The 60892-nt window shown below is 40.6% G+C and overlaps 1 protein-coding gene across 2 annotated transcripts; it reads right to left on the reverse strand.

Annotated features, from left to right (window-relative positions):
* Window positions 1-3589: 3589 nt before the first annotated feature.
* LOC133538087 (SH3 domain-binding protein 4) lies at window positions 3590-50676 on the reverse strand. 2 transcript variants are annotated; one of them, XM_061879378.1, is made up of 6 exons: window positions 50490-50676; window positions 27893-27943; window positions 27580-27772; window positions 24285-26614; window positions 5880-6068; window positions 3590-5793 (listed from the first exon to the last, which is right to left on the reverse strand). In XM_061879378.1, the coding sequence occupies exons 3-6, from the start codon at window positions 27701-27703 to the stop codon at window positions 5569-5571; spliced, it is 2868 nt and encodes a 955-aa protein (XP_061735362.1). In that variant the 5' UTR covers window positions 27704-27772; window positions 27893-27943; window positions 50490-50676; the 3' UTR covers window positions 3590-5568. The 2 variants fall into 2 exon arrangements, with proteins under 2 accessions (XP_061735362.1, XP_061735361.1); XM_061879377.1 differs by lacking the exon at window positions 27893-27943.
* Between the last annotated feature and the right edge of the window lie 10216 nt (window positions 50677-60892).

Consider the following 60892-nt stretch of genomic DNA (forward strand, 5'->3'; position numbering starts at 1 on the left):
AAGACATGTACCTGGGGATAGGTTGATTGGCAACACTAAATTGGCTCTAGAGTGTGAATGTGAGTGTGAATTTTGTCCGTCTATCTGTGTTGGCCCCGGTGATGAGGTGGTGACTTGTCCAGGGTGTACCCCGCCTACCGCCCGAATACAGCTGAGATAGGCTCCAGCGACCCCCCGCGACCCCAAAAGGGACAGCGGTAGGAAACGGATGGATGGCTATATACACACATATATATATATATATATATATATATATATATATATATATATATATATATATATATATATATATATATACATAGATGTGTGTGTATATACATATATATATATGTATACATAGATGTGTGTGTATATACATATATATATATGTATATATATATATATATACACACACACATATATATATGTATGTATTTCGATAGAAAGATATATTCTGAGCGCAATGATGTCACGTCATCGATGGGAAAGTGCATTTTTAGACAGTATGATTTGCCTGAGCGGCTCGGAGACACCGAGAGTAACGAGTGGTAGAAAATGGATTAGAAAGGACAGATTTAAAATATTAATAATTAACTTCGGACTTCCCGTGGGCCATAGTTTGGGGACCACTGAGCTAGAAACGATCCTTCCCATAAAACAGGAGAGTCCAAATATTTTAGCGACTGAAAAGTGGAAGTATGCGTCGGCCATTTGGATTTTTTTTTATTTTGTAAAAAAAAAAAAACCAGTATCACTGTATTTTAAAAAATATACATTAAAAAAAAAAAAAAAAAAAAAAAAATATATATATATATATGTGTGTGTGTGTGTGTTATAGGCACAAGGGTTATCTGTAGCCAGCAGCTCGAGTTCTGCCTACAGCATACACATTAAAATGAATCATTAATGGAAAGGAGTTGAAAGAAGTAGAAACTTATATTCCTCTTAGTCACACAATTTCAACACTTGTTGTTCAACCCAGAAGACTATTGAGGTCATATTTGTATTTTTATAACATCCATCCATCCATTTTCTACTACTTGTCCCTTTTGGGGTCGCGGGGGGTCCGGAAGCCTATCTCAGCTGCATTTGGCCGGAAGGCGGTGTACACCCTGGTCAAATCGCCACCTCATCGCAGGGCCAACACAGATAGACAGACAACATTCACACTCACATTCACACACTAGGGCCAATTTAGTGTTGCCAATCAACCTATCCCCAGGTGCATGTCTTTGGACAGGTAGAACAGGCAGTAAATAAAAACAATAGCTTGCAATAATATTGATAAACTATTAGTATCACTTACCGTATTTCAGTGCGACGAAGCCTGCATGCCAACAGTACTTCTACCTGCCAGTAGAGGTCGACATTGTATGATGTCTGTTCTGCTGCATGAAGTTGAAGTACTGTAAAAATAAAACCCATCCATCCATCTATTTCTACCGCTTGTCCCTTTTGGGGTCGCAGGGGGTGCTGGAGCCTATCTCAGATGCATTCTTTTTTGTAAAAATGTTTTTAACACTCAACATTTTTGACTGACAGGTTGTTGTTCTTAAAGGCCTACTGAAACCCACTACTACCCACCACACAGTCTGACAGTTTATATATCAATGATGAAATATTAACATTGCAACACATGCCAATACGGCCTTTTTAGTTGACTAAATTACAATTTCAAATTTCCCGCGGAGTTTCTTGTTGAAAACGTCGCAAAATGATGACGCGTGCGCGTGACGTCCCGGGTTGCAGGGGACATATTAGCGCAGCACCACTTGCGGCTAAAAGTTGTCTCTTTTCATCGCGCAATTAAACAGTATTCTGGACATATGTGTTGCTGAATCTTTTGCAATTTGTTCAATTAATAATGGAGAAGTCAAAGTAGAAAGATGGAGGTGGGAAGCTTTAGCATTTAGTCACACAAACACGGTGTTTCCTTGTTTAAAATTCCCGGAGGTGAAGCTTTACTATGGATCAGAGCGGTCAAGCCAACATGGATCCCGACCACTTGTCAACCGGCAGGTTTTGGTGAGAAAATTGTGGTAAAAAGTCGCCTCTTACCGGAGATCAGCTGAGCTTGCGCCATCCACGCAGCTGCAGTCGACTTCCCTCAGAGACTGGTGTCAAGACACCCGTCTACAAACCCCTCCGACTATCAGGTACTATTAAACTCACTAAAACACTAGCAACACAATAGAAAGATAAGGGATTTCCCAGAATTATCTTAGTAAATGTGTCTAAAAACATCTAAATCCGTCCCAATGCAATCGCCTTTTTTTTTTTTTTTAGTCCTTCGCTATCAATATCATCATTCACAAATTTTTCATCCTCGCTCAAATCAATGGGGAAATTGACGTTTTCTCGGTCCGAATAGCTCTTGCTGCTGGAGGTTCCCATTATAAACAATGTGAGGACGTGAGGAGCCCTCACCCTTGTGACGTCATCGTCTGCGACTTACGGTAAATGCTAGGCTTTTTTATTAGCGACCAAAAGTTGCGAAATTTATCGTGGATGTTCTCTACTAAATTCTTTCAGCAAAAATATGGCAATATTGTGAAATTATCAAGTATGACACATAGAATGGATCTGCTATCCCCGTTTAAATAAGAAAATCTCATTTCAGTAGGCCTTTAAAACACTTCTTTTTATTTTATTTTTTTCCGTTTTGTGGGGAAAATAAACTTAGTTTTGTCACAAAAGTACATCCATTTTCTACCGCTTGCCCCTATCGGGGTCACAGGGGTGGCTGGAGCCTATCCCAGCTGCAAGTCGCCACCTCATCACAGAGCCAACAACTTTTTCCTAATGTTATATTAACAACTGTACATTAGTTTCTCGCACATTTTTATGACTTTGATGGTGTAGTTTTCATCTTTTCAGCACATCCTGTTTGCCTACAAAGGGTTAGGAGAAATCTCTGAAAAGGCCCCCAGCGGGAATGATGCAACCTCGGCACCGCAGTGCAACGCCGCTTCAAAGTGACTCCACGGCGTGCACCGCTTCTTGGCTTGTGAAAAGCTGAAGGACTGAGACGCCGCCCCCTGGCGGCTGGCTGCTTAAGGTGCGGGTCAAGGGTCGTCATTAACATACAAACTTAATCAGTTCCCACGAGGTCACACATCGTGGCCTCCACTGTGCACATCCTCGACACACGCACGCACACACAAAGGTTGCCATGGAGACGAGCATGCTGCTCCGTGGAGGTCGCCATGGCGCCAGTGTTTACTCGAAGCAGAGGCGGGCAGAGCCAACTGTGAGGCTTCAAGTGGCTGACGAGCGTTGAAAGCACTCAGGACAAGATTCTCTGGAAGCCACACACACACACACACGTACATACACACAGACACACAGACACACACACACACACACACACACATGCATGAGGGGGAGGGGGCTGCCAGGTGAGCAGAGAGAGAGAGAGAGAGAGAGAGAGAGAGGTTTCGGTGTCCATCACCTTTGACCGTGAGGACAATCAAGCTTTTGTTCTTCTTCTTCTGGACAAATACTTGATGGCCTTCTATGCAAATGAGTTTCTCTTCTTCGTAAAGTGATTCATTCTTCCGCCGCACGGTCACACAAGGCGATAGGGTACAGCGTGAGCGAGGAGGCAGGATGACGGTGCAAATATTGACACTTTATTACTCGGGACCACAGTGTACGGACGCTGCCGGGTCACATGACGTCGGGCGCCTTTTTGGCAGGTGCTGATCAAAAGACGGACAAAAAAAAAAAAGTCCTCATGATGAAAACCCGAGAGCGTTTTTTGAGTGGTTCTGCCTATAAAACGAGCCAAGGAGTGGACCTGAACTTTTGAATGGTTCTAGAAGCATCCAAAAGACGGGCTGGTTGGGAACATTTGCTGGTTGGACGGGGGGGTGTCCCTAAAGTGTGGACACTAACCTGTTCAAAGTATACAAAATGGACCGATGTTTACATTTATTTACTGTACATTCCGGACTATGAGCCGCTTATTTTTTCCTACACATGCGGATTATAAAATGGTGCAGCTAGTTTATGAATTTTCTTCACTGACGACCATAATGCAAATAGTTGTTTTTTTTAAAAAGCAAAACAATTTGTGTTTTTCTTTGTGCTATGGCGCAGTGTTTTAGACGAGTTTGCTCACTGCAGGTGCTGCAGTGCCTTCAACCGGAAATACAAGTGCCATTCCGTCTTCTAGCCGTCCATAGCGTTTTTACTTGTATGGACTATACATTCGTCTGTAAGTTTTACAATATAACCAAAACAATTCTTACTTACTAAACCGTCCCATGTGAGATGCCTGGAGGAGTCTTTTCATGCATACGTACGTATGAGCTATTGTAATGTAATGGAGCTGGCTTTTTTAGCATTAGCTGGTATGCTAACACTGTGTTAGTCTTATTCATTTAGAATGGAGTTCTTTTTGTATTGTTTCAGTTTCACAAATTCACTAAAATGTCACCGTGGAGTTATTTAGTCTGTTTAGCTGATTGGAGAGTTAGCTTCTGTAACTAGTGGTTCCATGACGATGACTTCTGGTTTGTTTGATCAGCCGTTTTACTGCCGTGTTACAGACACTGTTTGGAAACAATTAAGTTTTGTAAATAAACATTTACAGAATATTTCTGTATAAATAACTCATACCTGCGGTTTATATCCTGGTGCGGCTAATATATTGAAAAATTGTGTTGTTGTTTTTTAAAAGGAGTGGGTGCGGCTTATATACCGGTGCCCATGTAGATAAAGGGTGTTTCTAGGTAAACCGCTTTGAGTCTCTAGAGAAAAGCGCTACATAAATATAAATCACTTTACTCTATAGTCCGGAAAATACGGTAGGAATATTTCTAGTTAAATATTTTATTATAAAATGAATTCTTATTCTGGTGGTTAATTACATTAACAAAAAGTGTGCATTTTGTTGGTTGCTGTGGTACAATCCAAGTTAACACTGCCATGCTTTTATTTTGAAGCTTACATTACATTGAACAGGAAGTTTTAATGCGTTGTAAATAGACAGTAGTTATGTTGCTTATATTAACGATACTACTACTAATAATAATAATAACACGGGACCATTTTTCATAGAAATGTCAACTTAAAAAGGCACTCATAAGTGCAACAACTTGTTGCTTATATCAACCATAATAATAATAATAATAATAATAATAACACGGGACCATTTTTCATAGAAATGTCAACTTAAAAAGGCACTCATAAGTGCAACAACTTAAACGGGAAAGACCTAAGCTGGTAAAATCATAAAAAAATTAAGTAAATATATATAATACGTTATTTATAATGGTGATGAATTATGTATTAATTAATTTTAAAAAAGGTAAATTGGATGAATGTATGTATTATATGTCCAGACTTTAGGGTCCCCCTGATAGCTCACAGAAAGAATAAATTAGCACAGGAAGTCAATAAATAGAAGACTCAGTTGAACTCACGTGTCTCTGCCCACAGTTTGGAACCAAGAAAGTGTGCCGCCAGGACATAGAAAATACACCATGCTGCGGGCCGACTAGAAAAGGCGAATACTACCGGCGGTGTACGGGGCACCAGGAGGCACAGGCTGGTGGTGTTTTTAGGGGGCGGAGTCGGGCTAGCTCAGATGGCAAAGTCGTCCTGGGCGGTGGGGCTGAAAGCGGAGCTCCGCAGGGCGTCCAGGCAGTTGACCAGGATGAGCGTCCCGGTCAGGTGCTTCCAGCGTTTGGTGATGGGACTCTTCATCTTGTCCAGGCCCAGGTGAAGGTCCTGGATCACATCGCGGTAACTGTCACCGATCTGCGCCGCCCACGTGACCAGGAAGTCGTACGCCGGTTTCCACATGGCCTGCGGAAACATCACCAATGCATCGTGCGCTAAGAATGAAATGTTGCCTTCACTGACACTCCGAGTGTAACAGTACATGGACGCACCTCGCTGTCCACTACGCCGTTCCTGTCGCGGTGCGGCGCCTCGTAAGCGTCCATCTGCTGGCGGGAGACTTTGGCCAGCCTCTCTGCCAGCTCCCGCCAACGGCCTGCCACCTCCACCGCTGTGGTCAGCAGGACGAAGTCCATAACAAGACGGGCCACCAGACCCTGACAGTCCAGCTTCAAGAGCGCCTGTGGGGACCAGACCTCTTAGTGAACATGACAGTATAGTAATAGCAGGGGTATAGTACAGTATAGTTTACTTTAATATAGTATATGAGTTGTAGTATAGTACAATATAGTATATTTTACTTGAATATAGTATAGTATAGTGTAGTTTACTTCAATACGGTATAGTAGTTATAGTATAGTATAGTGCGGTTTATCATAATATAGTATAGTATGGTAGGAAGAGTATAGTAGAGTACAGTATAGTGTAGTTTGATATAGTATAGTAGTTATAGTATAGTACAGGGGTCACCAACGCGGTGCCCGCGGGCACCAGGTAGCCCATAAGGACCAGGTGAGTCGCCCGCTGGCCTGTTCTAAAAATAGCTCAAATAGCAGCACTTTCCAGTGAGCTGCCTCTATTTTTTTAAACTGTATTTATTTACTAGCAAGCTGGTCTCGCTTTGCTCGACATTTTGAATTCTAAGAAAGAGAAAACTCAAATAGAATTTGAAAATCCCCCAAAACTATTTTAAAGACTTAGTCTTCACTTGTTTGAATAAATTCATTAATTTTTTTACTTTGCTTCTTATAACTTTCAGAAAGACAATTTTAGAGAAAAAATACAAAACACATATACTTTTTTACCTTTTAAATTCCTTCCTCTTCTTTCCTGACAATTTAAATCAATGTTCAAGTAATTTTTTTGTTTTATTATTGTAAAGAATAACAAATACATTTTAATTTCATTCTTCATTTTAGCTTCTGTTTTTTTGTATTTGTGAAATATTTCTTCAAACTTATTATGATTAAAATTCAAATGTAGAAAATCTGTAGAATCAAATTTAAATCTTATTTCAAAGTCTTTTGAATTTCTTTTAAAATTGTTGTCCTGGAAAATCTAGAAGAAATAATGATTTGTCTTTGTTAGAAATACAGCTTGGTCCAATTTGTTATATATTCTAACAAAGTGCAGATTGGATTTTAACCTATTTAAAAAATTTCATCAAAATTCTAAAATTAATCTTAATAAAAAAAAATTACTAATGATTTTCCATAAAAAAACATTTGTAATTTTTTCCAAAAGATTACAATTAGCTTGTGTTTCTCTTCTTTTTTTCGGTTGAATTTTGAATTTTAAAGAGTCAAAATTGAAGATAAACTATGTTTCAAAATTTAATTTTTATGTTTTTCGTGTTTTCTCCTCTTTTAAACCGTTCAATTAAGTGTTTTTTTCATCATTTATTCTCTACAAAAAAACCTTCTGTAAAAGGAAAAAAAAATGTACGACGGAATGACAGACAGAAATACCCATTTTTTAAAATATATATATACATTTATTTATTAAAGGTAAATTGAGCAAATTGGCTATTTCTGGCAATTTATTTAAGTGTGTATCAAACTGGTAGCCCTTCGCATTAATCAGTACCCAAGAAGTAGCTCTTGGTTTCAAAAAGGTTGGTGACCCCTGGTATAGTATAATACTAAATACAGTATAGTAGAGTTCAGTTATTGTATAGTAGCAAAAATATAGTATAGTGCAGTTTAATATAGTATAGTAGTTATAGTACAGTAGCAAAACTATAGCATAGTACAGTGTAGTTGTTATAGCATAGTACAGTATAGTAGCATTAGTCCAGTATAGTACAGTATAGTTTAGTTTAATATAGTATAGCAGTTATAGTATAGTAGAAAAAATATAGTTTAGTACAGTAGAGTATATATTTTATTCTAATATAGTATAGTAATTTTAATATAGTATCGTAGCAAAAGTATATTATATTATAGTTGTTATAGTATAGTAGCAATAGTACAGTATAGTAGCAATAGTATAATATAGTAGCAATAGTATAGTAGCCGTAGTATAATATAGTTTATTAGAAATGGTATAGTATAAATTAGAGCTGGGAGATATATCGAGTTTGAAAGGTATAGCCATGTATTTTTAAACAAGATATGAATTAAAAAAATATCATATAATTGATCTAATTTTTTTCATGTTAAAATGTCCAAACACCGCTTATTTGTTGTGTTCCTTGTTGTCCCCGGCAACACTCCATGGGCTCCCCTTCCCTCTTCCAAGACATGCTTGTCATATCCCCCCACTGCACTAACCACATCAACACACTAGCATTCATGATTGGTTGGTTGGTTTAAAATGATGAGTCACGATTGGTTAAGATTAGGGCAAAACACTACGGACAGGCCAATCAAAGGCAAGGTAAGGCGGGTCATCGAACAAAGGAAAGGAAATCGCAACTGACATCCCAAATGACAACGAGAGAGTCTGAGAATAAAAAAAGAGAATATTCAAGCGAAATGTACAACGAAGTGAGGAAGATTATAGCCGCACGATTAAGTAAAGTCACTTACTTTGTGCTGACCATTTCTTTTAGGACCACAGAACCATACGTATGTGACAGTCCATTACATCGTTGACTGGGAATTAAAAAGTGCCTACCTGCAGTTTTTTTAGTTTTATCTGAGTTTGATACATATTGTATTATTTGCACAGTTATGTTATTTTATTTTAGAAACCAGTTTCCTAATGAGTTGGGAAATTGTGTTAGATGTAAATATAAACGGAATACAATGATATGCAAATCATTTTCAACCCATATTCAGTTGAATATACCACAAAGACAACATATTTGATGTTAAAACTGATAAACCGTTTTTTTTTTTGCAAATAATTATTAACTTTAGAATTTGATGCCAGCAACACGTGACAGAGAAATTGGGAAAGGTGGCAATAAATACTGATAATGTTGAGGGATGCTCATTAAACACTTATTTGGAACATCCCACAGGTGTGCAGGCTAATTGGGAACAGGTGGGTGCCATGATTGGGTATAAAAACAGCTTCCCAAAAATTGCTTAGTCTTTCACAAGAAAGGATGGGGTGAGGTACACCCCTTTGTCCACAACTGTGTGAGCAAATAGTCAAACAGTTTCAGAACAACGTTTCTCAAAGTGAAATTGCAAAAAATTTAGGGATTTCAACATCTACGGTCCATAATATCATCAAAAGGTTCAGAAAATCTGGAGAAATCACTCCACGTATGCGGCATGGCCGGAAACCAACATTGAATGACCGTGACCTTCGATTCCTCGGACAGCACTGTATCAAAAACCGACATCAATCTCTAAAGGATTTCACCACATGGGCTCAGGAACACTTCAGAAAACCACTGTAACTACATACAGTTTGTCGCTACATCTGTAAGTGCAAGTTAAAGCTCTACTATGCAAAGCGAGAGCTATTTATCAACAACATCCAGAAACGCCGCCGGCTTCTCTGGGCCTCAGATCATCTAAGATGGACTGATGCAAAGTGGAAAAATGTTCTGTGGTCTGACGAGTCCATCCATCCATCCATCCATTTTCTACCGCTTATTCCCTTTCGGGGTCGCGGGGGGCGCTGGTGCCTATCTCAGCTACAATCGGGCGGAAGGCAGGGTACACCCTGGACAAGTCGCCACCTCATCGCAGGGCCAACACAGATAGACAGACAACATTCACACTCACATTTACACACTAGGGCCAATTTAGTGTTGCCAATCAACCTATCCCCAGGTGCATGTCTTTGGAGGTGGGAGGAAGCCGGAGTACCCGGAGGGAACCCACGCATTCACGGGGAGAACATGCAAACTCCACACAGAAAGATCCCGAGCCTGGATTTGAACCCAGGACTGCAGGAACTTCGTATTGTGAGGCAGACGCACTAACCCCTCTGCCACCGTGAAGCCCGGTCTGACGAGTCCACATTTCAAATTGTTTTTGGAGATATTCGGCATTTCGTCAACTGGACCAAAGGGGAAGCGAACCAATCAGACTGTTAACAATACAAAGTTCAAAAGCCAGCATCTGTGATGGTATGTGTGTGAATTAGTACCCAAGGCATGGGTAACTTACACATTTGTGAAGGCACTATTAATGCTGAAAGGTACATACAGGTTTTGGAACATTTCCATCCATCCATCCATTTTCTACTGCTTATTCCCTTTGGGGTCGCGGGGGGCGCTGGTGTCCATCTCAGCTACAATCGGGCGGAAGCCGGGGTACACCCCGGACAAGTCGCTACCTCATCGCAGGGCCAACACAGATAGACAGACAACATTCACATTCACATTCACACACTAGGCCCAATTTAGTGTTGCCAATCAACCTATCCTCAGGTGCATGTCTTTGGAGGTGGGAAGAAGCCGGATTACCCGGAGGGAACCCACGCAGTCACAGGGAAGACATGCAAACTCCACAAAGAAAGATCCCGAGCCCAGGATTGAACCGTGACTACTCAGGACCTTCGTATTGTGAGGCAGACGCACTAGCCCCTCTTCCACCGTGCTGCCGTTTCTTTTGTGTGCTGTAAATACCCATCTGGACGAACTGGTTTAATAAAACAGCCACTGACTGTTTACAGTACAGTTGTCATTCACTTCAATTTCAGTGAATATCACTCCAAAAAAATTTCTTTATATGTATATTTTCACGGAAAAATATTTATAGATATATATCGAATATCGAGTTTAAGCAAAAATATATTGAAATATAGTTTTTCGTCCATATCGCCCAGCCCTAGTATAATATAGTAGCAACAGTATAGTATAACTTAGGGTTGTACGGTATACCAGTATTAGTATAGTACTGCGATACCAATGAATCATATTTCGTACTATACCGCCTCTGAAAAGTAACGGTCCCGCACTACCGTTGTCGTCACGTTTGTGTCATTGCTGGTTTTACGAGCAGAGGAGCATGTTCCGCAGCGCGAAATTACAGAATACTTACAAGCAGACCCAGTGTGTAGACAGAAAAGAGAGAACGGACGCATTTTGGCCTAAAAACTAACGATAAATATGAAGCTAAAACACTGAAATGCCTTCAGGAAGAAAGGTGCTTTAAGACATGGCTAGCTAGCTAGTGGCTAAAATCCATCCGCCGTCTGCAGTGTTTTAGCTACTTTTAAATCATTAATCCTCGCCTCCATGGCGACAAATAAAGTATGTTTCCTACAAGTATCATCCCTGCAGGACGAGGAATAGCTAAACATGCTTCACTACACACCGTAGCTCACCGGCATCAAAATGTACAGTGGGGCAAAAAAGTATTTAGTCAGCCACCGATTGTGCAAGTTCTCCCACTTAAAATGATGACAGAGGTCTGTAATTGTCATCATAGGTACACTTCAACTGTGAGAGACAGAATGTGAAAAAAAAATCCAGGAATTCACATTGTAGGAATTTTAAATAATTTATTTGTAAATTATGGTGGAAAATAAGTATTTGGTCAACCATTCAAAGCTCTCACTACTGGAAGGAGGTTTTGGCTCAAAATCTCACGATACATGGCCCCATTCTTTCTTTCCTTAACATGGATCAATTGTCCTGTCCCCTTACCAGAAAAACAGCCCGAAAGCATGATATTACCACCCTCATGCTTCACAGTAGGTTTGGTGTTCTTGGGATGCAAGTCAGTATTCTTCTTCCTCCAAACACGACGAGTTGAGTTTATACCAAAATGGATACATGGATGATACAGCAGAGGATTTGGGTGAATGTCATGTGGTCAAATGAAACCAAAATAGAACTTTTTGGTATAAACTCAACTCGTCGTATTTGGAGGAAGAAGAATACTGGCACGACAAACACGCCCAGAGGAGATAATGTTTGAAAAAAAGGTGACCGGTCTTTACAAAACTTTTGTTTTGAAGGGGGAATTGCAAACTTCCTGTTGATTTTTGCTGGGGGTTGTCAATATATAAAATGTAGGTCTAAGTGAGACCTACATAGAGGTTTTTTGTTGGACTCCTGGAAGTAACAGGCAGTTTTGTCTATGTTTTCTTCCTTGGAGCAGTTTTGTCTGTGATTTATTCCTAAAGGCGTTAGAGCGCAAATTTGAGTCTTGGGGTTAGGTTTTTTAATTAGATCGCAATCTTCGCCAGTCTTGATGTGTGCGTCCAGTTTGGTGAGTTTTGAAGCATGTTAAGGGGGTCACATTACAGCTCAAAGAGGCAAAGGTGAGTAATTTTACAAAACTTTTGTTTTGAAAGGGGAATTGCAAACTTCCTGTTGATTTTTGCTGAAGGATGTCAGTGTATGAAATCTAGGTCTTTGTGAGACCTACATAGAGGTTTTTGTTTCATGTCGCTACGACATTCCTACTGGAAGTTACAGGCAGTTTTGTCTGTGTTTTCTTCCTAGGGGGTGCTAGAGCGCAATTTTTAATTATGGGGTTAGGTTTTGTGTTTAAATCGCAATGTTCGCCAGTCCTGATGTTTGTCAAATTTGGTGAGTTTTGAAGCATGTTAAGGGGGTCAGATTATAGCTCAAAGCTGCGGAATAATAATAAAGAAAGAAAGAATAAAACGCTAGAAATTCAATAGGGCCCTCCGTCCCAAAGGGACATTCGGTCCCTAATAAGGCAACAAGAGAATTATCGCACACTTCTGTTTTGTAAAGTAAATTTGTACAGCCAATATGAGCATCTACATCAACAATATGATTTGCCTGAGAAGCTGGACAGGACAAAAAAAAAAACAGACAACCGCCATTGCAAGAATCATTTAGGGCAGGGGTCACCAACCTTTTTGAAACCAAGAGCTACTTCTTGGGGTACTGATTGATGCGAAGGGCTACCAGTTTTACACTTTACATTTTGGGTATATATATATATATATATATATATATATATATATATATATATATATATATATATATATATATATATATAAATATATATATATATATATATATATATATATATATATATATATATATAAATATATATATATATATATACACTGTGTATATATATAGTCATTTGTAAGCTACATGTAAGTGTGATTTAAACAAGAATAGCTAAATAATTAAATCTATATATATATAAAAAATGGGTATTTCTGTCCGTCATTCCGTCATACATTTTTTTTTCCTTTTACGGAAGGTTTTTTGTAGAGAATAAATGATGAAAAAAAAACTTAAATGAACGGTTTAAAAGATGAGATAACACGAAAAACATTTAAATTAAATGAACCAAAGTGAACCATTAAATGAACCAAATAATGACTTATTATATCTTTGTGTAAAATATTGGACACAGTGTGTTGTCAAGCTTATGAGATGTGAAGTGAAGTGAATTATATTTATATAGCGCTTTTCTCAAGTGACTCAAAGCGCCTTACATAGTGAAACCCAATATCTAAGTTACATTTAAACCAGTGTGGGTGGCACTGGGAGCAGGTGGGTAAAGTGTCTTGCCCAAGGACACAACGGCAGTAACTAGGATGGCACAAGCTGGAATCGAACCTGCAACCCTCAAGTTGCTGGCACGGCCACTCTACCAACCGAGCTATGCCTTCCCAGATGTGATGCAAGTGTAAGCCACTGTGACGCCACTGTGACACTATTGTTCTTTTTTTTTTTTGTGTAAATGTTTTTAATGATAATATCAATGAAGGATTTTTAATCACTGCTATTTTGAAATTGTTACTAATATTGATAATATTCATTTTTGTTTAGGGGTGTAACAGTACACCAAAATTTCGGTTTGGTACGTACCTCGGTTTAGAGGTCACAGTTCGGTTCATTTTCGGTACAGTAAGAAAACAACAAAATAAAAATTTTTGGGTTATTTATTTACCAAATTTGTAAACAATGGCTTTATCCTTTTAACATTGGGCACACTATAATAATTCTACCCATATTAATCCACATTAAACTGCCTCAAGTTGTTGCTTTGATTAAATAAAATGACAAAACCTTTCTTTTTCATACAAAAAGTGTAACATTAAACAGTTTCAAGTCAACTCATCATGCTTAATTTATTACAGCGTTTGGGAAGCCTGTAGTTGACTTTTATCACACACACACACACACTCACACACACACACACACACACACACACACACACACACACACACACACACACACACACAGCAAAATGAGGTAACCTAACGCTAAAAGCTAATTAGCCTTCACCTCAACCCAGAACTATGAAAGAGCTGAGCTGCAGTTTAAGTTTCTAGAAGGTCAACGGGTTCATAGTGATGTCTGTAATAGTTGTGACTGGGAAGTGTTTTTTATAATTTGGGGAGAGTACGATGTCAGCTGCTAAACACATATCTGCTCATCTCGACGACGGAGCACTGACTCCATGCTTTCTGAATACGCACTGCTGATTGGCTGTTACATTGCTCTGAATACGCCCTGCTGATTGGCTGTTACATCGCTCTGAATACGCCCTGCTGATTGGCTGTTACATCGCTCTGAATACGCCCTGCTGATTGGCTGTTATATCGCTCAAATATATGCCCTGCTGATTGGCTGTTACATCGCTCTGAATACGCACTGCTCATTGGCTTTGTATGTAACCAATCAGATGGTTGTGTGGGCGGGACAATGCGGTTGCTCACTTTTCAGACAGAGGCAGCTGCAGAGCAGCTTGTTAAGACTTTAGTACACAAACTTGTTCGATACACCCTCGTACCGAACCGAAACCCCCGTACCGAAACGGTTCAATAAAAATACACGTACTGTTACCCCCTACTACTTTTAGATTGTACCGTGTCATGTTTGTGTGTCCTCAATTGCTCTGTTTATTGCTATTCTGAATGTTGCTGGGTTGGGTTTGGTTTTGGAATTGGATTGCATTGTTATGGTATTGTTGTGTATTGTTTTGTTGGAATTATTAATACATTCATAAAAAAAAAAAAAAATAATTAAAACGGCCAACGGGCAGCGGGCGACCCATCTGGTCCTTGCGGGCTACCTGGCGCCCGCGGGCGCCGCGTTGGTGTCCCCTGATTTAGTGTGACACCCCCTGGAGGAAAACACCAGCCCTGCATCAAGAAGAATTGGTTGTCAAGGAGACAACTCCATACTTTTGTCCATGTCTTACAAGGACAGTGTGAGGTCAGCTGTGTGCAGGACTGTGACAGGAAGTGGAGGGGGAGAGGCGAGCAACGTCAAAGAGCAGGGGGGAGGGGCTCTAACAGTCTCACAAAAGAGGAAAGCCAAACCAAAATAAGAGTGGGGGTACACTGAATAACAACAATGGCAGACAAGCATAGGCTTCATACCACGTGATGGTGAGTGTCACAGCGCCATCTAGTGGTGTGGTATGCACACTGCAGTCGACAGTGACTGCAGCAGTCATGGCTGAAATGTGTGTTTGTGCGTGCGTGTTTTTGTGTTTCCTGAAGGTCCTCAGACTCTCGCTGCATGAATCAGCTTGTCGAGAGTCAAGCCGACACGTGACAAACAAGGGCAGCGTTCCAAGTCGCCCCCGCCATCACAAACACAAACCCCGAGTGACCTGGCGGCGGCTGATAAAGAACCGTCGTCCGCCACAAGTCTTTCTCTCAATCTCCACTTCATTACTTTTCTATCTCATCTTCATTTTCCTTCCGACGTCAACCATCTGCCGCTTCTCTGTTCCATCAGCGTCTTGTTGGCCTCCCTGTCTTATGTCTCGTTATGTCCACGAGAAGACCGGTCTGACCTCTAACCTTCTGTCTGATAAGCTGAAATAACTTGCACATTCCAGCAAGTTCCCCCCTACGAGGGCGGGGGTGGACCGGTGATGCTAAAAAAAAGCAAATAGGGGACAAAAGATGGAGAAATGAGACATCACAAGGACCAGAGTGGACTCTTCAAAGTCTTGGTCTACAAATAAGACCTTATCTCGCTCAGGATGCTTCTGCAGAGTCATGAAGCTCCGCTGCAGAGCCCACATGACATTCCACAGGCTCGCAACCCGCTCACTAGGTGAGTCTCAAATGGCATACTTCCCAAAGTACACTAGGCGTAGTAGTACACTTTGTACTTAGCTCCCGACTGCGCACATTGTCACGGTGCTTACACTTACAAAGGCAGTATTTACCTGCTTCTTCTTCTTTTATTCACTACTTTCTTCACTACATATGGAGCTTGACCCATAGAGGTCTGCCATTTTTATTCAGTTGTCGTCCCAAGTTCTAGTCAATAAGCTTCTCCTACAGTATGCTCTTGTTTTGGGGCCAACTGGCTGGCACATGCGTGCAAAACTCCTGAGCGGTTGCCATTTCTAATACAAAGTAGTGTATAGTTCTACCTTATATGTGTCAGTAGTCACGTTATCAAAGATAAAAACTACAACATTTCTAATACAAAGTAGTGTATAGTTCTACCTTATATGTGTCAGTAGTCACGTTATCAAAGATAAAAACTACAACATTTCTAATACAAAGTAGTGTATAGTTCTACCTTATATCTGTCAGTAGTCACGTTATCAAAGATATAAACTACAACATTTCTAATACAAAGTAACGTATAGTTCTAACTTATATGTCAGTACAAACGTTATGGAAGATAAAAACTACAACATTTCTAATACAAAGTAGCGTATAGTTAAATGGGTTGTACTTGTATAGTGCTTTTCTACCTTCAAGGTACTCAAAGCGCTTTGACACTACTTCCACATTTACCCATTCACACACATATTCACACACTGATGGAAGGAGCCAACTAGCACCCATCAGGAGCAAAGGTGAAGTGTCTTGCTCAGGACACAACGGACGTGACGAGGTTGGTACTAGGTTGGATTTGAACCAGCGGCCCTCAGGTTGCGCACGGCCACTCTCCCACTGCGCCATGCCGTCTTATATGTCAGTAGACACGTTATGGAAGATAAAAACTAAAACATTTCTAATACAAAGTAGCGTATAGTGCTTACTTATATCTGTCAGTACTCATGTTATGGAAGATAAAAACTACAACATTTTAAAAAACAAAGTAGCATAAAGTGCTTACTTATATCTATCAGTAGACACGTTATGGAAGATAAAAACTACAACATTTCTAAAACAAAATACCATATAGTGCTTACTTATATCTGTCAGTAGACACGTTATGGAATATAAAAACTACAACATTTCTAATACAAAGTAGTGTATAGTGCTTACTTATATCTGTCAGTAGACACGTTATGGAAGATAAAAACTACAACATTTCTAATACAAAGTAGTGTGTTCCAACCTTTTTTGAGTCAAGGCACATTTTTTTCATAACAAAAATATGGAGGCACACCACCAGCACAAAATGTTAAAAAAATTCAACTCCACCAGGTTGTCGTGCCTTATTTTGATTTTGTTGTTGTTTCCTGTGTGTAATGCTTTAGTTCCTGTCTTGCGCTGTTATTTTGGTGACCTTTCTTGTTTTGTTGGTGTTCTCCAGTAGCAGCTTCACATCCTCCTTTGAGTGCTATTCCTCGCAACTGATTTGTTTTCCTAATCAAGACTATTTAAGTTGTGCGTACGCGATCCTTCTTTGTGGGGACATTGTTGATTGTCATGTCATGTACGGATGTGTGAACGCCGTCTTTACTCCACAAGCTGTAAGTTTTTGCTGTCGTCCAGCATTCTGTTTTTGTTGACTTTGTAGCCAGTTCAGTTTTACTTTTGTTTTACATAGCCATCACTATGCTTCAGTGCCTTTTCCTAGCGGGACTTGCCTTTTGTTAATTTTTGGTTTAAGCGTTACATACCTTTGTACCTGCACACTGTCTCCCGCTTTGCTCTGCATGTTGGGATCACGACAAACCATCCTCGACGTGTTCCGACTTCTACAAATCAATGAACTACCTGCTGCCACCTACTGATATGGAGTATAACAAGATTACCCTGCTGAGCTCTACACAGCACAGGCACTAGATAATGGCACATTATTATGATTATTGATTTGCAAAACATATTTTTTGGACCAATTAGGTAAAGTTGCTTATTTTCCCAGGGCACACTAGTGTGCCGCGGCACAGTGGTTGAAAATCACTGTTATAGTGCTTACTTATATCTGTCAGTAGACACGTTATGGAAGATAAAAACTACAACATTTCTAATACAAAGTAGGGTATGGTTCTTACTTATATCTGCCAGTAGACACATTATGGAAGATAAAAACTACAACATTTGTAATACAAAGTAATGGATATTTCAAACTTATATCTGTCAGTAGTCATGTTATGGAAGATAAAAACTACAACATTTGTAATACAAAGTAGTGTATAGTTCAAACTTATATCTGTCAGTAGTCATGTTATGGAAGATAAAAACTACAACATTTCTAATAAAGAAGCGTATAGTTTTAACTTATATCTGTCAGTAGACACATTATGGAAGATAAAAACTACAACAAGTCTAATACAAAGTAAGGTATAGTTCTAAATTATATCTGTCAGTAGACACATTATGGAAGATAAAAATTACAACATTTCTAATACAAAGTAATTTATAGTTCAAACTTATATCTGTCAGTAGTCATGTTATGGAAGATAAAAACTACAACATTTTTAATACAAAGTAGCGTATAGTTCAAACTTATATCTGTCAGTAGATACATTATGGAAGATAAAAACTACAACATTTTTCTAATAAAAAAGCATATAGTTGTAACTTATATCTGTCAGTGGACACATTATGGAAGATAAAAACTACAACAATTCTAATACAAAGTAAGGTATAGTTCTAACTTATATCTGTCAGTAGTCATGTTATGGAAGATAAAAACTACAACATTTCTAATAAAGAAGCGTATAGTTTTAACTTATATCTGTCAGTAGACACATTATGGAAGATAAAAACTACAACAATTCTAATACAAAGTAGTGTATAGTTCTAACTTATATCTGTCAGTAGACGCGTTATGGAAGATAAAAACTACAACATTTCTAATACAAAGTAATTTATAGTTCAAACTTATATCTGTCAGTAGTCATGTTATGGAAGATAAAAACTACAACATTTCTAATACAAAGTAATGTATAGTTCAAACTTATATCTGTCAGTAGACACATTATGGAAGATAAAAACTACAACATTTGTAATACAAAGTAGTGTATAGTTCAAACTTATATCTGTCAGGAGATGCGTTATGGAAGATAAAAACTACAACATTTCTAATACAAAGTAGCGTATAGTTCAAACTTATATCTGTCAGTAGTCATGTTATGGAAGACAAAAACTACAACATTTCTAACTTATATCTGTCAGTAGACACGTTTTGGAAGATAAAAACTACAACATTTCTAATACAAAGTAGTGTATAGTTCATACTTATATCTATCGGTAGACGCGTTATGGAAGATAAAAACTACAACATTTCTAATACAAAGTAGCGTATAATTCTTACTTGTATCTGTCAGTAGACATGTTATGGAAGATAAAAACTACAACATTTCTAATACAAAGTAGCGTATAGGTCTAACTCATATCTGTCAGTAGATACATTATGGAAGATAAAAACTACAACATTTCTAATACAAAGTAATGTATAGTTCTAACTTATATCTGTCAGTAGATACATTATGGAAGATAAAAACTACAACAGTTTTAATACAAAGTACTGTTTAGTTCAAACTTATATCTGTCATTAGACACATTATGGAAGAAAAAAACTAGAACATTTCTAATACAGGGTGTATAGTTCAAACTTATATCTATCAGTAGACGCGTTATGGAAGATAAAAACTACAACATTTCTAATACAAAGTAGCGTATAATTCTTACTTATATCTGTCAGTAGACATGTTATGGAAGATAACAACTACAACATTTCTAATACAAAGTAGCGTATAGTTCTAACGTATATCTGTCAGTAAACACATTATGGAAGATAAAAACTACAACATTTCTAATACAAAGTAGCAGATAATTCTTACTTATATGTGTCAGTAGACATGTTATGGAAGATAAAAACTACAACATTTCTAATACAAAGTAGCAAATAGTTTGAACTTATATCTGTCAGTAAATACATTATGGAAGATAAAAACTACTACATTTCTAATACAAAGTAGCGTATAGTTCAAACTTATATCCGTCAGTGGACATGTTATGGAAGATAACAACTACAACATTTTTAATACAAAGTAGTGTATAGTTCAAACTTATATCTGTCAGTAGACACATTATGGAAGATAAAAACTACAACATTTCTAATACAGGGTAGCGTATAGTTTAAACTTATATCTATCAGTAGACGCGTTATGGAAGATAAAAACTACAATATTTCTAATACAAAGTAGTGTATAGTTCAAACTTATATCTATCAATAGACGCATTATGGAAGATAAAAACTACAACATTTCTAACTTATATCTGTCATTAGACACATTATGGAAGATAAAAACTACAACATTTCTAATACAGGGTCGTGTATAGTTCAAACTTATATCTGTTAGTAGACATGTTATGGAAGATAACAACTACAACATTTGTAATACAAAGTAGTGTATAGTTCTAACTTATATCTGTCAGTAAACACATTATGGAAGATAAAAACTACAACATTTCTAATACAAAGTAGCGTATAATTCTTACTTATATGTGTCAGTAGACATGTTATGGAAAATAAAAACTACAACATTTCTAATACAAAGGAGCGTATAATTCTTCCTTTATCTGTCAGTAGACATGTTATGAAGATAATATCTACAACATTTCTAATAAAAAGTAGTGTAAAGTTCTAACTTATATCTCTCAGTAAACACATTATGGAAGATAAAACTACAACATTTCTAATACAAAGTAGTGTATGGTTCTAACTTATATCTATCAGTAGACACGTTTTGGAAGATAAAAACTACAACATTTCTAATACAAAGTAGCGTATAATTCATACTTATTTCTGTCAGTAGACATGTTATGGAAGATAACAAATACATCATTTCTAATAAAAAGTAGTGTATAGTTCTAACTTATATCTGTCAGTAGATACATTATGGAAGACTAAAACTACAACATTTCTAATACAAAGTAGCGTATAGTTCTAACTTGTATCCGTCAGTAGACACGTTATGGAAAATAAAAACTACAACATTTCTAATACAGGGTAGCGTATAGTTCTAACTTATATCTATCAGTAGACGCGTTATGGAAGATAAAAACTACAACATTTCTAATTCAAAGTAGCGTATAATTCTTACTTATATCTGTCAGTAGACATGTTATGGAAGATAACAACTACAACATTTCTAATACTGGGTAGTTTATAGTTCTAACTTATATCTATCAATAGACGCGTTATGGAAGATAAAAACTACAACATTTCTAACTTATATCTGTCATTAGACACATTATGGAAGATAAAAACTACAACATTTCTAATGTTGTGTAGTGTATAGTTCAAATTTATATCTATCAGTAGACGCGTTATGGAAGATAAAAACTACAACATTTCTAATACAAAGTAGCGTATAATTCTTACATACATCTGTCAGTAGACATGTTATGGAAGATAACAACTACAACATTACTAATACAAAGTAGTGTATAGTTCTAACTTATATCTGTCAGTAAACACATTATGGAAGATAAAAACTACAACATTTCTAATACAAAGTAGCGTATAGTTCTAACATATCTATCAGTAGACGCGTTATGGAATATAAAAACTACAACATTTATAATACAAAAGTAGTGTATACTTATATCTGTCAGTAGACATGTTATGGAAGATAAAAACACAACATTTTTAATACAAAGTAGTGTATGGTTATAACTTATATCTGTCAGTAGACACGTTACGGAATATAAAAACTACAACATTTCTAATACAAAGTAGTGCATAGTTCTAACTTATATCTGTCAGTACACACATTATGGAAGATAAAAACTAAATTTCAAATACAAAGAAGTGTATAGTTCTAACTTATATCCATCAGCAGTCGTGTTATGGAAGATAAAAACTACAACATTTCCAATACAAATAAGTAATTGTTTGAGAATTTTTACAAATAAGAATCGAAATCAATCGAAACTCAATCAATTTTCAATGGAATCGGCACATTCTAAAGAGACAGTCAGAAAGTAAACACAACCTATGTAAAATGTTGACCAAATAACCACCATTAGATGTTATGCAGACCACAAGGAAATCTTTTAAATGTGTCCTCTTTAATTATTACCTGATTTTCAAAACAATAACAAAAAGCCCAAAATATTTTGTGATAGTAAAAATGATCGATCTAATTACTGTAGTACCTTCGTTACAATGCTACTATACTTGGTATCGTTACTTTCAATTTTTTTTTGTCAGTCCACCCACCTATGTTTACTTAGAGCTTAGCGATTAGCTCGGTTTATAGTACCTTCCTACAATGTGTAGTGCAGCGTGTTCAGCTATCCCTTGTCCTCCAGTGATAATGCTACTTGTAAGAAACAATGTATTTGCCGCCATGGAGGCTGGGATTACTGACTTAGAAACAGCTTTGCACTGTGGAAAGATTTTAGCTGCGAGCTTGCTGGCAAGGATGCTACATTGCGTTGATTACACAATTGTTCTCTTGTCGGTCAGTTATATTGCACTGCTTTTTTTCCCCTCCTTGTCAACATGAAAAAAAGTTATGCACTTAAAAGACTACGTGTAAGTACGCGAGTACAAAACCAGAAATGCTAAGTTAGCAGACTACTGCAATACTGACATGGTTCAATACAAGTTTGAACCATGAAATGTCTAAAGCCAAGTTGTAAGTTTGTGTTACAGAACCCTCATGTCTTGGATGGAGGGGCTAAAGGTAAGGATCAGGACCTCGTACTCCGACTGGTACGGGACTTCTGTTTAGTTGAAGAACAATGAGCCAGGAAACATCTGCCTGCCTGAGACGCACTTGATCCTAGTCCAACCTTCGCCATCAACAACTTTGAGGACTGCTTGGACCCCCTCAGGCCGCCGGACATGGGAACCTAAGTAGAAGCTGTCACACTTTTCAGTCTCCCTACCCAGTGGGAAGTTTGGACTGGAGCCAGGCGAGGCGCAGTTAGAACTACTGTAAGTCAAATAAAGGAGAAGATAATTCTCTGCACCACAAACAATCAGTGCTGCTGAAAATAGACTTCCTCTCACAGCCAATCGGGGACTCTGTCCCCGGGGGACAGGAGCAGGATCTAACACCCACAAGTGGACCAGCTCCAAAACCAACATTCATGCACCGCAACGTCTCCACCTTCCCGTACGTTCTTTTCCATTCTGCAATTTGGGTCTATAAATATCTCAGGCCGATTTAATTACAGTCTGCTTGTTCAGCTGTGACCTCTGACCTCTGTCCTACTGACAAAGGACACGTTGGCTTGGACACCAGTTGTCTTACCCTAAACCTTCCCACTTTATTAGAAACGTTTGTCACTCGGTTCATTCGTGTGGACTTTTTAAAGCTTAGAAATTATGAACTCTCCTCTGTTTTGTTTTGTTACTTTAATGCTGACTCACTGAAACTTGTGCAGGGGGACAAGCATGATTGGACATGACGGTGTACCGCAGAAGAAAACTGCAGCGGGACAAAAAGTGATACAAAAACAAAGATAACACATTTGCAACAGTAGAAGATTTCACACACAGAAATGTAACTGCTCATTTACTGGAGAAGCAAGCTACCGCTAGCTGGCTTAAATAATAACATGAACCCAAGACACACCAACTTCTTTCACCGTTACAAACTACATACCCCAAACTAAAGGTGTATAAAAATGCTAATGGTGTGTTGTACTTATCCCGGAAGTTGGAAATCGGGGGGCAGGGACAGAGCTACAAGCGTTACGGTTACGAGGTCGGAAATCAAGATGGCGCGTCTATAAAGCTTTTGCCTGAATATAAACAACTTATGGGAAAATGTTCACTTTTACTGCAACCTTCAAACACGCTGGATGATGGGGAAACACAGATGCAATTGCTAGCGGTGTAGAACATACAGTATATACCCAGGGCTGTACACGGCAGGCATTTTACTCGCATTTGCAACTTGAAATAGGTCGTGGGAGTATGACAAAAAATTGGGAAAAAAAGAGTTTAACACCTTAATTTGCATTTTTCTCACAAACTAAATCCATCCAAAGTTGATCAAACTAGAGTTTGTGCAACTGTATAGCATGTTCGAAATAAACTTAATCCATTACCAAATGGACAAGTGATTGACACGGAAGTGTCCCCCCTCCTCCATGCACAGAGGGGGGCGGGGCTGTGGTTCACACACTCAGTCATCAAACACGGAAGAAACAATGTCTTAGTTTGAGGAAGTGGTCACAACAAATCCATTTTCACCACAAACAAAGAGGTGTGTGTGAAGCTGCGCCCCAGCAGCAAATACCCACTAAGCTCACTGCTAGCTACTCTTTCCTGTTGAGTTCCATATGAAAAGAAAAGGAAAAGTGATGCTATATTTCTATTGTAAGTCCTTGATTTCCTGCTGATTTTATTAGAAATAAGGACTTACCGTCAACAGTTCCTTCTGGAAGGACTTGCGTTCCTTGCTGTCTGCGTTGTTGCAGTCTTCCTTCAGCGTCTCCAGTACACACGCCACCCGCTCAGGTTCGCTATCCAGCTCCGCTCGGCAGAAGTGCGTCAGGGGCAGGTTCTCATACCCGAGGGCGTCGGCGAACGCTCGCCAGTTGCCGATGTTCTCCATAAGGATGGTCCTGACGGAGGCGTAGATGTAGGTTAAGAACTTGCAGGGCCTCAGTACCTGCTCCAGCAACAAGGACGTGGTCAGCTCCGGCCCGGTGAAGTAAATGGGCTTGACTTTGCCGACCACCAGCACGTTCTTTGTGTGGATCAGTCCCACCCGGCCCTGGTAGTATCCAATGTACCATTCTTTGGTCCACAATTGGCCCTTCAGCTTGATCTTCTCCTCACTTAGCAGAGCGACAAAGTCTCCCTTCTTGTACTCCAGCAGGTAGCTGTTCTTAGTCTGTCTGATGACCGTCTTGATCAGCTTTCCAAACTTCAGGTTGTTTATTCTCCTGTCCTGGAACACCGGGTACTTGGTGGCCACGGCTAGCGGGGACAAGACGATCTTGCCCACCTCCTTCTTTTTGAGGAAGCGACGCTGCATGGACGTCTTTGGCCCCGTTTTGGGCGGTGGCGGCGGGGTCTGCACACAAAACTGTGCCAGGATGACATCCAGGTGGTCTTTGACCTGGATCCTCAAGGTGAAGTCAGAAACATCTGCCGCGTTGTGTGAAGTGATAAGAAAGACCAGCCGGCTTACTTTGCCCAGTTTGATCTGGAAGCCACGCACCACCCTGGCCTGCTCGCTGGCTTTCACTTGGTAGTTGGCCATGTTGGAATACACCCCCACGCGCAGGTCCTGCGTTCTGGACAGGACAAACTGGTGCTTCCCCCACAGCTGGAGCGCCACAGGTGGTGCTGCCTTGGCCTGCTTTCCCACCTCACTCACTAACAGAGACTTTGGAGCACAATCGTGACCGAACATGGCGACGACTATTTTGAAAGATGGGTGGATGTGTTTGGGGCCGTACACGCCTAGAGTCATTTTTTTGACAACGTGATCCCACACTGTGGAGTCTGGAGAGGTGGTCTGAGATTGTGCCACCACACACACATACATGCACGGCTCCAGGTTGTCCAGGGACACTTGGACTGTATCCCCGTACAGATAAGTGTGTGGAATGCACCTGTAGGGCCCCTCTTTACAGTCACTCCTGACACACAGGATATCTGTGGTCTCCTTGTTCTCAGCTTTGACCGCAACAGATACTTTCATCTCCACGGTGATGGCAGTTTTGGTCTCCATGTTGCTGAGCTTGAGCTCCACCACAGGGCTGGAGGTGCTGCAGCGGTCATTGTTCAGCTCCAACGGCGGGTCAAGCAGCGCTTTGATGGAGATCTGCTGGGTGTCGCCCTCTGCTACGTGGCCCTCAGGGATGTGGACACTGATGTTGGTGTCCGGAAGCTGAACGGCACCTCCTGAACTGTCCAACCGGCAGACAATATTGGTCTCTACCGGTTGGGTTTGACCCCAGCCCGGGTTTTGACCCAGTGAGTCCAAGTCGTGGCAGGACCTGGCTAGTTTGCGGTGAGTAAGCCAAGCAGCCCGGAAGTCCTCCCTACTCTGGAACTGCTCTGGGGCCGGCGCTTTCAGGTTGCTGAAAAAACTGCTGGACATTTGAGGGCTTTCTGACTGCGCCTGCAGAATGGACATGTCCGACAGACTGTAGGACCGCTTGCTTCTAAAGAAGGGGTTGTCTCTTCGCAGGGATTGCCCCGTCCCAACTGTGGGACTTAGAGGGTTAAAAACACTGTTGCCAAATCCATTGATGCAGCTTGCGGACTCTGGCGCTGATGGAGTGTCGAACAGAAGAAGGTCAACTGCTTTCTGATTGCTGTTCTGGTCCAAGGAGCCCCGAGGACCCGTGTGAAGGAAAGGGTTGGTCGAGGTGTGTGTTGTGTTGAAAGGATTTCCATTATGGAAGGTGGTCGGCTTCAGAATCACGCCGGCCCACTCTCCTAGAAGGTCCATTTCTGTGGCCGCCTCCTCTTTGCCGTCGATCATCCCGCTGTCGCTGAAGGACGAGTCTCTGAAGTTGATGGGCTCCACGTACGCGGCTGGGATGTAGCCCATCTCCGTGTTGTTGTGGGCGTACCACCACTCGCCTCCCGACGTGTCCAGAACGTAGAGGCGGTCCCCTTTGGAGAACTTCAGGGTGGTGAAGCTGGACGGACAGTAGTCCTTGATAGCAACCACCTCCCTAGCGGTGCCGAAGGAGGCGGTGGCATCCAGACGTAAGGCACTGGGAGAAGGCACTGTGGAGACAAGACCAAGAATGGTGTCACCAACTGAACTGGGACCAGAAAAGCGGTGGACTATCCTGATCAGACCGGGACTGGATCCACTTCACACCTTTACTCCAACATGCTTTGCTAGCACTAATTGGCGACCCGCAACTACATCATGGTGCGTAATAAATATGCCTCTTTTAATTCATGCCATCGCTTCTCCCGCAAGTAATTAATGACAATCGCCACCTTATAAATACTGATCACAACAACTCCAAATAAGACTGGAAATAATCTGCAAAGTCAGGGAAATTTATATGAATAAATAAACTAAGCTTTCAATACGATCGTTATATCGTGACAAACAACCGCGTCCTTAACGCAACGTAGCTTCTTTGCCAGCGGCTAATGTCCCTCCACAGCAGAAAGCTAACTCCATGGCGGCAAATAAACAAAGTTTCTTAACCACACACCGTAAGAAGATGCAAAAAGGCCCAGCTAACCGCTAAGCTAGAACCCTTGCATGTAAACAAGGGTGGGCAGATTGTTACCAATATCGACAGTAATGATACCAAGTATAGTATCGGGTAAGGATTGACACTACAGCGATTAAATTGATATTTTTTATTATCCCAAAATTGTTTTTTGTTTCTTATTGTTTACAAACTCGGGATATGTAAGAGCCACTGGTAGTTTTTGCTTTTGTTAAATTATTTATTGACTTTATTATACATTTTGTACAGGAAGAGCTTGACGAAGCGGCTGGGGAGAGGGAGGTCTAGGCTTCTCTGCTTAGGCTGCTGCCCCTGCTAGCCCACTTCGGATAAGCGGAAGAAGATGGAAAGATGGATGGATACATTTTGTACATAATAAAAGGAATTAAGCAAAAAAGCCACATAATATATTACTTTATATGATGTTATAAATGATAGATATCAAGGCATAGTATTCAGTGTCACTAAAGCAGCAAGGAGCCAGGCGGCGCGGCTGACCTTTGACATCAATCAGACTGGACTCGGACACCCCCTCGCTGAGGTCAATGAGCGTCCCCTCGGACTTGCAGCGAGGGAGCGAAGCGTTGTTATTGGCCGAGGCTCTGATCCGATGGGCGGCCATGCTGGGACTTGCTTCTCCTCCTCGCTCGAGTGGCTTCTAGGGTGGCACGTCAACAGCCTCCCCTCATTTCTGAAAGACACCACCGACAATTCAAGTTCAAATGAGTGCTCATCCATATTCATTTTTTATTCATCAGCTGCAGCAAAGTTTTAGCGCCTCCTCAATCAGTGTTTTCCTTTGCAGACTCACTTTCAAGCCGTCTGAGCGACTTTGATCTTCTTCGCCGCCTACCAACCAGAGCTACATTTTTGGAAACAAAACAACAGCTTTTAATCCCAACGGCAGTGTTGTTGATGCTTGTTTTTTAAATCTAATCTTCATATTGACGCACAACCTGTTCTAATGTGCACAACTTAACATTTGGGATGCTCAGGCAGCAATGTGTGTTTCAATTAGGGATGCTCCAATAAGAGTTTTATGCTGACCATTCCGTTACCGATCATCCGTGAGAGAGATCGTTCGATACCAACACTGATACCGATCACATGTACTGACTTTAAATTTAAAAAAAAAATTGATGGGGAGTGCCAAATTGACGGTTGAACAATATCAACACAATATTTAAACCATTTCCTTATTCTGTTTTATTGCATACAATTATGTGATCAAAACAGTCAAAAGTACTCGTCAAAGACTTAAAAAGTAACATAAAAACAAAAGGCGTGCAAAAAAGTCCTATCGGAATCGCGGTTCTTATTCATGGTTTTGGTGGGTCATTAAAAAGTAATTTAGGCCTTAAAGGGCATTAAAAACTATTAATTACGACAGTTTCTCAACCATCCGGAGGGCGACCATGAAATATCTATTTCTTCGTTATGCCATTGTAAGACACATTTCCACCACATGTGACAGTAATGACAATATCTGGAGCTAAAGTCATAGAGACGTTTCACAAAACATTTATTACATTAGTATTTATTTAGTTAGAATGTATTTATTTCAGCACTGTTCAGCACAATTAGTTTTTTATCAGTTTTAATAAGACCCTTCTTTTGCAGTTTGTTTGCTGAATCATTTTTGCAATCAGTCCGCCTTGATAATTATCTTTGTCATTAACACATGCTTTTGTATCATATGACAAGGTTTGTCTCTTTGTTAAACTGTAATTACTAATTGAGTGTTCGTAATTGAGAGGGCCCCGGTGCCCCTCTGTAGTACAAAAGTTGGGCCCTGGGGTTAGAAAGGTTAGTGCCTGTAGAGACCCTGGTATTCATCCCGATTCTATATATCGAGTCATACTTTTTAAAACACTCGATGACATTTTTTTTTCTTTCTATTTTTAATAAGAATACATTTTTAAAAAGACGTTTTCAGGCCATCCCCATGCAACTAGGAGGAGCCTTTTTTGAAAAAGGTTCATTAGAAATATTATAGCAAGGAAAAAATTGGAACGTGAGAGTCGATTTTGAATCGAATTGTCACCCGTGAATCGGATACAAACAATAGGGGGCCAAAGATTCACACCTGCAGCAGAAACTGCTATCAACTAATCTTTTAAGTACTTTGGTTTTTGCCCTCAAAGTCCTCCTGTGTTCAAGGAATTATCCACTAAACTTCCAAACATCAACAAAATCAACAAAAACATCTTTTAGAGAAAATTAAAAATATTAAGCTAATGACTCAATAATAATTCCTTCACATCGTTTATTCCTTTAAGGAGTACATCGGCATGCTGCAGGCTTTCACTTGAACTTCGAAATCAGGTGCTCCCTTTTCAACTACCACGACTTGCTAGTCCACGCCTGTTTGGACTTCAATTATCAAAGTTCAGCTCTGGTTTTTGTGTTGGGACTAGGGTTGTCCCGATCCGATATTTGGATCGGATCGGCCGCGGATATTTGCCAAAAAATGCGTATCGGCAAGGCATTGGAAAATGCCGATCCAGATCCAGTTTAAAAAAAAAAAAATCCGGTCCGTGTTTTCCAACATACCGATTTAAATAATACTTTCCACTCTTCTGCTGCTCCCTACGCTCCGTTCCGCATTTTCCAGCACACCTTCAACACATCCACAGGTCTGTGTTCTAACCATTAAGACAGCCATGTGAATTAAAAGTTACGGTAAAAATGTCAGCTGTGTGGGATTATTTTACCCTACAAAATGAAAAAGATGAAGAGGTGGAGTGCAAAACATGCCACAATAAAGTCAAGCATGGTGGTAAAGTTGTAAGACATTTTAATGACTCTTGAGAGTGAGAGGCTTTTTAGCACTCATCATTGATGAACACAGGAGCAGGCTGACACCTGAGCATCTTGAAGTGCTCGTCTTTGTTAGAAAGAATCTCCCCATTATGCTTGGACTTCAATTGTTTGCCCCCCCCCCCCTGACTGGGGCAAACAATTGAAAGGAGTGTGTAGATATATATATATATTTTTTAAAGTTTACACTTGTTCAGGAGCAAGTATTGATGCTGAGTTTTAGAGTTTGTATCCCACTCAAGTTGTTTGTGTGTTTTGCTTTTTTAAATGTTTACAGCATTATTTGCACTTTATACTGTTCACTTTTTTACAGTTTAATGATGCCATTTCTGTTTGTCATGTATAATTTTTTTCTTTTTTGTGTTTCTCTTTGAATACCAACCATTGTGTATTATTCAGCTGGCTAGTTGTTATCAAGAGTACTAAAACCCTTTTCAACATGAATCTGACCACTAAGTAGGCTAAATAACTTTAAAGATTAATACATGCACGGATAGGCCACTATCGGCCAGTATCGGTATCGGATCGGAAGTGCAAAAACCTGGATCGGGACATCCCTAGTTGGGACTACAGGCTGGTCAAGGCCTTGAGACTTTTGGACCTCACCGAAAAAGTGCGGAGAAGCTCCAGAGTCAAGTTTCAGGTGTGTCTGAAGCTGAGCCATGGTCAAGAATGTGAACAGTGTCAATGTCAATGCTCATGGAAACACTCATTTATTGCACATCCTGGTTTTCATTCCAGTGAAGTACAAACAAGCGTGGACGCGCGAGTCGTGATAGTTAAAAAGGGAGCGCTTGATTTTGAAGGAAAGAAACAGCCATCAATCTGTCAATCCTTTCCGTGTCCCAGCAAGTTAAGGTTCCCCGTGTTGAGACAAATTAAGCCGCCGCCCACAATTGCACTCCCAAGAGATTGCATTGAGAGATTACTTGTTTTGACTGGTGACTCGTATCGAAGTCATAGAACATCTGCCTCTTGATGACTTGGACCCCTTTTCAGAGGTGGTCTTTGGATATAAAGTTGATATGTAATGATGATAGTGGATCAGAACTCTTCAGTTCATTGGAAATCTGGGTTAAGACTGACGCAGGACTTTGTTTCTCAATTCTCAAAGTTGATGTCATTGACCTGCAACAGCATGTCGCCAGTTGAGCCGCCACAGGTGCAGATCTTGGTGGTTGTAGCAAATATTCAAACGAATATTTGCTTACGCAGCAGGTCAACTGGCTGCATTTGTGTACTTATGGACTAAGTAAATCATGTAAAAAGATCATTTTTAGTTTTTATTCTATTTAGGGTCCAATAACCCCAAATAGCAAAGAGAAATAAAAAAGCATGTAAACGCACAGCTTGGGCCTTTAGAGGTTAAAGCTAGTGCTCTAGATGCCAGTTTGTAATTAGGAGTGCTAGCTGCTAGCTAGCGAATAATGATCCTTGCTGCTGTAGCATGCTGGTTCTCTTCTCTGGGAAATTAGAAGTGTCACATGTTATCCAAGTGTTATGACCATTTTCATTTGAAGTGGTAATGCTAACCATTGGAAATTTTTCGTGGGGTTTAGCATGACCACGTCAAAACAGTCTTCAACATTGGCATGCTTGTAAATATTTGCCACAAGCTAAAGTGACAGCAAGTTGTGTATTAACAGTAATCAATGTTTTCTCCTGACTTCATACAGGAAGTTGATAAAGTTAAAAAGTTAAGTACCAATGATTGTCACACACACACTAGGTGTGGCGAAATCATTCTCTGCATTTTACCCATCACCCTTGATCACACCCTGGGAGGTGAGGGGAGCAGTTGGGAGCAGTGGGCAGCAGCGGTGGCCGCGCCCGAGAATCATTTTTAGTGATTTAACCCCCAATTTCAACCCTTGATGCTGAGTACCAAGCAGGGAGGTAATGGCTCCCATTTTTATAGTCTTTGGTATGACTCGACCGGGGTTTAAACTCACAACCTAAACATCTCAGGGTGGACACTCTAACCACTAGGCCACTGATGTTGAGCTTGTTAATGGTTAATAGAGTTGATATTTAGCTCTCACACTGTTATTTTTTTTCTCTTTCGCTTCACAATTATTTGACGACATGACGTTTCAAGCTTGCATCATTCACACCAATTGGGTTCTTGCTCAGAAAAATTCTGTTTCAAGTGCACAATCTAAGTATACTACGTGCACTGTGTACTTAATTACTGAGTGCACAAATTTTGACACTGTAGCGCTGTCCAAAATCGATGTCTATCCTCCGCGGCTTAATGGTCGCGGAGGCAAAAATTACGGACATGGGAGGAGTTCGGGGAAGCCATGGAAAACGACTTCGGGAAGGGGAAAGTGCACTGTCAACACCGTGTATGGTGAGGATGGTGTTCTGCTGACCTCGACTGCAAATGTTAAGGATCGGTGGAGGGAATACTTTGAAGACCTCCTTAATTCCACCAACACGTCTTCCTATGAGGAAGCAGTGCCTGGGGAATCTGTTGCTGAGGTAGTTAAAAAGCTGCTCGGTGGCAAGGCCCCGGGGATGGATGAGATCCGGCCGGAGTTCCTTATGGCTCTGGATGCTGTGGAGCTGTCTTGGTTTACAAGACTCTGCAACATTGCGTGGACATCGGAGGAAGTACCTCTGGATTGGCAGACCGGGGTGGTGGTTCCTCTCTTTAAGAAAGGGAACCGGAGGGTGTGTTACAACTATCGTAGGATCACACTCCTCAGCCTTCCCGGTAAAGTCTATTCAGGTGTACTGTAAAGGAGGTTATGCCGGATGGTCGAGCCTCGGATTCAGGAGGAACAGTGCGGTTTTCGTCCTGGTCGTAGAACTGCGGGCCACCTCTATACTCTCGGCAGGGTCTTTGAGGGTTCATGGGAGTTTGCCCAAACAGTCTACATGTGCTTTGTGGACTTGGAGAAGGCATTTGACAGTGTCCCTCGGGAAGTCCTGTGGGGAGTGCTCAGAGAGTATGGGGTATCGGACTGTCTGATTATGGCGGTCCGCTCCCTGTATGATCAGTGTCAGAGCTTGGTCCGCATTGCCGGCAGTAAGTCGGACCGGTTTCCAGTGAGGGTTGGACTGCGCCAAGGCTGCCCTTTGTCACCGATTCTGTTCATAACTTTTATGGACGGAATTTCTAGGCTCAGTCAGGGCGTTGAGGGAATCCGGTTTGGTGGCTGCAGGATTAGGTCTCTGCGTTTTGCAGATGATGTTGTCCTGATGGCTTCATCTGGCCGGGATCTTCAGCTCTCACTGGATCGGTTCGCAGTAGAATGTGAAGCGACTGGGATGAGAATCAGCACCTCCAAGTCCGAGTCCATGGTTCTCGTCTGGAAAATGGTGGAGTGCCATCTCCGGGATGGGGAGGAAACCCTGCCCCAAGTGGAGGAGTTCAAGTACCTAGTAGTCTTGTTCACGAGTGAGGGAAGTGTGGATCGTGCAGGTGGATCGGTGCGGAGTCTTCAGTAATGCGGACGCTGTATTGATCCGTTGTGGTGAAGAAGGAGCTGAGCCGGAGGGCAAAATTCTCAATTTACCGGTCGATCTACGTTCCCATCTTCACCTATGGTCATGAGCTTTGGGTTATGACCGAAAGGACAAGATCACAGGTACAATAGGCCGAAATTATTTTCCTCCGCTGGGTGGCGGGGCTCTCCCTTAGAGTTAGGGTGAGAAGCTCCCCCATCCGGGAGGTGCTCAAAGTAAAGCCACTGTTCCTCCACATCGAGAGGAGCCAGATGAGGTGGTTCGGCATCTGGTCAGGATGCCACCCAAACAGGAGATGTTTAGGGCACGTCCGACCGGCAGGAGGCCACGGGGAACACCAGGACAGACTATGTCTCCCGGCTGGCCTGGGAACGCCTCAGGATCCCCTGGGTAGTGCTGGACGAAGTGGCTGGGGAGAGGGAAGTCAGGGCTTCCCTGAGTAGGCTGCTGCCCTCATGACCCAAGCTCGAAAGAGCGGAAGAAGATGGATGGATGGATGGATGGTGTATATATACATACATATATACATATACACACACACTTACACACAAACACACACATAAATACATTCATATATGTAACACCAAATTGAAGATGGAAGTTTCCCAAACGTGTTAAAATTCAGTACAACCAGCGATTAAGCCAATTTTCGGGGTAACTGACCAATACGCTGTTATGCGCAAAACGCGCACACAGACACGCGCACACACAGGGACACTTTATTTGCAACACATTACATGACAACAATCATTTTATACAAAAATAAAATCTGTCTCTTAAAGCAGGAAATTAAACAACCTGTAGCGAACAGACTGAACAACAACACGTTGACACTCCCCCCTCACTACAATATGAAGTATAACCGATAAAACATTAACTATTAAATGTACGTCAACAGTTCTTACCTTGTTTACTTCCCTGACGGCCTCCTTAAACTTTTGTAATCAATCAAAAATATCCATCCATTTTCTCTCAATGTCCCTCAAGTAACTAAAATGGTCTAACACGTCAAAGTGTGGAGAGTTTTTTGCATATTACCCATCAGGCTTAGTAAATGGGTTAAATTGGTGTATTTTTGAATTATTTATGGTACTATTGGAATTTTTTTATACTGTCCATATAGTTCAGTGGGCAAGTTAGGTGTTTTTGTACCACATATTTCAACATTTCGTGTTGTATTTTAATGAATTGCACCATAATTTGGGAAGGTTGTCTGAATTAGTAATCATATGTTGAGTATGGCTTCACGGTGGAAGAGGGGTTAGTGCGTCTGCCTCACAATACGAAGGTCCTGCAGTGCTGGGTTCAAATCCAGGCTCGGGATCTTTCTGTGTGGAGTTTGCATGTTCTCCCCGTGAATGCGTGGGTTCCCTCCGGGTAGTCCGGCTTCCTCCCACTTCCAAAGACATGCACCTGGGGATAGGTTGATTGGCAACACTAAATTGGCCCTAGTGTGTGAATGTGAGCGTGAATGTTGTCTGCCTATCTGTGTTGGCCCTGCGATGAGGTGGCGACTTGTCCAGGGTGTACCCCGCCTTCCGCCCGATTGTAGCTGAGATAGGCGCCAGCGCCCCCCGTGACCCCGAAAGGGAATAAGCAGTAGAAAATGGATGGATGGATGTTGAGTATGTGCACCCTGTGCTTGTAAAATCCACATGGATCACTAATAGTCGCTGTAGACCACTTTCGCCAGATGACAACAAAATCGCAATGCTTAAAATTTCATGATTTAAAACTGCACTAGGGCTGTAGACAAAAGTTTTGAGTCAAATATTTTTTAAAGTAAAAATTATTGCATATTGTTCTGAAGTTGTGGCAACCTGTTGGTTGGCAGTCTAAAAGAAGCATGTCTTCCGTCACTCATTCTTTTCCCGGTGTTATGCATTTTATATGTATAAGATATAAAAATCGCAATTTTGGAGAACAAAATCGCATTGAGGTAGGGCTGGGCGATATGGCCTTTTTTTAATATCTCGATATTTTTAGGCCATGTCACGATACACAATATATATCTCGATATTTTGCCTTAGCCTTGAATTAACACTTGATGCATATAATCACACCAGTATGAAGATTCTATGTGTCTACAGTAAAACATTCTTTTCATCCATCCATCATCCATCCATCATCTTCCGCTTATCCGAGGTCGGGTCGCGGGGGCAGCAGCCTAAGCAGGGAAGCCCAGACTTCCCTATCTCCAGCCACTTCGTCTAGCTCTTCCCGGGGGATCCCGAGGCGTTCCCAGGCCAGCCGGGAGACATAGTCTTTCCAACGTGTCCTGGGTCTTCCCCGTGGCCTCCTACCAGCTGGACGTGCCCCAAACACATCCCTAGGGAGGCGTTCGGGTGGCATCCTGACCAGATGCCCGAAACACCTCATCTGGCTCCTCTCGATGTGGAGGAGCAGCGGCTTTACGTTGAGCTCCTCCCGGATGGCAGAGCTTCTCACCCTATCTCTAAGGGAGAGCCCCGCCACCCGGCGGAGGAAACTCATTTCGGCCGCTTGTACCCGTGATCTTATCCTTTCGGTCATGACCCAAAGCTCATGACCATAGGTGAGGATGGGAACGTAGATCGACCGGTAAATTGAGAGCTTTGCCTTCCGGCTCAGCTCCTTCTTCACCACAACGGATCGATACAACGTCCGCATTACTGAAGACGCCGCACCGATCCGCCTGTCGATCTCACGATCCACTCTTCCCCCACTCGTGAACAAGACTCCTAGGTACTTGAACTCCTCCACTTGGGGCAGGGTCTCCTCCCCAACCCGGAGATGGCACTCCACCCTTTTCCGGGCGAGAACCATGGACTCGGACTTGGAGGTGCTGATTCTCATTCCGGTCGCTTCACACTCGGCTGCGAACCGATCCAGTGAGAGCTGAAGATCCCGGCCAGATGAAGCCATCAGGACTACATCATCTGCAAAAAGCAGAGACCTAATCCCGTGGCCACCAAACCGTAACCCCTCAACGCCTTGACTGCGCCTAGAAATTCTGTCCATAAAAGTTATGAACAGAATCGGTGACAAAGGACAGCCTTGGCGGAGTCCAACCTTCACTGGAAACGTGTCCGACTTACTGCCAGCAATGCGGACCAAGCTCTGACACTGATCATATAGGGAGCGGACTGCCACAATAAGACATTCCGATACCCCATACTCTCTGAGCACTCCCCACAGGACTTCCCGAGGGACACGGTCGAATGCCTTCTCCAAGTCCACAAAGCACATGTAGACTGGTTGGGCAAACTCCCATGCACCCTCAAGAACCCTGCCGAGAGTATAGAGCTGGTCCACAGTTCCACGACCAGGACGAAAACCACACTGTTCCTCCTGAATCCGAGGTTCGACTATCCGGCGAAGCCTCCTCTCCAGTACACCTGAATAAACCTTACCGGGAAGGCTGAGGAGTGTGATCCCACGATAGTTGGAACACACCCTCCGGTCCACCTTCTTAAAGAGAGGGACCACCACCCCGGTCTGCCAATCCAGAGGTACCGCCCCCGATGTCCACGCGATGCTGCAGAGTCTTGTCAACCAAGACAGCCCCACAGCATCCAGAGCCTTAAGGAACTCCGGGCGGATCTCATCCACCCCCGGGGCCTTGCCGCCGAGGAGCTTTTTAACTACCTCAGCGACCTCATCCCCAGAAATAGGAGAGTCCACTACAGATTCCCCAGGCACCGCTTCCTCAAAGAAAGACGTGTTGGTGGGATTGAGGAGGTCTTCGAAGTATTCCCTCCACCGATCCACAACATCCGCAGTCGAAGTCAGCAGAACACCATCCGCACCATACACGGTGTTGATAGTGCACTGCTTCCCCTTCCTGAGGCGCCGTATGGTGGTCCAGAATCGCTTCGAAGCCGTCCGGAAGTCGTTTTCCATGGCTTCCCCGAACTCTTCCCATGTCCGAGTTTTTGCCTCCGCGACCGCTAAAGCTGCACACCGCTTGGCCCGTCGGTACCCGTCCACTGCCTCCGGAGTCCTATGAGCCAAAAGAACCCGATAGGACTCCTTCTTCAGCTTGACGGCATCCCTCACTGCTGGTGTCCACCAACGGGTTCTGGGATTACCGCCACGACAGGCACCAACAACCTTGCGGCCACAGCTCCAATCAGCCGCCTCGACAATAGAGGTTCGGAACATGGTCCACTCGGACTCAATGTCCCGCACCTCCCTCGTGACATGTTCAAAGTTCTCCCGGAGGTGTGAATTGAAACTCTCTCTGACAGGAGACTCTGCCAGACGTTCCCAGCAGACCCTCACAATGCGCTTGGGCCTGCCAGGTCTGTCCGGCATCCTCCCCCACCATCGCAGCCAACTCACCACCAGGTGGTGATCGGTAGAAAGCTCCGCCCCTCTCTTCACCCGAGTGTCCAAAACATAAGGCCGCAAATCCGATGACACAACTACAAAGTCGATCATGGAACTGCGGCCTAGGGTGTCCTGGTGCCAAGTGCACATATGGACACCCTTATGTTTGAACATGGTGTTTGTTATCGACAAACTGTGACGAGCACAAAAGTCCAATAACAAAACACCACTCTGGTTTAGATCCGGGCGACCATTCTTCCCAATTAATATATGCTCATTTGAAACTTTTATGCAGGGAGGGAAATCACAACTAAGTCAATTTACCAAAACTGTATTTATTAAACAGTTATTAAGCAGTAGCATAAACATTCATGTCAATTTAAAACTGAAAGTGCAAGATTGTCAGAGACATTTTAAAACAAGCAATTAGTGCACTTTTGTGCATGATGTCACTAAGATGACATATCAAAACTACACTAAATTAAACTGCACTTTTTGTACAAAACGCCACCACATTAGTTTAAAACAAATAAAGTGCACTTTTGTGCATGATATCACACAAGATATTTCAATAAGTGTCAAATACAAATGAGCTGGATAATAGGAAATCAAATCGCAATGTGGTGGGTTACTGCGGATGTTATCTCCTTATGTTGTTGACTATTTTTTTCATACGGTGTTGATGTGGAAATGGTTGCCTTGGCATTTTGTTGGCATTCAAATGATGCTATGTATTAGCAGTAATGCTACTTTTTGTAGCAACGCTTTTGCCCCACACTTGACAAATTACGGTTGTCTGTTTGACATAATTCCCATTTTAAGCCAAACCACTGCCAGACGATGAACCCGCTGCTGTTTTTCTTGGGAATTAATTCTTCCTTCATTTGTTACTAGATTTGCACCTTTTTTCTCTCGTATTACCACCCACACCACAGCTAACTTTTCCCATGCCGCTATCTCTCTGCTCCCCGAGAGCGTATACGTATGTGACGTGTGTCAAGGTGCGCTTGCTGTCTGTGAGAAGGAGAGACAACAAAGAGTGGGAAGAGCCTGTAGTGTAATGCATGAGAACTTATACTTGAATATCATGATAAAGTAATTTTCTGTTTCACACAGAGACAAACCTGCGATATATTGAGTATATCGATATATCGCCCAGCCCTACGTTGAAGTTTGTCCTCAAAATCGTGGAGCCCTATCCTGAAATAGCGAGCATCGAGAAGACAACTCAAAAAGAACTCATTTCGTACTGGCATGGATCAAACTGTAAAACCGAGACAAAGAGAAAAACATTTCAGAAGCAAGATGCCTTGCCCTGTATGTGTCAGATACTGTTTAAAACAAAACATGGCGTCCACAGAAAGATGTGGGAGGACTGATGTGGGTCAGTGGAACATCATCCTTCATAATTCATAAGTAAGCTCTGCACACAAAAATACCATCCAACCTGAGTTTGGTTCTACAGATCCATGGCGCACATCGTGCTTGTTTTCGCTTTTAATCCCGCTTTTCTCTCCTCCAAGCAGCAATACAGCCTGTCATGTGGGAAACAAGCAAGCAGGAGCTTTTTAATGGACGGCGTCGCCATGGTAACTGAACCTCTGGATGGGATGGAAAGATAAAAGCGGGGATTCTGCAGGATGCTGGTGTCCTTCAGCAGTCCGCATCCAACAATGCCATAAAAAACTGCTGACTCCGGCAAGTCACAAAGTAGCTGCTATCAGCCGGACCACTCAGAACCCGGCGTAGAGGGCGGGGCATACAAAAACAGGACAGAAGTGGCGTCTAAATGCAAATGTTGAGGAGGCCATGTAAATAAATAAATGGGTTGTACTTGTATAGCGCTTTTCTACCTTCAAGGTACTCAAAGCGCTTTGACACTACTTCCACATTTACCATTCACACACACATTCACACACTGATGGAGGGAGCTGCCATGCAAGGCGCCAACCAGCACCCATTGGAGCAAGGGTGAAGTGTCTTGCTCCGGACACAACGGACGTGACGAGGTTGGTACTAGGTGGGATTTGAACCAGGGACCCTCGGGTTGCGCACGGCCACTCTACCACTGCGCCACGCCATCCCTCATGTAGTCCTCCTTAAGGACCTCCACACCCTTTGGGTACAGATGGGAGCGTTTTAGCAACACAAACATCTGGATCCAGTGAAGGACCGTCCAATTCCATTGTCACAATGCATCATGGGTAGAATATTTACATGACAGGTCACATGGTTACACGGAGAGGGCCTATAACCTCTTTTTAAAAACTGATTCTTCCACGTATTGTGTCTTTTTATCACATAATTTCGACTTTTTAATCTCTTCATTATTACTTTTTATCTGATAATTTGGACTTTTATCTTTAATTCTGACTTTTTTTTTCATAATATTCAATTTGTATCTCATTATTATGACTCTCATACTTAAGACTTTTTATCTTACAATTACAACTTTTTATTTCAAAATTATGACTTTTTATCCTAAAAATTAAGGCTCTATCTAATAGAACTTTTTATTTCTTAATTATGACTTTTTATTTAAATATTATGACCTTTTAATCTCATAATTTTGACTTTGATATCTGCTTTTAACTCATTATTTCGGATTCATATCTCATAATTTTAACTTTTTTTATCTAATGATTACGCCTTTTTGTCTCATAATTATGACTGTCTTAAAAATATGCCTTACCATTGTGTTTTTTTTCTGCAGCAGGATCGGGCTTCCATATTCTTATGACAAAATTTTAATTATTTTTCTTTTTGTGAATTTGTGAAAATTATGAATCCTTCTGCTTATATGGCGATGGCCTACAAACGCCTTTTAAAAAACTGGTTCTTCTACGGAAGCCCATAGCGTTACTTTATATCTCATCATTTTAACTTTCTTATCTCATCATCATTACTTTTTATCACATAAGTTCGACTTTTGAACTCCTAATGTTGCCTTTTTTACTCTAATTTCAACTTTCTCTCATAATTATGATTATTTTTAAGGCATAATTTCAACTTTTTAACAAATAATATTGATGTTTTTTATCTAATAATTTCAACTATTTGATCTTATAATTCCCAATTTTTTACTCACAATTGCAAGTTTTATTTCATGATTAGGCCTTTTATTTTTTTAAATCACATAATTATGAGTTTTTAACTCATAATTCTGATTCACCATTGGGGTATTTTTTTTTGCGGCGGAATCAGGCTGTCATATTCTTAAAACATATATATTTAAAAAAAAATTTAAATACCTTTTTTTAAATTGTGAATAAATTTTGAATCAGGATGAATAAAAATTGCGAATCGGAGGTGACTCCATTTTTTCTGCATCCCTACTTCCTGTGTAGGTCCATACCCAGCCACACCAGTTCTAAGCCCTTTCTCACTTCCTGTGGAGAACGACGTCCCACAGGAAACACGAAGAATAGAGAACGTGGGCGGGGATTATCCTTCAGAACTACGAGTGCAAAGTAAAAACAAACTAAACAGACATTCCTATAAGGGGGGTCTACTTCAACCCTCGGGGCCATGGAGCTCACACCCAGACCCCACCTTCACCCCGCTGCAATAAAAGCATCCCGGTAGACAGTGGGGGAAGACAAAGCAGGAAGTGAGGAGCTGAGGAGGAAATGCCTTTCTGATGATGTTTGCTAGGGAGGGTTCTGGCAGTCCAGAGGAGAAGGGAGAGGAGGACGTCCAGACCATAAAGGTGCAGGTCACCACCATGTTGATAAACATGAGAATTTTCCAGCTACGCTAACTGATGATGATCAGTCAAACGTGTTTTCATTTTGGATGCGGTGTATTCCAGAACCACGTAGGGACTCGCCTGGCAGTGCAAACAGGTCTAGTAAAGTCACATGACATCAAACTGATCCCACTGAACCTGAGGCGTCCCTGGTCTCACACCGCCATCCGCCTCCGACAGTTTTTATTTGTCTATGTCCGAACTGAACCCTCCCCCCTGCCGACATGTGGTCCGCATGGGGTTACAACAACCTACCCAAGTAGGCAACTTAGGCAAAGAAGGTTCCGTGTGCTTCCAAAGTAAGCTCAGGGGGCAGGAATGTGAGGAATGTCGGCTGCAGAAGAGATGATGAATTATTCAGCAGCTAAAACATCAGCGCCATGGCGACTAAAATGAGACAACTCTTTGTACCGTTGTGCGCTCTTTGTTGCCCATCTTGTCCTGACACACTGACATGATGACATCACACACACACGCACACACACACACACACACACACACACACACACACACACATACAATTGGGCAGGCTTGAGATAAATTCTCCATTGACATCATTGTTTACGTTTTTTATTGGACAGCTAATTAGCTCGCTCGTTAGCTCAGCCTGTAAGTCAGTGGAATGCTTCAGTCAGTACACTTAAGTCTGTACACTTAAATCAATACGCTTCGGTACACTTAAGTCGATACGTTTCAGTCAGTACACTTCGGTCGGTAAACTTAAGTCGGTACACTTAAAGGCCTACTGAAACCCACTACTACCGACCACGCGGTCTGATAGTTTATACATCAATGATTAAATATTAACATTGCAACACATGCCAATACAGCATTTTTAGTTTACTAAATTGCAATTTTAAATTTCCCGAGAGTTTCTTGTTGAAACTGTCGCAGAATGATTACGAGTACGCGTGACGTCACGGACTGTTAGGAAATGTTAGCGCTGCGCACACACACAGCTAAAAGTCGTCTGCTTTAACCGCATAATTACACAGTATTTTGGACATCTATGTTGCTGAATATTTTGCAATTTGTTCAATTAATATTAGAGAAGTCAAAGTAGAAAGATGGAGTTGGGAAGCTTTAGCCTTTAGCCACACAAACACACAGTGATTCCTGGTTTAACATTCACAGAGGTGAAGCTTTACTATGGATCAGAGCGGTCAAGCGAACATGGATCCTGACCAAATGTCAACCAGCAGTTTTCGGTGAGAAAATTTTGGTAAAAAGTCGCCACTTACCGGAGATCAGCTGAGCTTGTGCCGTCCATAACGCTGCCGTCGACTTCCATCACACACTGGCCTCAAGACACCCGTGGATACACGCTTCCGACTATCAGGTACTATTAAACTCACTAAAACACTAGCAACACAATAGAAAGTTAAGGGATTTCCCAGAAATATCCTAGTAAATGTGTCTAAAAACATCTGAATCCGTCCCAATGCAATCGCATTTTTTTGTTTTTTTACTTGATTTATTTATTTATTTATTTTTTCTAGTCCGTCGCTATCGATATCCTCAAACATGAATCGTTCATCCTCGCTCAAATTAATGGGTAAATTGTCATTTTCTCAGACCGAAAAGCTCTTTTTGTTGGAGGCTCCCATTAAAAACAATGTGAGGATGTGAGGAGCCCTCAACGGATGACGTCATCGTCTGCGACTTCCGGTAAAGGCAGGGCTTTTCTGTTAGCCACCAAAAGTTGCGAACTTTATCGTCGATGTTCTCTACTAAATCCTTTCAGCAAAAATATGGCAATATCGCGAAATGATCAAGTATGACACAAAGAATGGACCTGCTATCCCCGTTTGAATAAGAAAATCTCATTTCAGTAGGCCTTTAAGTCGGTACACCTTAGTCGGTACACTCAAGTCAGTGCACTTCAGTCAGTACACATCAGTGAGTACACTTCCTTCCGGAGTGCGCTGACAGTTACGTACAGGCTTCTTCTTCTGTCCGCCGTTCTGCAACACTTTTTGAGTTGCTTCTCAGTCCCCGTCATTTCAAGTTAGCTCATCCCCTTCAGCTACTTAGCCAAGATGGCACGGCGGCTATTGAGTATGCAGTGTTTCCCACAGGACGGCAAAATTAAAAGACAACTCTTTGTGTTAGTTTGCCTTTTTGCTGTGATTTACCAGGTTTGTTTGTGTTCCATGTTCCATGAAGCCCGTGAAAAATGGCCCAAAATGGCCCCAGAGCTGCACTTTGGACATCCCTGGTTTACGCATTTCACCAGGATATGAGGTCTTAGCAATAGGCCTTTTCTACCAAAAATTCAGGTTCCTGAAACCTTTAGTTTCAGGAACTATGTGTTCCTGTGGAAGTGTGTGGTTTGTGTTCCCACCACATTTCACAGGTCAGGTAGTTAATAAATATCGGGCTGATGACGTATGGAGATGTGGTTTACTATATTTAATCTACACTGATACCATGTAAATAAACACAAAGTTATGCTTTGACGAGTTGAGTTTATACCAAAGTGGATACATGGATGATACAGCAGAGGATTGGGAGAATTTCATGGGGTCAGATGAAACCAAAATAGAACTTTTTTGTATAAACTCAACTCATCTTGTTTGGAGGAAGAAGAATATTGAGTTGCATCCCAAGAACACCAAACCTACTGTGAAGCATGGGGGTGGAAACATCATGCTTTGGGGCTGTTTTTATACTAAGGGCACAGGGCGATTGATCCGTGTTAAGGAAAGAATGAATGGGGCCATGTATCGTGAGATTTTGAGCTAAAACCTTCCATCAGTGAGAGCTTTGAATGGTTAACCAAATACTTATTTTCCACCATAATTTACAAATAAATTCTGTAAAATTCCTACAATTTGAGTTCCTGGATTTTTTTTTTTCACATTCTGTCTCTCACAGTTGAAGTGTACCAATGATGAAAATTACAGACCTCTGTCATCATTTTAAGTGGGAGAACTTGCACAATCGGTGGCTGACTAAATACTTTTTTGCCCCACTGTGTATGGAAAAACATGGTTTTCTTCGAACATTTGGTGGCTTAAATACCGGTGCCCTCTATAACCTGGAAAATACAGTAGTTTAAAGACGACTGAGCAAAAACACTGCAAGATAATTCCACTGATCAGCGCTCTTCACCACACAGATGCACTATAAAGTTCCTAAAAGTCCCTCCGTTGTCAAGTATTTTGTTATAGAAGTACACAAGAAATAAGACATAAACAAGTTGTCCTCGCATACTCTAATGGCGACTGAAAATTGGTATACAGAATTTTCGGAACCACCCCAACACGTCTTCAACCAATCAGCGTTCGACAGCACACCCCCCTTCTTTAAGGTTCCTAGGAACCCCCATAAATCCCACCTCATTACTAGGAACTGAACATAGTTCCTGAGGAACTAAATCTGCCTGGGTAGTTTTAGGTGGAAACACAGGAGTACTTTATGTGAAAGTTTCTCTTAAAAGTTCCAAATATTGCTAATCAGAGGCTTTGCTGCACGCCTCCAAGACACACCGCGAGCTTGTGGAGGTGCCCTGCATATCTGGAACTCTGTTCTCACGGCGTATACGTCCCCTTATGTGAGAAAAATGATGCTGCTGACAACAGCGTGTGCACCTGAAAACACAGAATTAAATAGACCACACCACAAGTGGGTCACATGACTCACAGTTCGACTCGCAGGTGAACAAACAAACAAGCCGACATCAGAACCAAACAATACCAGCCTGCGACGTGACCAGGAGGTGTATGCTAACCCCCCTGGAGGAGGGGTCAGGCTTATCTAAGATCACATGTGTTCATTCAAACAATGAGCTCCATTCAAAAGCAGCACAACTTTCCCCACACAACCGTCCCGGGATGATGTCAGCTGACGTCCATTTTCTCGTACGGCGCAGTCAAGTGGTTCTTGTTGTCGACGGCCAGCAGTTTGTTTGCGTGCTCGCTGACACAAACTCCTTGGTGGAAGGGAAACACTTCTTTGTTGCGCTACTGGTCTCTCTGCAAGATGCTGCGCTACCATGGCAACACTCTTTGACTGCCCGTCTGTCAATCAAGGTGATTACTTTCCACCATAGTCTTGGTTTAAGGACTCCCACTTCTATTGGAAACCTGCCAATCACACTGCATTCCACGGATCTGACAAGTCCACCATTCAGACCTTGGGATGAGTTGGTCTAACATTAGTTCTACTAAAACCTACACACCTGTACCAATAAAACTATACAGATTCCTCAAAACATCAAATATCATATATGTGACTGAACTGCCCTGCTGTGTTTAAGATATTACTGCAAAGCACTAGTCAAATATCCTCTATGACAGTGGCAAACTGTTGTTTTTTAAGAAATGTCTGCAAAAACATTAGTTAAAGATCCTATGACAGAACTGACCTGTTTTTTTTTTTTTAGAAACTAATGCAAAAACATCATTCCAAGATCATACATATGAAAGGAGCCGCCTGATGTTTTATTACTGCAAAACATTTGTGAAAGATCCTATATTGGACAGGACCACTCTGCTGTTTTAAGGAAGCTACTGCAAAATACCCGAGTCCAAGATAATAAATATAAAAGAAGCCGTGGGCTGTTTTTAAGAAACTAATGCAAAAACACTAGTCAAAGATCATAATATGAAAGGAGCCGCCTGTTGTTTTACTACCGCAAAAACATTTGTCAAAGATCCTATTAATGACAGGACCACTTTGCTGTTTTAAAAAAAAACTATTGCAAAAACATTAGTTCGAGATCATAACTATAAAAGAAGCAGTGGGCTCTTTTCAAGAAACTAATGCAAAAACACTAGTTTTAGATTCTATGAATGACAGGAGCAGTCGTTTATAATGTTTTTTCAGAAACCACTAGTCAAAGATCCTCTATATAACAGGAGCAGTCTGCTGTTTTTAATAAACTACTACAAAAACACTGGTCAAAGGTCATACATATGAAAGCCTGTTGTTTTACTACTGCAAAAACACTAGTCCAAGATAATACATATAAAAGGAGCAGTGGACTGTTTTTAAGAAACTAATGCAAAAACACTAATCAAAGATCATAATTATGAAAGGAGCCGCCTGTTACTGCAAAAACATTTGTCAAAGATCCTATAAATGACTTGACCACTTTGCTGTTTTAAGGAAACTACTGCAACAACACTAGTCCAAAATCATAACTATAAAAGGGGCAATGGATTGTTTTTAAGAAACTAATGCAAAAACACTAGTTTTAGATTCTATGAATGACAGGAGCAGTCGTTTTTGTAATGTTTTTTTAGAAACCACAAGTCAGAGATCCTCTATATAACAGGAGCAGTCTGCAAGTTTTGAAATGAACTACTACAAAAACACTAGTCAAAGATCATACATATGAAAGAAGCCGCCTGTTGTTTTACTACTGCAAAAATATTTGTCAAAGATCCTATATATGGCAGGACCACTCTGCTGTTTTAAAGAAACTACTGCAAAAACATTAGTCCAAGATCATAACTATAAAAGGAGCAGTGGGCTGTTTTTTTTCGAAAATACTGCAAAAACACTAGTTTTAGATTCTATGAATGACAGGAGCCGTCGGTTTTAATGGTTTTTCAGAAACCAAGTCAAAGATCCTGTCTGCTGTGTTGATAAACTACTACAAAAACACTACTCAAATATCATATGTGTAAAATGAGCAGTCTGTTGTTTTTACAAACCACAACAAAAACATTAGTCCAAGATCCTCTTTATGACAAGAAGAGTCTGCGATTTTTAAGAAACTACTGCAAAACCCTTAGTCCAAGATTCTATATGCGACAGGAGCAGCCTCCTGTTTATTAGAAATGACAGCAAAACCACTAGTCAAATATCCTATGTATGACAGGAGCAGTGTGCTGTTTTTAAGGATGACAAAAACGTTAGTCAAAGATCCTCTATATGACGAAAGCATTCTGATATTTTTATGAACATACTACAAAAACAAAAACAGAGAACCTCTGCATGATAGAACCACGTTGCTGCTTTTAACACTCCCAAAACACTGGTCAAAAATCCTCTATACAAGAGGATCAGTCTTCTGTTTCTGAAAAACTACTGCAAAAACACTAGCCAGAGATCCTCTGTATGACAGGAGCAGTAATATTGTAATATTTTTTAAGAGAGTGCTGCAAAAACTTCAGTCAACGATCCTCTATAAGATAGAAGCAGTCTGCTGTTGTTACGAAACCACAGCAAAAACTCTCATCAAAGATCCTCTATATAACAAAAGCAGTCAGCAGCTTTAAGGACCTACTGTCAAAAACTTTAGTCTATATATGCCAAAAGCATTCTGATACTTTCATGGACTGACTGCAAAAATTAAAACAAAGATTGATTGATTGATTGATTGATTGATACTTTTATTAGTAGATTGCACAGTACAGTACATATTCCGTACAATTGACCACTAAATGGTAACACCCGACTAAGTTTTTCAACTTGTTTAAGTCGGGGTCCACGTTAATCAATTCATGGTACAAATATATACTATCAACATAATACAGTCATCACACAAGTTAATCATCATAGTATGAACATTGAATTATTTACATATCCTCGGTATGATAGAACCACTTTGCTGTTTTTTAGAAATTACTCACAAAAACTTTAGTCAAAGATCCTCTAAATGGCAGGAGCAGTCTACTACTATTAAGACTCTATTGAAAAAAAAAATTGTCAAAGATCCTATGTAAGACAGAATTGCCCCGTCGTTTTGACAAAACTACATCCAAAACACTAGTCAAAAATCCTATATAACAGGGGCAGCCTCCTGTTTTTCAGGACTTTATTGCTAAAAACTTGAATCAAAGAGCCTATATTTATGACAAAATCATTCTGATATTTTTAAAGACCTTCTGCAAAAACTCAAGCAAAGATCATGTAAACAACAGAACTACTTAGCTGTTTTTTAAGAACATACTCCTAAAAACTTTAGTCAAAAATGTTCTATTTTACAAGAGCACTTTTTAGTAACCGACTGCAAAAATCTTGCGGTTTGATATCGTTCCTGGGTTGTATTACGCAGAGCGTGTTGATAAGTTGATTGGCAAAACTAAATTGGCCCTAGTGTGTGAATGTGAGTGTGAATGTTGTCTGTCTATCGGTTAGCCCAGTGATGAGGTGGCGACTTGTCCAGGGCGTACCTCAACTTCCGCCCAAAGCAGCTGAGATAGGCTCCAGCACCCCCCTCGACCCCAAAAGGGAAAAACGGTAGGAAATGGATGGATGGTGTTTCATTTAACGCAAGGGTCGGCAACCCGCGGCTCTGGAGCCGCCCTAATGGCTCTCTGGAGCATTTCCAAAAATATATGAAAAATGGAAATGAGGGGAAAAAATATATTTTTTGTTTTAATTTGGTTTCTGTAGGAGGACAAACATGACACAAACCTCCCTAATTGCTATAAAGCACACTGTTTATATTAAACATGCTTCACTGATTCGAGTATTTGGCTAGCGCCGTTCTGTCCTACTAATTTTGGCGGTCCTTGAACTCATCCTAGTTTGTTTACATGTGTAACTTTCTCCGACTTTCTCAGACGTGATTTATGCCACTTCTTTTTCTGTCTGATTTTGTCCACCAAATTTATAACGTTGTGCATGAATGCACAAAGGTGAGTTTTGTTGATGTTATTGACTTATGTGGAGTGTGCTAATCAGACATATTTGGTCACTGCATGACTGTAAGCTAATTGATGCTAACATGCTATTTAGGCTAGTTATATGTACATACTGCATCACTATGCCTCATTTGTAGCTATATTTGAGCGCATTTAGTTTCCTTTAAGTCCTCAAAATTCAATTTATATGTCATGACACACTATCTGTATTTAATATGGCTTTTAATTTTTTGCGGCTCTGTCATGCCAAATTTCTTCCCCCCTACAAACCCCCCCACCCATTTACTTCCGGAGTCATGATTAATACAGACGTTTTGTTAACGCTATGTTATAAAAATATAACGCTATATTATAAAAATACAGACGTTTTGTTAACGCTATATTATAGAAAATAAAAAAAATTAAAAAAAACAATTTGGCGCATTTACTTCCGGGGTCACGTTTCCTTTTACGTCATCCCATAGCTTGTGTTTGTAAATACTTTTTTTAATTGTTATTTAATTTTTTATAATATGGCGTTAACAAAACGTCTGTATTTTTATAATATAGCGTTAACAAAACATCTGTATTAATCATGACCCCGGAAGTAAATGGGGGGGGTTTGTAGGGAGGAAGAAATTTGACGTGACAGCTACAGACGAGATTAGTTTTTGTATTTTTGGTCCAATAAGGCTCTGTCACGCCAAATTTCTTCCCCCTACAAAACCCCCCAGGCCCCATTTACTTCCGGGGTCATGAATAATACAGATGTTTTGTTAACGGTATATTAAAAAAAAAATAATAAAAAAAATTAAAAAGACAATTTTCAAACACAAGCTATGGGATGACGTAAGAGGAAACATGAGGAAACGTGACCCCGGAAGTGAATGCGTCATCCCATAGCTTGTTTTTGTAAATTGTTTTTTTAATTTTATTTTTTATAATATATCGTTAACAAAACGTCTGTATTAATCATGATCCCGGAAGTAAATGGGGGGAAGGTTTTTGTAGGGGGGAAGAAATTTGGTGTGACATCTTTCAACATTTTGGGTTGCCGACCCCTGATTTAACGCAACATCTTCCTGGGGCTAGTGTCGCCCCCTAGCGGCCTGGGGTGTAAGTACAGCTCCAGCCGAGGATCTAAACGTCCAGACGGACTCCAGCCGTGCAGCCCATCAAGTCTCCTCAAGCCCGTCCGCCATCGTTAGGTCGTGTCGCCATGGCAACCACACGCAATGAACGCCCGCTGAGGACACTTCCAAGATGATGATGAGCTGCGCCATCCAAGACTCGACAAAGCAGCCACAACTCACACCAAATACCGAAAAAAACAACTTGGACACAAAGTCCACGTCCACGTTTCAAGAATGTCGGACGCAAACTTTTCCCTCAACCCTCCGCACTTTGGCGCCTTTCCCCACACTCCGTGCGCGCCGTGACGACGTTGACAATAATAAGGAAAGATGGCAGCTCACCTCCGCCAACCGCCGCACGGCTACCGTGTCTCACCGCCAGCCGGGCGCCCTGAAGCCGAGCAGCCGTCGTCGTGAGAATCCCGCCTGCCCGCCGAAGCCTGCTGGAGGCTGAGTGGCCGCCCGAGCCCCGCCTGAGCCCCGCCAGGCCCGCGGCCAGCCCGGCTGATGTCACCGAGGCGGGGAGGAGCTCCGGCGGGTACAGCCCGCCCCGGGAGGACGTCATCCGCACACACACACACACACACACACACACACACACACACACACACACACACACACACACACACACACACACATATCATGTTATGCTGTGTGCAAGGAAAACATGGACAATATGATGATAATAAACAACACTCAGTTTATTTAAAAGATGAAAATCTTACCTTGTGTTTTGTCAATACACTGTCAAGAGATCATAGCACCATAGCACTTCCAATAAAAAAAAATATACACATAGCAAATAAAAAACATATATATATATATATATATATATATATATATTAGGGCTGTATATATATATATATATATATATATACATATATATATATATACATATATATATATATATATATATATATATATATATATTAGGGCTGGGCAACGATTAAAAATTTTAATTGAAGTTAATCGCACTATTTCTCCAATTAATCGCGATTAACTGCATTGTATACGCAAAGCCCAATAATAAATTCAAAAGTAGTGTGTAGTGCACCTTTATTGGAATATTCTCCCACATGAACAAAAGCGTCAAAACATTTGTTGTGCAAACACAATTTAAATCAGTCCTTGTTAAACAGTAGCAGTTAAATAGCATATTTTATGAAAATCAACTCAAAAAATGTAAATACAAACATTTAAGCTTATTGCCACTGCCGGGGTATTTAAGTTGTCCTGTTTGTTATGGAAAATAAATATAATCTACATACAAATCTCTGAGCCACAATCATAACATCCAAACAGGCAAGGAAGCTTCTCCCCCGCCACCGTGACGACCACTTCCCGAAGACAGCTGGCACCCCACTCGGCGACGGAAAGTTTCTGTGAGTATGGCTTCCTGCGCTTCGTGCACTTTACTCATGGATAGGTTGGCTTTGCTAGAGAGCCGTGTCCGCCAGTTAGAGCAGTGTAATTTCGTAACTTTAGATGTTGCGGACACATCTGCTAGCGTTAGCTGTAGCGAGCTAACTAGCCCAGCTTGTAGCAGCCCTAACCGGCCTACAAGCTACGGTGTACCGGTTGAGACGCATAATAGATTTAGCCCTTTAGCTAGTCCTACACCCCAGTCTACCGGGCACCACACTTTAGTCATAGGGGACTCCATCACCCGAAACATAAAGCTTAGCAAACCAGCCACAATTAAGTGTATTCCCGGGGGCAGAGCACCTGACATTGAAGCTAATCTTAGGGAGCTAGCTCGCAACAGGTCTAGTAAACACGTACGGCAGGCTAACCGCACCACTAGTTATGCGAATATAGTAATACACGTTGGCTCCAATGACGTTAGGATGAGACAATCAGAGATTACAAAGAGAAACATAGCCAGGGCTTGTAATCTCGCCAGAAAGATGTCCAGGCATCGAGTAATTGTCTCTGGCCCCCTGCCTGGGAGAGGCAATGATGAGAGATATAGCAGATTAGTCTCTCTTAACAAGTGGCTGGATAGCTTCTGCAGACAACAGGGATTTACGTTTATTGATAATTGGCCCTCTTTCTGGGGCAAACCAGGCTTGCTGAGGAGAGACGGCCTTCACCCTAACCAGGAAGGCGCTATCCTCTTGTCTCGGAACATAGACTTCGCATTGAGCCACATTTGACTAACTGCACTAGAGCAAGCCCGGTCACAGGCAATTACAGAGCCTGCTAGCCTGGGTATGGAGTCAGTTAAGTTAGAACTAGCCAGCGCCAGGCTGGATGATCCCTGTACACATAGCAATTTTCGTAGAATAATACACAACTCACAAAATGTTTTTTCTACTGTGTCTATGACTACGTCAGAGTTAGACATGCGTTCTACTGAGGTGGCAAATTATGATGCGTTCAGTTTATCGCAGCGCCAAGTAGACAATCTGAAAATTCCCGTCATATCAATTCCTAGATATGGTCGTAATTATTTTAAGTACACTGCGCATAATAAACGCAACATTATTAATATTGCTACTACGGATAATTTTATCAACAACTCCTTAAAACAGCCCACTACCTATATTATGGGCTTTCTAGACATCAGATCTTTGTCTCCCAAAACGTTATTAGTCAATGAGGTCATTAGAGACAACAACCTTAACGTCATCGGTCTTAGCGACACCTGGCTTAAACCAGACGACTTTTTTTGCGATAAATGAGGCATCCCCTCCTAACTATACGAATGCGCATATTGCCCGTCACCTCAAAAGGGGAGGTGGTGTCGCACTAATATACAACGAAAACTTTAACTTTAGTCCTAACTTAAATAATAAATATAAATCGTTTGAGGTGCTTTCTATGAAGTCTGCCACACCTCTGCCTCTGTGCCTGGCGGTTATCTACCGCCCCCCAGGGCCCTATTCGGACTTTATTAGTGAATTCTCAGAGTTTGTTGCTGATCTAGTGACGCACGCCGATAATATAATTATAATGGGGGACTTTAATATCCATATGAATACCCCATTGGACCCACCGTGCGTGGCGCTCCAGACTATAATTGATAGCTGTGGTCTTACACAAATAATAAATGAACCGACGCATCGCAGCGGTAATAAAATAGACCTAGTGCTTGTCAGAGGTATCACCGTTTCCAAAGTTATGATACTCCCGTATACTAAAGTAATGTCCGATCATTACCTTATAAAATTCGAAGTTCAGACTCATGTTCGGCAAGCTAATAATAATAATAACTGCTATAGCAGCCGCAACATTAATGCTGCCACAACGACGACTCTTGCGGACCTACTGCCCTCGGTAATGGCACCTTTCCCAAAGTATGTGGGCTCTATTGATAACCTCACTAACAACTTTAACAACGCCCTGCGCGAAACCATTGATAGTATGGCACCGCTGAAGTTAAAAAAGGCTCCAAAAAGGCGTACGCCATGGTTTACTGAAGAAACTAGAGCTCAGAAATTATTATGTAGAAAGCTGGAACGCAAATGGCGCACGACTAAACTTGAGGTGCACCATCAAGCATGGAGTGATAGTTTAATAACTTATAAACGCATGCTTACCTTAGCTAAAACTAATTATTACTCAAATCTCATCCGCATTAATAAAAACGATCCAAAATTTTTGTTTAGTACAGTAGTATCGCTAACCCAACAAGGGACTCCTTCCAGTAGCTCCACCCATTCGGCAGATGACTTTATGAAGTTCTTTAATAAGAAAATTTAACTTATTAGAAAGGAGATTAAAGACAATGCGTCCCAGCTACAACTGGGTTATAGTAACACAGATACGATTGTATATACGGCGGATACTGCAAATATCCAAAATAGTTTCTCTCGTTTTGATGAAATAACATTAGAAGGATTGTTACAACGTGTAAATGGAATAAAACAAACAACATGTTTACTTGACCCACTTCCTGGGAAACTTATCAAGGAGCTTTTTGTATTATTAGGTCCATCAGTGCTAAATATTATAAACTTATCACTTTCCTCGGGCACTGTTCCCGTTGCATTCAAAAAAGCGGTTATTCATCCTCTCCTTAAAAGACCTAACCTCGATCCTGACCTCATGGTAAACTACCGACCGGTGTCTCACCTTCCCTTTATTTCGAAAATCCTCGAAAAAAATTGTTGCAGAGCAGCTAAATGAGCACTTAGCGTTTAACAATCCATGTGAAACCTTTCAATCCGGTTTCAGGGCAAATCACTCGACTGAGACAGCCCTCGCAAAATTGACTAATGATCTATTGCTAACGATGGACTCTGATGCGTCATCTATGTTGCTGCTCCTCGATCTTAGCGCTGCTTTCGATACCGTCGATCATAATATTTTAATAGAGCGTATCAAAATACGAATTGGTATGTCAGACTCAGCCCTGTCATGGTTTAACTCTTATCTTACTGATAGGATGCAGTGCGTCTCCTATAACAGTGTGACCTCGGACTATGTTAAGGTAACGTGTGGAGTTCCCCAGGGTTCGGTCCTTGGCCTTGTACTCTTCAGCATCTACATGCTGCCGCTGGGTGACGTCATACGCAAATACGGTATTAGCTTTCACTGTTATGCTGATGACACCCAACTCTACATGCCCCTAAAGCTGACCAACACGCCGGACTGTAGTCAGTTGGAAGCGTGTCTTAATGAAATTAAACAATGGATGTCCGCTAACTTTTTGCAACTTAATGCCAAAAAAACGGAAATGCTGATTATCGGTCCTGCTAGACACCGACCTCTATTTAATAATACAACTTTAACATTTGACAACCAAATAATAAAACAAGGTGACTCTGTAAAAATCTGGGTATTATCTTCGACCCAACTCTCTCCTTTGAGGCACACATTAAAAGCGTTACTAAAACGGCCTTCTTTCATCTCCGTAATATCGCTAAAATTCGCTCCATTTTGTCCACTAAAGACGCCGAGATCATTATCCATGCGTTTGTTACGTCTCGTCTCGATTACTGTAACGTATTATTTCCGGGTCTCCCCATGTCTAGCATTAAAAGATTACAGTTGGTACAAAATGCGGCTGCTAGACTTTTGACAAGAACAAGAAAGTTTGATCATATTACGCCTGTACTGGCTCACCTGCACTGGCTTCCTGTGCACTTAAGATGTGACTTTAAGGTTTTACTACTTACGTATAAAATACTACACGGTCTAGCTCCAGCCTATCTTGCCGATTGTATTGTACCGTATGTCCCGGCAAGAAATCTGCGTTCAAAAGACTCCGGCTTATTAGTGATTCCTAGAGCTCAAAAAATGTCTGCGGGCTATAGAGCGTTTTCCGTTCGGGCTCCAGTACTCTGGAATGCCCTCCCGGTAACAGTTCGAGATGCTACCTCAGTAGAAGCATTTAAGTCTCACCTTAAAACTCATCTGTATACTCTAGCCTTTAAGTAGACCTCCTTTTTAGACCAGTTGATCTGCCGCTTCTTTTCTTTCTCCTATGTCCCCCCCTCCCTTGTGGAGGGGGTCCGGTCCGATGACCATGGATGAAGTACTGGCTGTCCAGAGTCGAGACCCAGGATGGACCGCTCGTCGGGACCCAGGATGGACCGCTCGCCTGTATCGGTTGGGGACATCTCTACGCTGCTGATCCGCTTGAGATGGTTTCCTGTGGACGGGACTCTCGCTGCTGTCTTGGAGCCACTATGGATTGAACTTTCACAGTATCATGTTAGACCCGCTCGACATCCATTGCTTTCGGTCCCCTAGAGGGGGGGGGTTGCCCACATCTGAGGTCCTCTCCAAGGTTTCTCATAGTCAGCATTGTCACTGGCGTCCCACTGGATGCAAATTCTCCCTGCCCACTGGGTGTGAGTTTTCCTTGCCCTTTTGTGGGTTCTTCCGAGGATGTTGTAGTCGTAATGATTTGTGCAGTCCTTTGAGACATTTGTGATTTGGGGCTATATAAATAAACATTGATTGATTGATTGAATTTCTGAGGTAACAGCAGAAACATTTTTTTTATCAGGGATCTTATGTTTAAAAAACCTATATTATAGGTAGTGGGCTGTTTTAGGGAATTTTTGATCAAATTATCCGTAGTAGCAATATTAATAATGTTGTGTTTATTCTGCGTAGTGCACTTAAAATAATTATGACCATATCTATATACATACAAAAATACATGTATATATACATACACACAAATACATGTATACACTTATACATATATACACATATACATGTATTAATATACACATACAGTATACATGTATATATATTGTAAAAACATACACATGTATGTATATACATGTACATATGTATATATATATATATATATATATACACAGAAATACACATATATACATATATACACATACAGGTTTATACATATATACGCATATATTCTTATAAATATATATATATATATGCACATATATATATAGGTATATATATATATATACACATTTAATAGTATGAATGAAATGATTGCATTTAACAAAAAAAAACATTAAATAAAAAAAATTAGACTGCAATAATGAACGTTATTTTATGAATATTATGAATAGCAGATTGAAATGTAAAAAAACATTGTGTAATGGTATAATACAACATATGAACTTTTGTGTGTCTTAAGTTCTTCCTGCACTTCAGAAAACACCAGAAGAGGCCTTTGCTCCATTCTGTCAGTCTTTATTTTGAGTTTAAAAAACCTATATTAAAGGCAGTGGGCTGTTTTAGGGAATTTTTGATCAAATTATCCGTAGTAGCAATATTAATAATGTTGTGTTTATTCTGCGTAGTGCACTTAAAATAATTATGACCATATCTAGGAATTGATATGATGGGAATTTTCCGATTGTTTGCTTGGTGCTTTGATAAACTGAACGCATATACATGGTACTATATTGTGATGTTATGAGCCAGGGAAAAAAGAACTACCCTACCCAGCATGCAACAGGAGTGACGAGCATGCGCGGTAGCCCGGTATAGGTTGTGTCGCCATGACGGCATCTTGTATGTTGTGATATGCACGCTCTGAAAGCAAACGTTAAGAACTCAGCCAACACTCCTCGTCTGCATTATTGATAAATAGACGGACAACACATATACTCCGCTGCTTCACAGGCCGCTGGATGTAGCCGGCAAAGTATTCCCATGCTAGCTAGCCGGTCTAGCAAGCACGTGTCATTCAGTCCAAAACGGCCCGATCTATCCACATTCAGAATTGTCTGGCGGTCGTAAGTGATCCCGGAGTGACCACACTGTAAGCCAGCCATGAAATTTGCAGAATTGTACGGTATTTTTGCCAAATGTTCCATCTTTACCAAGAGCTCCTCGACGCCGAAGCCCGTCCGGGCGACACCATCTTGTTAAGAAAAGGCGTTAACAAAATAAAAGCATGTAAACAACATACGCAAATGTGTGATAAAATAATTGTCGGCGTTAATAGATTGATGAATTAACTCGTAATTAACACATTAATTTGCCCACCCCTAATGTATATATATATATATATATATATATATATATATATATATATATATATATATATATATATATATATATATATATACACAGTGGGGCAAAAAAGTATTTAGTCAGCCACTGATTGTGCAAGTTCTCCCACTTAAAATGATGACAGATGTCTGTAATTTTCATCATAGGTACACTTCAACTGTGAGAGACAGAATGTGAAAAAAAAATCCAGGAATTCACATTGTAGGAATTTTAAAGAATGTATTTGTAAATTATGGTGGAAAATAAGTATTTGGTCAACCATTCAAAGCTCTCACTGATGAGAGGAGGTTTTGCCTCAAAATCTCACGATACATGGCCCCATTCATTCTTTCCTTAACACAGATCAATTGTCCTGTCCCCTTAGCAGAAAACAGCCCCAAAGCATAATGTTTCCACCCCCATGCTTCACAGTAGGTGTGGTGTTCGTGGGATGCAACTCAGTATTCTTCTTCCTCCAAACACGACGAGTTGAGTTTATACCAAAATGGATACATGGATTGAGAGAATGTCATGTGGTCAGATGAAACCAAAATATAACTTTTTGGTATAAACTCACCTCGTCATTTATGGAGGAAGAAGAATACTGAGTTGCATCCCAAGAACACCACACCTACTGTGAAGCATGGGGGTGGAAACATCATGCTTTGGGGCTCTTTTTCTGCTGAGGGGACAGGACGATTGATCCGTGTTAAGGAAAGAATGAATGGGGCCATGTATCGTGAAATTTTGAGCCAAAACCTCCTTCCATCAGTGAGAGCTTTGAATGGTTGACCAAATACTTATTTTCCACCATAATTTACAAATAAATTCTTTAAAATTCCTACAATGTGAATTCCTGGATTTTTTTTTCAAATTCTGTCTCTCACAGTTGAAGTGTACCTATGATGAAAATCACAGACCTCAGTCATTCAGTCAACATTTTAAGTGGGAGAACTTGCACAATCGGTGGCTGACTAAATAATTTTTTTGCCCCACTGTGTGTGTATATATATATATATATATATATATATATATATATATATATATATATATATATATATATATATATATATATATATATACATATACATATAAAGTTATTTGTAAGAAATCACATTTTTTTTTCATGTTGTGCCTATGACGTCCATATAACCTCGTTTGCAAAGAAATGCATTCAAATTGTATTTATTTAATGTTTGCTGCTGTACCTCCCTGTCTTTCTGGGTCGTATTGCTAGTTAAAACCTGTAATTTGTACAATACAATAAGATATTTAAGTATGAAAAATAAATAAATATTCAATTATATTTTATGTATTTACAAATACATGTACTGCGATGAGGTTGTGACTTGTCCAGGGTGTACACCGCCTTCCGCCCGAATGTAGTTGAGATAGGCACCAGCACCCCCCGCAATCCCAAAGGGGATAAGCGGTAGAAAATGGTAGGATGGATGGAAATATATGTAATCATAAAATATGCAATATGTATAATATAAATAATATGTCATTATAGATTATATAAAGTGCAAAGTATTATCTAATTATTAATACATTCAAATTAATTTATTAAATGTATATTGTAAAAAACTATAATGTATCGAATTAAGGACAACTTCATTTTTTGCCCTGTTCAACCTTATTTTAACTTAATTTCTACAATGTTTGCTGCTGCACTTTGGACCCTCCCTTTCTTCCCGGGTCACATTGGCAGTTAAGAAAACTTCTAATTAGTACAGTATAAAAACATATACATTTTATATTTCATGTATGTATAAATATATTCAATGATGTGATAATATACATATATAAAATATTATATAAAAATGTATGTCGTATAAACTATGTCATATATGAACAGTATATATAATATAAATAAAGTTGAATTCATCAATCATCAATTAAAAATAATTATTTTTACATTACAATGGAAAAACAAGACTACCATTTTATTATTAATATTTTGAAGAATTTATCTTAATATTGCGCCTTTTTTTTTATTTTCTCATTTTTTAAATCATGTTTGCAGCTGCATTTTGGACATAACGGCTCGGGATCTTTCTGTGTGGAGTTTGCATGTCCTCCCTGTGAATGCGTGGGTTCCCTCCGGGTACTCCGGCTTCCTCCCACCTCCAAAAACATGCACCTGGGGATAGGTTGATTGGCAACACTAAATTGGCCCTAGTTTGTGAATGTTGTCTTGCCTATCCGTGTTTGCCCTGCGATGAGATGGCGACTTGTCCATGGTGTACCCCGCCTTCCGCCCGATTGTAGCTGAGACCAGAGCCCCCCCGACCTCAAAGGGAATAAGCGGTAGAAAATGGATGGATTGATGGGTTTTCCTGGGTCATGCTGATGGTATATATATATATATATATATATATATATATATATATATATATATATACATACATATATATATATATATAAAATATGTGTGTGTATATATATATACATATACATATATACACATATACATGTGTATATATACATAGACATGTATATCCATACATACAAATACATATATACAAACATATACATATATACATGTATATATATACAAAAATACATGTATATATACATACACATATATATACATACAAATACATGTATACACTTATACATATATACACATATACATGTATTAATATACACATACAGTATACATGTACATATATTGTAAAAACATACACATGTATGTATATACATGTACATATGTATATATATATATATATATATATATATATATATATATATATAAAATATGTGTGTGTATATATATATATATATACATATATGTATCATATAGAGTGGCCGTGCGCAACCCGAGGGTCACTGGTTCAAATCCCACCTAGAACCAACCTCGTCACGTCCGTTGTGTCCTGAGCAAGACACTTCACCCTTGCTCCTGATGGGTGCTGGTTGGCGCCTTGCATGGCAGCTCCCTCCATCAGTGTGTGAATGTGTGTGTGAATGGGTAAATGTGGAAGTAGTGTCAAAGCGCTTTGAGTACCTTGAAGGTAGAAAAGCGCTATACAAGTACAACCCATTTATCATTTATATATATGTATATATACTTATATACACATATTCATGTGTATATATACATAGACATGTATATCTATACATACAAATACATATATACAAACATATACATATATACATGTATATATATACAAAAATACATGTATATATACATACACACAAATACATGTATACACTTATACATATATACACATATACATGTATTAATATACACATACAGTATACATGTATATATATTGTAAAAACATACACATGTATGTATATACATGTAC

Source organism: Nerophis ophidion, linkage group LG19 (genome assembly GCF_033978795.1).
Source record: "Nerophis ophidion isolate RoL-2023_Sa linkage group LG19, RoL_Noph_v1.0, whole genome shotgun sequence".
Classification (NCBI taxonomy): domain Eukaryota; kingdom Metazoa; phylum Chordata; class Actinopteri; order Syngnathiformes; family Syngnathidae; genus Nerophis; species Nerophis ophidion.

Bases quoted from the DNA above. Each gene is read 5' to 3' on its own strand.
- LOC133538087 (XM_061879377.1), bottom strand. From the start codon at position 27,703: ATGGCCGCCCATCGGATCAGAGCCTCGGCCAATAACAACGCTTCGCTC. The intron at 26,615-27,579 runs GTCAGCCGCGCC...TTGTCTCCACAG, and splicing joins CAGTCTGATTGATGTCAAAG to TGCCTTCTCCCAGTGCCTTA. The intron at 5,794-5,879 runs GTGCGTCCATGT...ATGTTTCCGCAG, and splicing joins ACGGCGTAGTGGACAGCGAG to GCCATGTGGAAACCGGCGTA.